The sequence below is a fragment of the Mytilus galloprovincialis genome, chromosome 13 (assembly GCF_965363235.1).
Source record: "Mytilus galloprovincialis chromosome 13, xbMytGall1.hap1.1, whole genome shotgun sequence".
Lineage (NCBI taxonomy): Eukaryota > Metazoa > Mollusca > Bivalvia > Mytilida > Mytilidae > Mytilus > Mytilus galloprovincialis.
In genome coordinates this window covers 17,258,221-17,330,309 of record NC_134850.1, presented here as the reverse complement: position 1 = coordinate 17,330,309, position 72,089 = coordinate 17,258,221, and the positions used below count along the sequence as shown (strand labels likewise).

The 72,089-nt window shown below is 31.4% G+C and overlaps 1 protein-coding gene and 1 pseudogene across 1 annotated transcript; both read left to right on the top strand.

Annotated features, from left to right (window-relative positions):
- The first annotated feature begins 17,395 nt into the window (after nt 1–17,395).
- LOC143057637 (nitric oxide synthase, inducible-like) lies at nt 17,396–49,762 on the top strand. The gene is made up of 25 exons (XM_076230990.1): nt 17,396–17,988; nt 20,353–20,486; nt 22,099–22,261; nt 22,854–22,945; nt 23,452–23,593; nt 25,742–25,881; nt 26,404–26,578; nt 27,341–27,442; nt 27,955–28,149; nt 28,827–28,915; nt 30,959–31,103; nt 31,643–31,750; nt 32,123–32,172; nt 32,701–32,965; nt 33,460–33,604; nt 34,834–34,912; nt 35,323–35,525; nt 36,793–36,962; nt 37,205–37,415; nt 37,821–37,902; nt 38,586–38,713; nt 45,385–45,542; nt 48,006–48,197; nt 48,480–48,565; nt 49,290–49,762. Exons 1-24 carry the CDS (start codon nt 17,458–17,460, stop codon nt 48,537–48,539), a joined length of 3,759 nt encoding a protein of 1,252 aa, XP_076087105.1. The 5' UTR covers nt 17,396–17,457; the 3' UTR covers nt 48,540–48,565; nt 49,290–49,762.
- Nucleotides 49,763–54,170: 4,408 nt separating this feature from the next.
- Nucleotides 54,171–61,559, top strand: LOC143057416 (cytochrome P450 2B1-like; annotated as a pseudogene).
- The last annotated feature ends 10,530 nt before the right edge of the window (nt 61,560–72,089 follow it).

Sequence of the window (72,089 nt, the reverse complement as noted above, 5' to 3'; positions counted from 1 at the left end):
ATGATTCTTAATCGAAAATTTAAGCGGGAAGTTTGGCTAGCCATTAGACCCGGTTAAACCTACCATTTTTTTTTAAAGTAATGGAATGTGCCAGTTGCTATAGAATATTTCGTTACTATGTTTGTTAGCGTTGGTTTTGTTTCACCACAGTGTTTCCGTTGTTCCGTGGTAATCCTCTTATAGTTGCTGTGTTTCCTTGGATTTAGTTTGTAACTTGGATTTGTTTTCTCTCAATCGATTACTGTTTCCTTTATTAAGGTACTTATTAACTTTCGAGTTTTAGTGCCAAAATTAACGAATCGTACCCTCGATAAACAATCAAGCAAGAAACATGAAGCAACTGAGAAATATATGAGACCGTGTTTTTTTATGTAATGCATTTATGCTTTATCATTTGTCTGTCAAACTTTGTCATTACAGATGTTCATTGATAAGTTGTGTTTTAAAGATTTTCTTTCTGAATCGGATAATATTCATTCTTTGCAGGAATGACTACTGCTTCACTCTTTATGTTTTTCTTGTCGCTCTTTTGCTTTGATTGTCAGATTTTTAACTAATGATGTCATGGTTAAGATCAGTGAATACGGCGAAGTTTGTCGGCGAATGACAGTACGAGAAGACAAAATTTCAAGTTCATGTCTTTTTTGAAATGTTCTTGTTTTTGTGTGATTCAAAGCATCAGTTGATTTAATTATTAAGTTTTTTCGTTATAAAAAAATTTCCCAGATATGTTTTGTTAAAGGAAAGCAATGCTCCCAATACCACCCCTCCCCCCCCCCCCAAAGAAAAAAAAAGATTAATAATTGCATTTGTTATATTTTTGATGAGATTTTTTGTTTAATTCACATTTATCAGTGACAAGTACAAAATAAAATGTTTACACCAGATGTTTCGTGCTATATATATATTTGAATGTCAGAAACAAGTTAAAAAAAGATAAAAGTACATGCTTGTTTAACGAAATAGGACATTAGAAAAGGATATCCTATGACGTGACAACTACATTTATAGTGTAGGCATATATCGTTTACTACACGGATTATCTCACTTGAACTAAAGACATAAATTAGAATCTTTAACTACAAAATTGACATATCTGGAAGGGCCTCGCTTGCAAATGAGTGTGTAAGGAACGGAGGCTGGGGCGTACAAAGCAGTTTATATCACGTGATGCCTATATGCATTAATTTGACTACAGAAGTTAATTTAGAATGTGTTTTAGATCAGCTAAAAACAATTGTATATGCTTTGGTTACATTTTGTGAATTTGCAACAACCTATATTTTTTAACACGAAGATTCGTTCAGGTATCATACATATAATTTTTAAAGAAATCCTATAAGAAAAAACAATTATGTTCTAAAAATAATATCGCTTTTCACAAAACTCAATTTTGACACCAGAGATCAATTTTGAATGCCTGTAGTACCCTTTTATTCAACTAGTTAAAATTCGCATAAACATATATATATATATATATATATATATATTAAGATTTATTAAAATTTCAAACATAATATGTTAGCACACTTTATTTGACATTGACCATCTTTGTATATTTGTCTATGTTTTCGGTTTTTTTTTTAACAAAAACATATGCATGTGTATAAATAACTGTTTAATTTGTATCATAAAAGGGCATTTCCAATAAAAGCATGATGAAACTGAACATTACAGAAAACAATTTTTGATTGTAGAATTCATCTCAATTAGCCTATGAATACTGCGTTAAGTATGGTAATCATACTTATTATTCTTTAGAATACCATATCACCATCAGAAAAAAAACCTTATCGAATCACTGTTCTGTAAGTTAAAGAAAGAATAATGAAAGAGTAAAACAATTTGACAATTGTTTCACGTCTTTGTTTGGTCAATAATTTTATCAAGTTGTCAATGCTACCAATTTTTACGATATTTTTTGTCTTCCTCTGGATAATTGTGATACAGGTTCATACAAAGATTATCATACATAAGTGATTTTACTATGTTCTAATTCAATTAAATATTTCGTCACATCGAAGACGTTTGCATTCCTGACAGCCATTTGAACAGTTAAATAATAAGAAAATAACTTGCGATCTACAAAGTAATATAGTGTAGTTTTTGTTTTGCACGGTGCTACAACATCGCTTTATAATATTTGATCATGAAATCAATACATGAGGTAGATTACCCCATATATTTTATTTAACCAATTGTTTAAAGACTAAATACTAAGGAAGTCGTCTCACCCTGTCACGTACACATTTTTATAAATTTCACATATGACTCATATACCAGTATACGGTAAATTAGCCTTGATCAGCAAAAAAAGATAAAAATCATTGGAAAGTTTTACTTTTTTGAAGAGTTTTTCAAAGTTAAGAAATTATGACAGTCATTGGAATTTTGACCTTGAACATCTTAGTTACCAGATTATTTTTCCCACAACCGAAGTTTTCGATATGAATAATTGTTTTTTTCTATCCTTATTTGGTTTAATAGACCTATGTTTTGAAAGGTTTTAAGAAATAAATATTTTTTTTATCATAACGTGTTGCAATTTTTCAATTATTTTCATAAGGGAACATAAAGTTAACAATAACGCTATTTAGTTGATAGACATTTTTAATTAAAGTTTTACAGACATTGTATAGCGTAAACGTTTCTGAAACTTTTTAAGAGGCGCCCTTATTTATCTATTTTCTCGAGGAGGGTGAATTTTAGTTGAGGGAATATTGTTTTCGACATACGTAAAAATAAAGAGCTGATTTGTTTGGCAAACCCAATGTTGTATTTATTTTTCAACTAATTTTTCAAAGTAACATGAATATTCTTGACTTCACATTTGATACAAATTATTTGTTCACTAAAAATTTCGAATACAAACAGTAATTTTTATTATCACTTTTCCACCACACGCACAAAAATGAACAGGAATTTTTTGTCCTCAATACTCTTCAACTTGGTACTTTTTTTGCATTTTGAACGTTTGTTGATTCGAGCGTCACTGATAAGTCTTCTGTAGACAAAACGCGCGTCTGGTACTATTCAGAAATAATGACAGTTATTGGTTTTCTTTATTTGGGTTCATAGTATAATTGGTCGGTGTTTCTTTCAAGTTTTTTTCAAGGAGAGTTACATCTACTTAAAGTATATTTGTAGGAATTTTTTATGTAACCGTTTTCTTTAAGGGACATGTTTTTGTCCCAATTAAGCAATCTTTTTTATGCACGTACTACGAAACTGTTAGATAAAAGGGAAAGTTTGAAAACTAAAGACACTGCTTTCGCTAGCCTACAGATAGATGTCCATACTGAACATCGCAACTTGCTTTCCGGCAGTAGATCCTTTACAAATTTAGCTTTAACAAATATTAGTATAATAAATCATATTTTATCTTTTAGCTTGTGACTGTTGCCTTGATTGTTGCATTATCGTCTGCTTACTGTAATCATTCTTCAGTGCCATTGCATTGGTTTAATTTGGCTACTTATGTTGTACCATTTTGGTTACATTGTATATATTCTTATATTTATATCCATATATTCTAAATTTTGAACGTTCCCAATATAGGTTGATAAAGAAAAGTTTCGACCGCACTTAATGTGTAATGTATTTCTTTCAAAGCAATAATGTCTTAGTTTATTTTACAGCAATTTGCGATTAGTGTGATAGTACTTAATGATTGCAAAATTCGTTTTTTCCTCTGGTGATTAAGATAACAGTTGTTCTGATTGGATAAGTAAAACTTTTCACATATCCTGGTCTGCTTTTTACATAGTTATAAAAATTTTACTGTCAAATGCAAGATGATTTTTAAACGCTTACGTTTACATCCTGCATTTTTTTCTGCAGTATCATTTGGCGGATATATGATTTATTACCTTGCACTATATTCCATTTCATTTTTCAACATATAGGTGTTTTTGCGCTCACGGTCCACCTGTGTTTGATGACCTTGTACTTTATTCCATCTTACATTTTCAACAAATTGGCGTATTTGTGCTCACGGCCAATAGTGTTTTTTTCTTTTGGTAAGAACATTTACAAATGATTTATGAGTTTTGAACATCGATACTATAATCTTATTTCTTGTATCTTCTTATAAAAAATACATTGAAACCTATATTTTAATTTTGAATAGAAATTTTGGGTGTGTTGTTAAAAGATTCCAAACCACAAACACAGTTTTTATTACTACCAGTTTGAACTGTAGATGAGTAGATTGCCGCTTTATTGCTATCTGTAGAGGCATTTGAGATGAACAATGGTATTGTGCTATGCATGTAGTTGCACAAGCTACATGGAACATTTTGTACACCAGACGATTGTTTCGTCAACAAATACCTCATCAGTAATAAAAATGTTAAAAAGGTTAACTAAGGAACGAAGTTGAAGAGATTTAAAACCCAAATGTACTATAGGATTTGACAAATGCAGATGAATTTAAATTTTTTTGGGGTAGATAATCCTTATTATTTCGAAAATTAATATTTTTGTAAACATTTAATTTATAATGATGATACCCACTGTCAATACTGAAGTGCAGATTACTAGGCTTGTGATACCATAGTGCAGGAGACCTCATCTAGTAGTAACATCAACCCATTGTTTGTACATGTAAATAAACTTATGTTCAGGTCTGTTTTGTTGTTTCGTTCTGCATTCCGTTGCTATAATAAACACAACATATAGGCACTTCAAAATAAATGTTATAGCGCTAGAAAAGAAAATATTATTCGGGTGGACTGCATCACACTACTTTGTACAATACTGCTTATCTTTCGTTTACACTTGAGTTATATAACTTGATTTTAAACAATATCGAGAATTACTATATACGATATGTACTATCAACGACAGATATATGTGTTGTATGTCAAAGACTTACATTAATACATTTTTGGGGTTCTGCATTGCAATTTATGTCACATTAAGCTGTTGTTTGTTTGGGTTGCCCACTGAATTATGTCAATATAACGGAACTATGAACCACTATCATACACGTTGGATGTTTAGCCAGCTATTAAATCAGATTTAACACACCATTTTCTTCGGAAAAACGTATACTAAGTTAGGCTTATGGCGGTTGTGTCACACTTGTTACGTTGATTGATAGCTATATAGAGTTATGTTGTCAGTTTTGTGAACTTCCACTCTTTTTTATTTAGTTTACAGGGAGTGCGGATTTCTATTATCACTTTTCAATAAAAAAAATACCAAGATCAAACTGGCCAAAAGTGAGTGAATGTACAGACATGCCATATGGATCATGATATATTTTATTGAAGAGTAAACTACCCATGCGCAGCGAAACATATTTTTCAATAACATTTTTGTCTTAATTAGTATATAGCCGAATTTTGTACAGTTACCCGATGAAACATTTGTGTAAGAACAGCTGATTTATAGATCAAATCATTCTTTACACCATAGGCATGTGATACCCTGTGGGAAGACAGCAAAACACCATGGTATGGACACATTGGCATTACTATTTAAAATAAATATAATGCCAATCACGTGCATATGACATTTGATCTGAAACAAACATTTTTGTTTTTATCAGAAACCCATTGAACCCAGCTAATAACAAATTATATGTATGCCTTTTCAAATGATTTAATTGCACTTTATAATTTTTGTCTCGTTTAAAACCATGTGTTGCTGCTAAAATAAAATCTTGAATATTCATCATTGTGTTAACACCAGTGTAAAACCATAACAAAGGAGACAAAACTACCACATGCGTCTTTCAACTAATGTAAGGAAACAACCAAAACAACAACGACTTATGGATATTTTAAAGAAAACATGTTTCAATAAGATATTTGCCAAAATTATTTGTAAGGGACGAACTACTATGTACTTCAACGTTTGAAAAGACGTTAACTTTTTAGTTGTTATTTTCTTATGCATTACTTAAACCAGTTTGGTTAAGGATTTAAACTTTTATTTGTACGGAAACAATTGCTTATTGTTGAAGACTGATATTTGACCTCAAGATATATTCTGGGTTTTCTGTCGTATGATTTCAGTTTTACATTTAACTACATGTTCTTTCAACGCAGCTAGCGTACACAAATGTCTTCCTGGTAGCTGATTGCATTTGCACTAATGGCGTGCTTACTTTGCTTAACCACAATCAATAGATATGAAGATATAATTCATTTAAACCTAACAGATGAAGGTAAAAATGAAAGACGGAATTGGAGTCAAATATCATAAATTAAAAATTTAATTTTGCATGCGTTTTGTCCTCTCAAGTTAGCACGCAATCACCTTAACATCAAATTTTCATGAAGTGTTTTGTCTAAAAATTGCTTCTTTGACAGATTTGGAGCTCTTCCTGGTGCTATTCATGGAATCAAACAATTGCATAAATTTGCATATTGTTAATTCCCACCTACTTCCTTGTGTTACATAATTTCCTTCAATTCGTGGAACTGAATTGTTCTTATCGCATACTTATTCTAAATATAGATATCAAGCATAAAGTACATGTAGTAATGGTTCGACAAATGACGAATCTATTTTCATTTCCATACAAAGACGACGCTACCAAGGGGGTTATACAACTTTGAAGGTCTGATAATGTCTGACAGCACCACCAATTAGATAGAGTCCTTTTATTAGTCCTTTTATTAGGTGCACAATGACTTTCGAAAGATTTTATATTTGAATAAAATCTATGCTTATTTACAAAGCATAAATGTACTCCATAATTGCACGAACATAGCCTAAATATGAATAGGATACCAAATATATTATGAGACAAGTACTTTAAACATAACAAAATCAGGTGCGTCGTTAGGGAATATATGCATAAAGTGTCATGTGAAATTGTTATAGACATTTTCGGAGATGTTACATAATTCCTAACCCGAAGGGTAGTTCTGTTTGACATACTATTTCGTTTAAATGCCGTTTGCAGCATTTTTACCTAATCGCGTGGAAGAAGATGCAGACGCGTACCCTTTTCATGCAATCTTATGAACTTCATGCAATTGCCTCAGTTATATGTTTTACGTTGGGAAAGAGAAGTTTTGAGATCTTATCGTTATAAACTGGGACCCCTCACTTCTTATCAGCTTCCTGTGTTGATGCTATACTAAATTATTACAACATGATCCAATTTCGGTACTCAGTTATAGAATAAAGAAGAAGAAAAAAATCTGAAATGAATATATAGACACACATCTTGATTTTTTTTATCGTAATACCATTATGTTTTTGTTACGTTATTTAAAAGATTACTATGCAAAATAACTTTAAAATGTAAATGCATCAAAATATAATACACAGGCGTATCATTCATGACTTGAAATACCCCTTTTCTACTGAAATTTACCGTTATTAATCAACACCCGCATTTTCAAAAGTAAAAATATCGGACATATCATTACATTAGTTTCACAAAACAAAAGTCCGTCGGAAGGGGACGATAAATGGCTGACCCATGTTAAAAGAGAGCCATATCTCTTGCACGTTAAGACACTCTTGTAGATATCGAAAAAGAGTAGGCTAATGCCGTTAAAAGGCAGCACTCGCACCTGCAAAGTGGAAAGGGATTAATATAAGTTGCAAAACTTGTTTCCCAATCCACTATAAATAAATATGTTTAAACTAAAGCTTCAAACTTCTATAGGTTAGTCTATAGTCTGCAATGTGGTACCCAGTACCTCCAATCTAATTCAAGATGGTCCTGATAAGAATTATATGTAGAATATGAGATAAGAGAACGGAGTAGAACTTGAACACAAAGACCTATGTTAAAAACTCGTGGATTTGTTTTAGAATTACGTAACGAAAAGAAAAACATTGAAGCAATTACATGAACTTCAAAACCTGGATGTTTGTGTCGACTTGATAAATGTCTGTTTTCTGTTTCAACACAAGCAACACATAACACATAGCCATCTGACACGGTGTTAGAAAATTTTACGGTAAAATTACAGGTACTAATTATATAATCTTGATATCATGCTCTTATAGGTGCAACGTCAGAAGTCAAAGATGACCTCCGACAATATTTAAGTCTTAGGTGTAGTCTTAGAAAGGTCTTGTGTATTTTAATACTTCATTTATTTGGTGTCAAAAAATCTGGCGACAAACAATATTTCCTACTTTGCAACTGATTGTGTACATTTACGGAAGTATGCAATTGACACACGGATAGATTTAGAGTTTTATCTTTCGAAAGTCTGTTACCAAATCATTCATAGTTTAATGGAAGATATCTTTTTATCAAAGAAAACAACCGAAATACAAAAGTGCTGCTTGGTAGTGTGCTTGATGTTATTATCAGTAAGCGTATATCAGTTTTGTAGTCGGGAAATGGCAAGCAAATATAACAAACACTATTGAATGGGGTTCGTGTTGTTTATTCTTTAGTTTTCTATGTTGTGTCATGTGTACTATTGTTTTTCTGTTTGTCTTTTTCATTTTTAGCCATGGCTTTGTCAGTTTGTTTAAGACTTATGAGTTTGACTGTCCCTTTGGTATCTTTCGTCCTTCTTTGAATAGTGTTGTTATGTTTCAGCAGGTATGCAAAACAGTATACTTTGTATGAGTTCCTTGAATAGTGTTGTTATGTTTCAGAAGGTATACAAAACAGTATACTTTGTATGAATGCCCTGAGAAATGTTATAGTATGAGAAGGCCATTATTATGTTTTTAGAATAGAAAATCATCAAAAATTTAGAATTTATCAAGTAGCATTATTGCTTATCAAGTATCACCTTTTTCAAATTGCTATTCATAAATTTGTACGGTTGCAGCAAAAACAGACTGTTATCTTGTCTTTTGTTCGATGTTCTTTTGTTGTTGTTATGTCAGTTTATCTTCGACGTATGAATATTGAATGTCCGTTTGGTATCTTTTATATCTTTCTTTTTAAAAGTTTTGATGATAATCATATCTCGGTCCTCAAAACTTGTAAAATAGTTAATTAAATGAAACCCTTAAGGTTAACTTTATTGAATAATGAACAGGTGACCATAAATTCCCCTACATCCTTGTATTACATAATCTGATTTAGTTCGTGGAACCTACTTATCGAAAACATATTCTTAATATAGATTTTTAGCATAAAGTACACGTAGTAATAGTTCGACAAACTACCAATCTACTTTAATTCCTTTACAAAAGACGACCATGATGACGGTATCGATGGGGATAATAAAAAAATCAAATGTCTGCGAACGACTGACAGCACCACAGATTAGATACAGCTCTTTCATTAAGTACACTTCGACTTTCTGAAGGTTGTATGTTTGCATAAGATCAATGATTATTTGCAAAGTATTAATGTACTTCATAATTGCACTAACGTACCTTATATATAAATTGGATACCAACTATATTATGAGAAAAGTACTTTATTTAGAGCAATATTTGGTGCGTCGTTAAGGAATATATGCACAAAGTTTCATATGAAATAGTTTTAAACACTTTCGGTAAAGTTATATAATTATTATCGAAGGCCAGTTTTGTTTGATAGACTATTTCATTGAGGTGACCTACCGAATTATACTATTAACCGGGTCTGTAATACCATGAGCAACACGACGGGTGCAACATTTTGAGCAGGATCTGCTTACCTTTCCAGAGCATCTGAGATCACCCCCAGTTTTTCGTGGGGTTCTTATTGCTCAGTCTTTAGTTGTCTATGTTTTTTTTAACTATTATTTTTCTGCTAGTCTTTTTAATTTTTAGCCATGGCGTTGTGTGTTTATTTTCGATTTATGAGTTTGACTGTTGCTCTAGTATCTTTCGTCCCTCTTTTAGACTGAATACCGTTTTGATCATTTTTGTCCTAGTGTGATGATGCATGCAGACGCTTACCTTTTCGATGGATCATTGTGAAATTCTTGCCATTAGCACGGTTATATTTCTTTACTTTAGTTTGTGTTTTGAGGAATTATCCATATTTAATCATCGGTTAAATACTGAACCCCTCGTTAGTTATCGGTGTCCTGTGTACTTGTTATACCGTGAAATACAATTTACATGTTCATATACTTATAGTTAGTTATAAGATAGAATACAAGAAAAAGCGATAGAATCACACAATGTTTCATTGATGGTTAATAGACGCACACCTCGCTTTATTAAGAAATAATTTAATTCATGTCATGTTCTATCCTTATTTCCACACAGGTATGCATTTTATTTGTCAATATCATAATACCGAGTGTTAGCGATGTGTTAAATTTTGACAAATGTAATGCCTTCCCATATTGAATGAGCATAGAGGATGGCACGATATAATTATTTCGATTCTAATAGGAAATTCTGAACTTTTGTTCTTCGAAGCGAATCTTTAATACACACTTGAAAGACAGCCATTTTGCCTTGATGGACATAACGTTTTGGAAAATCATCATTTCAACGATAAAAAATGAACAGATACAGGAAAGTTACTTTGAAAATGATTTTATTTAATTTCCAAGCGACCAACACAAACACAAATGTCCAATTTGATATCTGGCGTTGTTCAAAATTCAATTGACGTTGTCCTTTCAATAGTGACGTCAATCACGTGCACCCCGTGTTTTATTGAAATTAAAATATTACGTAAGATAAAGATTTAAAGATTGTTATGTTATGCATAACTGTTTCATGCAACAAAATACACTACACAGGCTTATCATTGATCACTTGCGAACGGAAGGTTCCTTCCGCCTTATTTCAACTGTAATTTATCCTCATTTTCATTTTCAAACAACATCATTTTCAAACGTAAACATGACACATATATTTGACATATCATCCCATTAATTTCAATAATGTAAACAAACAAAATCAAACTTCTAGATGTCAATCTTAAGTCCTTTATGATGGTGGTATTCAAATGCCTACAATGTAATTCAGGAAGGTATCCATAAGAGTAATATGTAGACAATGGTAAGAAAAAACGGAACATTTTTGTGTTAAAATGTTGGTTACCAATGTAAAAAGTTTGTAAATTTGTTTTGAAATACATACAAAAAGAAAAACTTTTAAGCCACCGCATGAACATCAAAAGGAAGCTGTCCTCTTGTGAAGACAGGATTAACGTCTGCTTTTCTGTTTTCCTCACCAGCCACAAACAATGAGGTAAACAACACGACCAAAGAGCATACAACAGCCGAAGGCTACCAATGGGTCTTCAACACAGCGAGACAATTCCACATCCGATTGCACATTTATTTGGACACTGCTATAGGCAAATGGAAAGATTGTCTGTATTATCTTTAAAAAGTCTGTTACCCATAATTCCATGTTCAATGGCACATTTTTATTTTATTCTTTTAAAAAACGAAACAGAAATGAGCTGCTAAGTAAAATGTTTGCTGTTACTATCAGATAAGGTATATATACAAGACATATTAAAAATACAGTTTGGCATTAGTCTTGTTATCGAGGAAATTGTTGTTATTGAGGAAATTGCAAGCAAATATAAAATACACATTGGAGAGTACACTGTTGATAGGAAACAGCGGGCAAAACAAAAGTATACCAAGTCTGAAATATGACAGTTCGATCAATTCATTTGATGTGTTGACATCTTTTGGTACTTATGTTATTTTTTTTGTATGATTGTTTTTAGAGTTGTAATGGTATGATAAGGCCATAGTTCGGTCTTTGAGTTAGAAAATTAGAAATTAAAATATTTACCAACTTTGTTTTTATGAAGGATCAATCTTTTCGAATTGATATTTGTAAATTTAGAGTGCAACATTGTCTTTCGGTAGCAGTACATTTTTTGTTGTTATGGTGTTGTCCACTTATCTTCTACTTATGAGTACTGAATGTACGTTAATGATCTTACATCTCATACTATATAAAGGGTAAGAGATTGGATAACAGTCATATCGCAATCCTAGAAATTTGGAGTTTTGTCAACAGTCATATACTAGTCAACAAAAGAAAAGATACAAGACTTTTTTTCAAATTTAAGATAAAGTTTTCCGTTTATAGGACCAATATAGAAGGTAGTAATACTTAATCATTATGGAAATATAAAGCCGTTTAAAAAAAAAAATATTTTTTTGCTTTCGTGATGTTTTTTGACGATTTTTTTTGTTTTTTACAAAATTTACATAAAACGACAATTTGAAAAACAGAAGTTTCAACTAATGATGCCAACCTCTCATTTAAAGGTAAAGACAATGTTTGCCATCAATTTGTTTTTAAAAATCATACAGTTTCTTCGTTTATTTGTTTACCAAAGTTCGGCCCCACGAGAAATCGTTAAAATGTATACATTATCAACTGATTTACCATAGACAGTATGTGTAAAGTGATATTCAAAAAGCGGTCACAATCTTAAAACTAATCCGAAATGTTCCAAATTTACTGTGTGCTGTTTTCATATCCAAAGCATTGATTTGAGACAAAACTAAAAAAATTTTTTGTTGATTTTTTTTTGAGATTTCAAAAAAACACTTTTTTTCCCAAAAATTTGAAAAAACAATATTTCAACCCATTAGTTACAACATGAAACACAACTTGATTAGCATATTGAATATTTTTAAACAAAGTTGAAATTTTATTTAGTACTTAGAAAATTACGTGTCGATTTTTTATTCAACTTTCCGCAAAACTTATTTGCACCCTATAGTCGTTTACAGGGAATTTAGATACTTTCCGACAAATTTTGATTTTCATTATCACATGTGCATACATTGCAAATAAAAGCTTTTTAAAATAGTGTATTTCATTTTGTTTTATATTTAATACTTTTTGATAAATTTTATTTCAAAGTCGTGTATCGTTTCTTTTGTTGACTAGTATATATCGGTCCTAGATTTTTAAAATATAGTTGAATATCTGTAGCATTTTGAAATTATGTTAACTTTATTGGCAATTGAACAGGTTAAGCATGAGGTTTAGCTTGCCACCAAACCAGGTTCAACCCACTATTTTTCTAAAAATGTCCTGTACCAAGTCAGGGAAAATGCAATTGTTATCTTATAGTTCAATTCTATGGGTGTTGCATTGTTGTTTGTTTTTTGTCGCACTATAGTGTTTCAGCTGTTCCATTGTTTGTAACCCAAATTTGTTTTCTCTCAGTCGATTTATGACCTTAAATCTACTATCTACAGTATACTACTGTTGCCTTTTTTTTTACTATAATATCAACAATTTTGTGCCTTAATGTCAACTAGAAATCGAACGACATATTCGAACGAAAATTACCACTTTACACATATTCATTTACGAACATAATTACCCGCTATACCGACAAATAAACCAACCGAACATCTTTTTAACATCAGGAGTGTGCTGTTTGTTAGATTTATAATTAATTTCTATTATCAAATTAAGTGTATAGATATGATCTTATCATACACTCTTTTGTAATTCAGTAGAAACCTTTCCTAAATATACAACAAGTTATTGTCAACAAAAGTATCTTATATTGTATTAATAATGAACGAATATGCTTTGTATATTTGTTTAAAATACGAATCCGGTTTAATCAAAAGGATATAGGCTAAATATTTTCAATGAATTCTACTAATGTTTCTCTTGCACGCTAACAAATTAACCAACAGATTACTGAATCCGACATGAGGAGTTTAAAATTTATTTTTCACCTTTTTAATTTTAATTTGCAATTGTTAGTCCATATTCGAACACGTGTCATGATGAGTATACACTGCATTGCATGCATTGCATCATTTCTTTATATTGTCATTTGGGTTTTTCAAAGTTCTGTGAAAAAAGGTTTAAAATTGACCTGATAAGATTCAGTGTAAAGTAAGAACGGTTTGATTTATTAAAAGTTCCAACTACTGCACAGTTACAACAAACCGTGAATACACTTGAGTTTCTGAAAGATTATAAGAATCCTTTAAATTTATCCATGTAGTGACATGCCAATTTTTGCCCACTAACCCTTACTTTTCTTTCAAAATTTTATAAGTAGTTTTAATTTAGAGTGTTGAATTAGTGATTTATCTTGAATTGATTTTTTTTGATGAAATGAAGATTTTTTAATTTGCTTTTAGCTATACTTATCCATATAAGATTCATCGGTGGAAAGCCTTCACTTAATTTTTTTTCAATGTGATATTTATATCTAGGATGAAAAAAAAATAGACTGAAATAAGAATGTCTTTCAATATTAAGTTCTAGCTGTAAGTTCACCTATAACTTCAAAGAAATAAATCTTATGATATTAGATGCCAGTTGTTATGTAATGTTGTCAGTCTCATTACTTAAATAATGGCAAGTGTGTCTGAAAGCACTTAAAAATGCAAAAAAAAAAAAAATAATGAAAGAGATCAATTAAGAATAAAAAATATTTGATTTTTTTTTTAATTTCTTCTTATCGTCAGTCATTATTTACAAAACCCTTATTAAATAAAGTTGGCAAAGATATTTTAATAGATTTCATTGTAGAACAACAATGAATGTATTCCTCCCAAATGCCTCTTTACAATTATTTCCCTATTTTGTGATAGAAATTGACAGGTTTGTTCATCGGACAGATTGTGTTCACAGGGATAAGAATAATAAATGTCAAGATACCTTTATTAACATTATTTTACAACTATTCATTTCTGCACCTCAGCCTATTCTTTTCTTCGCAATATTAAATTTTTAAAGAGAAAATTGTATTCAGATGTACGAGTTAAAATACACAATTTAAACATTAATCAAAAATACGTTTGAATGTTTAATATTAATAATTATTGTCGTTTGTTCCTGTGATTTATAAGTGTTTCTTGTTTTTTTTTTAATCTAAATTAGACCGTTTGTTTTCTTGTTTAATTGAATGACACTAGTCATTTTCGGGCCCTTGCTATCCGTGGGAGACAAGGCTCCGCGGTGAAGGCCGTACTTTGACCGACAATTACTAGCTGCTTAAACATTGTAACCTGATTTTAGAGTAGTCTCATTGACATTCATACTGCATATTCTTTTTCATAATTCATGTTTGATACATTTCGTTTGATTAAACTGAATCACATCTGATAAGGTTTGTCAATTTGTTTGCCGAAGGTCAGTGGTCTTTTCTATACTAATATACTGGCCACCATAATAAAGACCAAGATCACTGACCGACAAATGTATGTCCTTAACTAAATACTGATGATGTATTTGTTTTCAAGAGTTTTTCATTATTGAAATGATATACTGCATTATAATCGATAGTCTTAAACCACAAGAAACACTGGGCACTCTTCAGTTATTAGGAAGTAATTTCTACTGTGTTGAAATGTAAGGAACGCATCAATAGATTATTATTTATCTATTTGTCTTTTTCTTTTATAGCCATTTTTTTCATTTGAACATCTTTGATGAATCTTATGAAATATAAATGAGTGTAAGTGTTTCTAAATTCTGCCCATCAGTCGGCTTGATGTCATTTTGGAATATTCGCCGTATACACGCTCTATTCTAGAACTTAAAGCGGCAGCGAGTGCCATCTGTCTTGTAACCTTGGTCTGAAACACGATTTTTGCGGTTTTCAAATTGAACACAGTAGTTCTCCCATTTTCGTCTTACTTTCATGATAGGTAGGTAATTTCTCGAGATTTTATGTATTAATGAAAAATGGTCATATGTATATGAGAGATGTGTTAAATTTGATATTTTACAAAACAAAATATTTTTTGAAAACTATCCAACACTATCCACCGCTTGCTGTTCACTTAAACTAATATTCAAGTTTCCTATAGCTCCGATTTAAATGAGCATTTTGAAGAAACCTCCAATTATGAAATAATTACAATTGCAAAACAATCAATACTGAAGGAAATTTTGTAAGCTTTTTATAATGATAAAAGATTAAATGCTCGCTACTGCCTTCAAGTCTATTCTAGAGAATTATGCAAGAGTCTTTGTGTATTATTCAATAAATTCAATATTTAAAATGATAAAAAAGATAATTATAATAATGCCCAAACGATATATATAATGAAGGACATCCATCAAATTGAGAAAAAAAAAAGACGAAACAAAAATGACATGGCTGAAGTGTCCAAAATATCACACAAAAATCAAAGCAGGGCATGTACATTGCCAGAAACTACGGATCAAGTAAAACAAAAGTCAGTAAAAACCCACATTCTACTCCACAAATGGCAAAAACATGACAAAAAAATTCAAAACAGGCATGCACTTTGCCAGAAACCAGAGATCAAGTCAAAAAAGGTAAGAAAATAAAGCACACTCTACTTTACAGGTTTAAATAAAAAAGTAATACAAAATCTAAATGAACTGTAAGTTTAAAGATGTTTAAAATAATTGATCTAAAAGTTGCTATGTTTGAGTAATGTTCTATTTCCACCAATGGTTGAAAGTTGATACTTTCTATTTCATTTTACCCATTTGATCTCTCCTGGGAAGGGTGATTTTACAAAAAAAAAAATATTGATAAGAAAACAGTACAAATAACACTTACTTAAATTGTTTAAATGAATAACAATCCAAAATTTACAGCAAATAGGCTAAGATTACTGCTAAATATCTTATATCGGGGAAGCACATGAAAAATTAACTTGTAATTTATCTGAAACTAACGTCAATCGTTGAATGAAACTTAAAACATTATAATATTGATTGCTCAGGTAAATTAAAAATTACTTGATATCTATTTTTATCGGCTTATTAGTCATTCATGCGAATGCATTTTATATTATGAATATTATGTTTATATTTTTAAAATGTACGCTAAAATTTACAATTGGCATGAAAAGTTAAAACATTGGTAAAAAAATAAAAATATAAAAAGCGATAGACAACAATGACATTTTGTGAATTTTGGAATTATGAACTAATTTTTAAGAAATCGTTAGTATACAATAACACAAATATTTCAAAATAAAAATACTGTTTCAAAAGCTAACTTCAACTTTTTTCCATGATTTTAGTAAATCGCTTTACTTGCAGTTGAATCACTCGATAAAGGTAGATTATGAGAACATTGTCTGGATTAAAGTGTCCAATTTTCAGTAACTACGGTTAGTACTAAGAAAACATGCCACACACTAAGTAAATCTGCACCTATGTTTTATTTTATTTCTTTTATTTTTTTATTAATGACAATGTTTTAATAAGTAAAATAATTTCTTCTACAGAAACAACATGCAATGTTGGAATTTAAACCGTTTTAAAGTAGGTAACGCCTTTTGTTTTAATCATTTATACGTAATTTGTCTAATAGAGAGGAAATTAAGTGATTTTTTTCCATGACGTTTAACAGCTTAAGTAGGCATAAGGATTATAACAAATTTACATATCAAATTAAAAATATAAACAGGATTTTACCAGTATATGCATTTCTATTAGAGAATGAACCCTAACGCCAAGGAAACACACCAATAATTCAACATTGGTAACGCCCCTTGCATGTTCATGCTGTATAAATAGACAGAAACATTAAAAATGTCTTCATACGTCTTTGGTATGATTAAAATGAATAAAAAAGGAAGACAAAATAAATTTGTTTCTTTTTAAAAAAAATATTTCAGAATGGACTTTACAGGTGGACGAAATTTTTCAAAACATGGTCGGAAAGACGAGAGATACTACGAAAACAAAGACAAGTCAAGAAGCAGAAAAGAAAACGTGCCTGTCCACTTACCACAAGTGAACCAAAGAATTTTACGACAAAGAAATGGCTTGACAGTCTCTACAAATAGATACGAAACATTTGACCAGAGAGTATTAGCTGCCATTAGAAAACAACATGGCATGGCTCCACTGTACAGTAGTCCAGAGAATAACTATCGAATGTCCATGAATCATGTATCTTCATTTGAACATGTACCAAACACGAGAATTAACAATCGAATAGTTCGACATGACGGGTACGAGAAAACGGATCTTAGTGAACACCATTCATCTCATAAACATGATAAAAGAACCGAAATTAAAGAAAAAGAGAGAAGTAAGAAGGAACAGAAGAAGGAACAACCAGTCAATAACGCTCCAGTAAAACTTAAAAACTTTTCAGATAAAGATACTGTGTTGACAGACACTCTACAAAGTAAAGTCATAGAGGTAGGAAAGACATCTATAGATAAATTGGCGTGTTAACAAATTCCAGTAGGATCCAACTAAAACACAAGTGGTTAATTTGGTCATTAAAACATTCATAGGTTAAATCATTCTCGTTCCAAATCAAATATTTGTTCTTATAAAGGTTGTACTCTCGTCCAAAAGTGAATGATAAAAAACGTTTTTTTAATTTGTTTTTTTATGATGACAAAATGATATTTATAGAATTGTTTTTGGTATATAACCATTAAGTGTCCTCAAGGTTTAAACTTTTTATGTTTTCCTTTTCGATAATTAATTCTACTAAAGTAGAAAATAAAAAATTATTGAAGTTTGCTTTCACTTGTAGACGAAAAAGCTATTACATACAGCTTTTGTCGAAAACAAAGCAAAAAGCTCAAAGAGTTGTTGTTTAAATATTTTGGTATATCTAGGATTTAAATATTTGCGTAGCGGGTTATTTAACAGTGTGCACCACATTTTTTATGCTATTTCGAATAGACAGAAAAAATATTACAGTTATTTCTTATAATTTAAATCTAACTTCCATTTTAAACCATAGAAAACCACGAAAAAACGTTGATTACATCACGGTCACATGACTAAATAATGTATATGGGCTGATAATAAAATAATGTCAGCCAATCAGAACACGTGTTACATCCAAAATTAAATTATTTTGGTATCTCTAGGATTAAATTCTTTGCGTTTGAATATATCGAATTATATTCCGCCTTTGATTTATCCCGTAGTACAGTAGGAATCATGTTTTAGTTTTCTATGTTTTCATTGGTGTAAAGCTGGTTTGTTATTTATGTCTTTTTGTCCCTTTTGTCATGGCATTGTCAATTAATTCGCCTTATGCGTTTGTACAAAAATGTATATTGATAACGTTTTGACTGGTACTTCATTTAAAGGAATCATGATTCATATTGATCATGTTTTAGTTTTCTATGTTGTCATTTGTGTAAAGCTGGTTTCTTATTTATATCTTTTTGTCCCTTTTGTCATTGCATTGTCAGTTATTCGCTTTATATGTTTGTATATTGATAACCTTTAGACTGGTAATTCATTTAAAGGAATCATGATTCATATTGATCATGTTTTAGTTTTCTATGTTTTCATTTGTGTAAAGCTGGTTTCTTATTTATGTCTTTTTGTCGCTTTTTCGATAGCATTGTCAGTTAATTCGCCTTATACGTTTGGATATTGATAACGTTTTGACTGGTAATTCACTTAAAGGAATTATCATGAAAATTGCCAATCGTGCGATACCAAGTCAGGAATATGAATGTTGTCGTCCATTCGTTTGATGTGTTTTGTCATTTGATTTTGCCATGTGATTAGGGACTTTCCGATTGAATTTTCCTCGGAGTTCAGTATTTTTGTGATTTTACTGTTTAGCTTAGTTAAGAACATGCATTTGAAGGTATACCTAGTTCATAAGAATTACTATTTATTTGCTTTGTCTAAACCGGACTTTCTGCCGAATGAATTTTTCGTTTCACCTACCGTTTTGTCGTATGGGATTTCAGTATTTAAAATATTTTATAAATCTTTGAACATCAATGTTTATGATTTAAGTGTTCCTGATAATAATCTAAGTCAGAAAAGCGAAGGCCGCACAAACTTTCTTGGTAAAGTTTACAATAAAAAATAATAGTATGTAACAAAGTGAAACATGAATAATTTTTGGGGGCTCGAGGTGGGGGAGCGGATATGGACGTGTATGAGGATTTTGAAAATAAAAATTCTGGACTGATCACAAATGAAAATAAATAACTTTGTATAGTCAAATTTTGAAAATCAGCAAAAAATTCTCCAGCCTCCTTCTTTGTCCTACCCGAGCACGTGAACATGATGAAATGGTGTCCATTTTACATCAATTCAATCCTATTGTATGTGATCAGTGCAAGTGTGCGCTTGATTTTTAAGTGAAAAATGACAAATGATTTAAAATACAAAAAATTAAATGATAGACTATAGCTTGATACTTGCTTTGGAAAATTTGCCAAACAGAGACTTGTACTGGTAAACCCTTTCTTTTTGAGTAATGGATATCTAATAGTTCGATTACATAATGACACAAACATGTCGATTATATTACACAATATTGAGACAGGATGATTTAATATTATCAAATATGAATAGACGGTAAATTTCAATGAGACAGCGAAATAAGAGAAAGAGAAAAGACATCAGGCGATTTAAACAGGAAAATATAATCAATATGCTTTTTATACGCTACTTTTAACTGTAAGTTTACATTGAATGTGAGGGTTGTCGAATGTTAACATATATATAAACTAACGATGCCTCAGCTATTATTGATCTTCTTTCGATTCAATTAAAGCTTTCTTATTTTAGAACATATCTTGTGGACATCAGTGCCTAGGATCGTTGTACGGAACACTTACAAATCCAAATGTCCATCGTTCAAAAGAGGAATTACTGGAACAAGCGAAAGATTTTTTTCAACAGTATTACACAGGCCTTAAAAGGTAATTTATCAGGAATAAAATTTAAACATTTCGCTGATTTTGATGAACAACAAACTCAAGGTAAACACAATTAATAACTTTTATATTTTTGGAAAAAATAACTTGTCTTATTAAAGGCTTAACAATACACGTATTTTATTTTTTGGTAATTTATATCTTTATATTTATTTTTATTGAATAAATGAATATATCTAGTAACTTTTATCATTTTCACTTTGAAAAACAAGAAATGTAGTATATAAAATTGAGAATGAAATCAGGGAATATGTCAAAAACGCAAAGCCGAACAAAATGGGGAAAAAGCCAAAAGGCCACCAATCAGTCTTTTTCTTTTGATAATATTCAGTAAAATATAGAACTATTATACCTGATTATCACTATGTATATTATTGAAATCCAGTATTCTTATTTGCTGTATGATATTAAAAATACCGATTAAAAGTTTATTTTATACCGATATATTCAATTTAATACATTTTATTAAAAAAAAATATTTTTGTATATATATTTCCTTTCGTTAGTTGGACTGGCTATATCCTATTGGTTGTTTTAGTCTTATGACATATAGTCTAGACAAGTCAATAGGAGACATTTGTGCCCATTTAAACTTTGAATCCTACAACAATGAGTGCCTGTACCAAGTTGTGCCATCTAGTCGGGTTCTTTGTTGATGTTTTTGTCTAAATAAGATTGTCAAAGGCTTGCAGCATTTTAATATTAATTTTGATTTCATTTGTCAAATACTTTTACATATTGTTCTTATTTTTTCCAACTATTTGCCTTTTCAACTAAAGCAAGAGTACTATAATACAATAGCGAGTAACAATTTGTTATATTTTTTTTATATATGCACTATGTTTTATATTCTTGTTAGTAGCCTCGTTGGCTGAGTGGTCTAAGTAATTGAAATATTGTATCACTAGCCTGCCAATACCGAGGTTCTCAGCTAAAATCACACACGTGACAGGTGAATGCAATTCCAATCAAAATTGAATAAGATTGTCCCTTTGTCTCTCTAAGATTGTCACCTTTCCTTTCTACATTCCAGCTTCCTACACAAATAAAAAGTGAAACGAAATAGCAGTATAGTGTTGATAGTGTCGTTACACATTAATAAAAATAAAATTAACGGTATCAATTTTCTTGCACCAGATGCGCATTTCGACAATACATGTCTCTTCAGTGATGCTCGTGGCCAAAATATTTAAAATCCAAAGCTTATATAAAAGATGAAGAGCTATAATCCAAAAGGTTCAAAAAGTATAGCCAAATCCGTGAAAGGAATCAGAGCTTTGCATGAGGGAGACACATTCCTTTATCAATCAATTTTTTTGCTTGTTCGCGTAAGTGATGTTCTTGTTTTTACTGTGCTTTTTTACGTTTACTAAATATAGAGAGGCAAATGGGACTCCAAAGCATGTTGTTCCGTTGTCAAGTTAGACTATCTGGACAATATTTTGTTCGTTGATGTTTCAAGTCTGTTTTGTGATGGATCCCGGTAGTGTTCTGTCCAAATTGGTCGTAATTATTGATTTTCTTTTATATACTCGTTACTTTCAATACACTCAAACACTTATCCTCCATATAAGTCACTACATGTAATTTGTTATAGCAATGATTCACCCGAACATCGAAAAAGATGGGACAATGTTGTGTCGTCCGTAAATAAAACAGGGACATATGAGTTGACTGTTGATGAGCTAGAGTTTGGATCAAAACAAGCATGGAGAAATGCACCAAGGTGTATTGGAAGGATTCAATGGGCTAATCTACAAGTGAGTTCCAACGAATTAAGTATTAACAAATACGTGTTTATTAACGTAAATTAAATTTCCAAGATCTATTTCAAGTTTGCAATAATCATAAAGAAATGTATAAATTTGAATCATTTAAGAATCATAAACAGATACGACAAGATTATCAATCTTATAATGTTTAAATTCCGCTATTCAAAGAAAATATTTGGATTTATTCAGTTGTTAACATTTATATATTTTAAGAAGAACTGTACCCAAGCAAAAATGAAAAAAAACCCAACAAATTCAGAGCTGCTTTTGTAAAGCTTTTTATCACCAAATGTATAAATTTTATTGTGGTGTTCATGTGTTTTTATCCAATCTAAGATGTACTCAAAAGTAAATAAAAAAGAGCAATTTTTCAAATAAAAAAACCCCAGTTGCTTTGATAAAACATATCCATTGTTTGTATCAGCCTAAATATACATATAATTTATTACTGGACAGTAAACAGCCATCTATTATTAAAATCATTGTTTGTAACATTTTCCCCCTGTTCGACCATCATATCCCGTCATTAAACATCATATCTGGTTTCAATCTATTCACTTTTCTTTTCCCATGAAATCAGATATTTGATGCTCGCAAGGAAAGGACCGGACGAGGAATGTTTGAAGCTATTTGTCGGCATATCAAGTATGCAACAAACAACGGTAAAATCAGGTAATAATACATACTGCACCATAAAGAAAATGAATAAACTACATTTGAAAAAATATTTCAGAATGCATGAAAAAGACAGAAATAAGCTCAAGTTACGTTGTGGAAAATTATTATAGAAATAGAAAATATAGTGCGTTGTAAATAATCTTCAAACAGAAAATCTTTTATATATATATATATATATTTTTTTTATTAAATATACTTACTTGATTTGTTTTAAAACATGTTAAAGTAACTGAAAAAATGAATTCATTCCTCGAAAATGATAAAATATTTCCGAAACAAGCCTTACCAAGTTATTAAGATGATAGTTGTTTTTCACTTATTCTGCCGGTTGTTAACGTTTGCTTTGTCAGTTTGTATAGCCATCAACTGTTTGAATACTATACTGCCACATTTTACGATTTATTACAGCTTAGTGAATAGTATATTGGCTATTATTGTTTAATTTTTCCACTTCAAAATACTTAATTTAGCAACTTTAATATTATTTCATCACCTTTTAGGTCCGCGATCACTATATTTAAACAAAGAACAGATGAAAACCATGACTACCGAGTATGGAACCAACAGTTGATTAGTTATGCCGGATATAAACAGGCTGATGGTTCCGTTATAGGGGATCCTATAAATGTTGATTTTACGGAGGTGAGAAAAATGATTTGAGTTATAAAGACGAATTATTTAATGACATATATACAAATAAATATCCATGGTTTCAAATATTCTAGGAAGGAATATAAGTGTAATTTTTTTTTCATTTGAAAAGGTTAATAGGCCCGTAAATGTTGATTTTCAGGTGTTCAGAAAATCTTTCCGATATTTTGTATTAGTATATTTCTATTTTATAATGAAAATAAACGGAAATAATATATAGACAAAGAAGATTTCAAATATTTAAGGAATTAAATATAAACAATTGTGTCTTAATTGAAAATGTGAAGAGTGAATGTAGTGTTATCATTCGTACGACAAAATATCAACTCTTACTTAACAATCTTCAAATTGAAGTCGAAAGAACTTTAAGAGTTGTTGTTTATTATTCTTTTCTCTTTTCTTTTTAACAACTTCAGATGTTCGTTGCACTAATAGTTGTGAACAGCGAACTGTAATTGTTGTTATTTACCAATCTTCAAATTGAAGTCGAAAGAACTTTAAGAGTTGTTGTTTATTATTCTTTTTCTTTTTTTTAACAACTTCAGATGTTCGTTGCACTAATAGTTGTTAACAGCGAACTTTCATTGTTGTTATTTACCTAAAAGGTATTTTGAGACTCAAAAACCAAAAGAAAATAACCTTGAACTTAAGTTGACTTTCAAGAAGGAACGCATTACCAGCTATCGATAACGCAACAGTTGTGCATTGGCACATATCAATACATTAAGTATAAATACGCTTACACATTTTATTATCTATACGTTTAGTCTTTTAAAATCAAAATTTAGAATCCGGTTGATTATTTGCTAACCGTGCAAATTAAATGATATGTGTTGGGTTGTTTAAATAATTCATATCATTTATATTGATTCGAATGATCATTATATCTACAACTGCTTGTCCCAAATTTAGTACTTTAAATAAAGATTATCTTCAGGTTATCAAGTGAATTTAAATAGTATTTCAATGTTTATTTTAAAAGTAAGTTGTAAAGTAGGTCTAACTTCCGCATATTTATCTATGTTATCATGACTGGTATACGATAGTATTATCGACAAAAGCTACCCGTAAAGTACAAAGATAACGTACTAATGTACTACCCTACCTTTGAAAGGTCAGATAATCAAACAACTTCTTTAATAAAAAGTAAAACATATACTGTATTCACCGCATTTGAAAGTGTTTTCTTTTATATCTAAATTGATAATAATGGTCCTGGTGAACATAAATTTAAATGATATTTTATAAAATGATAACACTTATTATCACGTTGAATAACATTATTATTTGTAGAGGCAAATATATGTTTAGTCTTTTTGACATATCTGTTAGATAGTCAATAGTTTTACGGTATCCCGGTATTTATACATATTTTTCTTTTTATTAAAATATATATGTAATGACTTGAATGGAAAACGGTACTATTTATTCTGCCATAGGCGACAATGTTAACATTTTCTAAATTTACCACTTTTAAAGATAAAAACCTTGATTAAACAGTTATATGTTGTGTTAGTACTTTATTACTCTGTTTTAAAAGTTAAAGCCAAATAGTATCATGACCAACTGCCAACGGAGCTTGTTTATGTTATCCATGCCCACCGTCATTTTGCACCAAATTTATGAAATTTTGCAAGTCTTTTCGAATAATTCTCTAAAAAATATTTCAATAGGTTTTAAAATTTATATTGTAAATAAACACACTGCAGTTATTCATAGATAAATAAAAAAAATATTGTACCCTTACATCCAATCACAGCGCTCCTAATTTGACTTCCTTCACCTGCCTTGGGTACACAAAAGGCCAACCTAATGCTGGAAAAATGAAATACTACCGTTTTCCCTGAAGCTTAACATGATCTTAACATGATATAAATTTCAACATAACAAAATTATAATTCATTTTACAAAAGGACAAAAATGATCACATATCAATTAATATGCAATATAAATGTAGACATGTGTAAAGTGAAGATTATATGTATTTGTGTAGAAATCAGGGTAGATATAGAATTGTTTTAGGGCGTTTGGTACACAAAGATTTAGAAAATATTTCTTACACGAAAATGAGTTTTAGCCCAATATTTATTGACATGGCTACATTTTTATACTAAGTATGTTTTTTCTATTAAATTTCAGACCGTTACAAAGATGGGTTGGAAAGGACGAAACGGTAGATTTGATGTTCTTCCAATAATTGTACAGGCAAATGGAGGTGCTCCCGAGTGGTTTGAAATACCTTCAGAATTGATAATGCAGGTTGCAATAAAACACCCAAAGTAATTTTTATTCTGACATTGAAAACAAATAAGTCTTAAAACAAAAACAAAAAACCCCCAGAAAAACACATTATATGAGCTTCACATATTGTTTAGACATATTGTTAAAAAGAGTATATTGCCGTGTACCAGTACTGTTGTTATTTTTTTCGTTAGAGTAATTTTTATTGACAAATAACCTATAATCCCTTATAAATATACCACGTTTCATTTCTCTTTTTACCGACAAACGCTGATAAAGAGTCAATTCAGCTTTGGGTAGACAATTATCTACTAGAATGAACGTTCATTCTGCACAAATGGAACACCAACATCCAAAAATCAACACACAAAAAATTCGGAGAATACCTTTTTTCTGAAATAGTTAAAATAAAGTTCTGTTTATAAAATCATACATAACGTTTTTTTTTATTACATCGATTTTAGTTAATTATTTCTTCATTTTATTTCTTAACATTTTCAAGGGAAAATTTTGTAATGTCCGATGAATGAAATTTTCAAAATATTCAATTTCACCTACAGATATCCAAAATTCAACGAACTTGGTTTGAAATGGTTTTGCATTCCAGCTGTATCTAATATGAAATTCGATTGTGGTGGGTTAGAATTCACGGCATCTCCATTCAATGGTTGGTACATGAGTACTGAAATAGCTTGCAGAGACTTCTGTGATAAACAACGTTATAATCTAATAGAGGTAAAATATTATTTAGTTAAAATCTGAGTTCTATACCCCTTGGTCAAATGGCTATATTAAATTTCTTGGACTAGGATTATCCGTAAATATAAACGACAATACCCCTAAACTTCGTTTTTGGTTTGGTTCTCAAGCATTTACTTCGAGAGCCAATCACAAGTCTTGTTTAGACAACACGCGCATCTGGCTAAAGCGTTGTATCTATAATACGTTTTGTGTTGAAAATCGAAATTCTAAAATTCAATTATAAGGATAAACGGATTTTTTTTATATATTTTGCGTTTTAACACATGGAATAGTTAGAATCGATATATAGTACCAAATCAAACACATTGAAAAGAAAGTTTTGCTGAAATTATGATTAACGTTTATTCGATTGAGTTAACAAGTCATAAGCAGCAATAAAGGTGCTGGTACTGAATTGAAATGTCTTAATCCCGTTTCCGTTTGTTTTTATGTAGAGTTGATAATCTATCCTTTTGAACAGAGTATTATGTACAGTATGTCATGAACTCTTGTCCATCCTGTGTCGCATGTCTCTATTTAGTTCCAATTTCTATCTTTTTATGAAGAAAGGTAATCAATGTTTCTGTAATTGCCAATGTTGCAAAACAAAAATCTGGCATATCAAAATTGTTTTCCATTGTTGATTTTATCAACATTTCACGAAATTAAAATCTCAATTTGTGCCTCAACATCACAAACATTTTTGAATGTACAATATGTAGTTAACATAACGTCAATTGTCTTCAACTATTTTAGGAAATAGCAGAAGCCCTTGGACTGGACACAAAAAGCAATCCAGCGGCATGGAAAGATAATGCCGCAGTTGAAACAAATATTGCAGTTCTTCATAGTTTTCAGGTATATTATGATGACCTCTTGTTACTATATAAATTCATTTTGCACTCTTCATACATTACCATACTTAATCGAGAGCCAGTGGGGAAATTCATTTAACAACACCAGGATTATTTCAATATTCATTATATTGAATATTTGACTTACTCGAAGCGTCAGATGAATACATAATAGAGAAATGGGGATGTGGATACAGAATTCCGAATGGAAATGGGGCATGTATCAGAGAGACAACAACCCGACCAAATGGCAGAAAGCAGCCGAAAGCCACTATTATAATGGGTTAACACAGCGAGAAAATCTCGCATCCGGAGGCGCGCTTAGGCTAGCCCCAAAACAAAATGTGTACTGGTTCAGTGGAATTGGAATATTATTGGTATTCTTCATTCATAATTATTCAATGGAGAAATATATTTTACACAGCAGGAATACATTCTATTATTCATTATATTGAACAATTTGTTTCTGCTTTATTATAAAATGACTAACTTATTATTTTATTATTTTAATTAAAGACAATCGGTTGCACCCTAGTTGACCAACACACAGCATCAGAGCAATTTATGACCTTTATGCACCAAGAGTACAGACAACGTGGAGGATGCCCTGCAGACTGGGTGTGGTTAGTGCCACCAATCAGTGGCAGTTTGACGCCTGTGTTTCATCAAGAGATGACCTTGTTCAAGCTGAAGCCATCATACGAATACCAGGTAAGAATAAATAATCTTCCAATGAATTTGACAAATTACGGTTTCTTCTCATTATAAATTTTTATATGATTTTAATTTATACTAATACTTGAATAGGATTCGCACGATAGAATCTTTTTGCTTTGTTTACACTTTGTTTACACTTTGTTTACACTTTGATATACCATGTTCCAAAAATACTGACGTAACCCGTGAAAACACTGTGATGATTGCATTAGGATCTTTTATTGCGATACGGTACACATAAATGGATTTTCTTGGGTTCCAAGAAATTAATAGAAAAAAGAAATTCATATTCTAATACAAAAAAAAAGAAAAAAAAAAAGAAAAAATGCTTGGTAAAAAGGTAAAATTATTAATTAAATAAAATTCCGCAAATTTGCATGACTGATGTTGGCGCATTCACGTCATGGCAAAAACATGATGTGGTACAAATTCAAAATCTCAAGTTCAAGGATATTCTTTGAATTCTTATGAATTCTTTAGGGACCAGCTGAAGAACGCCTCCGGGTGCGGGAATTTCTCGCTACATTGAAGACCTGTTGGTGACCTTCTATGGTCGGGTTGTTGTCTCTTTGGCACATTCCTCATTTCCATTCTCAATTTTATTATAATGTAACGATAAAACGGAGATTTTGAGTAAGATGTTACTATTAATATTTTGAACTGTCCAACAGGATGAATTATGGAAAACTTACGGTTTGAAGAAGAATGGAAACAAAACAAAGCAACGTAACCAAAAACTAAGGTTCAAGACTATTGCAAGGTAACATAATTGTGAAAAAGGTGCTATCAAGGGGACATCCAAATCCGATTCTGTGATAATACCGGACTGCACGTTTATTCGTGGGGTATTAACTTTCGTGGTTTTCGTGGATTGGCGTTATCCTCGAATTTCAGTGTCCTATGAAATATTACAACTGTTGTCTAAATCAAGACATAGATGGATAGATCCAAATGACGGTTTGACTTCATGGGTACGGGCATTGCTGATTGAATCTAGAAAACTCATAGAATATTAGCAAAACTATTATGACCATTTATTTTAAACTTAACAGACGATTTTACCCATTTAATCCCTAAAAAAACCTGAATTGTCCGACTTTAAACCATTCAATTCTAACCAAAATTATAGTTTTTATCGATGAGAGGCATATTCTCATACGAAAAAGAAACATCATATTGATCTAGCTTTTTTAATTTTCAAAGAATTGAATACTACAATTCAAGGTATATTAAAGTACTTGTTTATTTTATCATTTTCTTTCAGTGACATATTTTGGTCCAATTAATACCTTTGATGATCGTTTATCTGTTGATCGTAGGTTAATTAGTGCCACTACTTCTGAATTCACGTATTTTACATTTAAAATGTACTTTGAAATATCATTCAATCTAGATAATTTGTAATCATAGTTTATATTTGAAAGCAATTATTCTATCAAATATCTAATGAATATGTTCATAAATGAAAGATTATCAAGTAAGTGACAAGGAACGGACCACCTTATGTTGCAATGTCCATCAAATCAATATAAAGGTTCAGTTAATTATTTTTAAGAACACGTTTTCTTTAAGTGATATGTTTATAGCTCAATAAACACTTTTGATGATCGTTTATCTGATGATCGTAGGTATCATAGTGTCATTACTTCTGATTTCACGTATGCAACATTTACAATGCTTACTTAATAATATCCTTCATTCATGACAATTTGTAGCATAGTGTATATCCGAGAGCAATTATTTTATTAAATTAAATATTTAGTGTATTTTGTCATTAGAGGTAGATAAACAAGAAAGTGAAAAGAACCACCTTACTTTACAATGACCTATAAATCAATATAAAAACAACAGTTAATTATCATCAAGAACATCATTTCTGATGACTTCAAATTCTTCGCCCGATTTTTTCTCTCTTTTAATTGAATTAGATAAATTCCGAGAATTTTAAGAACTTTCGAATGTATTGCTTTTGCTAAAACTACGAAAATTGGTTCTCACAAATAAAAGTAATTTTCAGTAAATTTCAATAACTTGGTTGCTACGAAACAAAATAGTCGAACATACAGCAGTTCACCTAATATCATCCTGAGGACAACATATAGAGCATTAAGAATCCTATAGATCTAGGGTTATACGTAATAAAAATAATATTATCCTGCATCTTTTTTTAATTCTCTTCAATATGTTTCACTCTATTCAGTCTGGCCTTTTATATTAGTTTATCTTGATCGTTTTTACATAAGTTATCATCCTGCATTTGTTTGCCAAGTTGATCCTCTTGCTTTTCATTTTGGCTAATTGATCACCCTGCCTTTTGTTTAATTCAAAACGCATGTCCTACTTCATCTTAGCTCCCATAAATAAAACAAATGGTAACTCTCTAAGTGTAACTAGCTGTGTTTTTGGTTTCTTAACAATTAGCAGGTGATATTTGTCATCTAATGAAATACTAGTAGAGTATGCATTCATAGTGTGTTTGTCTAAACCAAATTTAAAGTTAAATTAAATTGTGCCAATTTAACCATCTGGTTTGAGCTACAATGATAAGTCCTTTGTAGACAAAACGTTCGTCCGGCTAACAATATTATAAGCCAGCTATCTTTGAGGTTTTTTTGAAAAACAAGAATACCTGCATTTTTGCAATATGACAATCTACTGTTTTTGACAATATTGTTAAATCTATGACCACTATATTCAACCTTGGATTTTCAAACATACAGACAAAAAAATCTGATAGATAATATGACGGGATAAGTGTTTTTAATGCTTCACATCTTACATTTATCAATATTTGTTCCTTTAGGGCTGTGTCTGCATGGACAGCTTTGATGACGAAAGCTCTTTCCAAAAGAATAAAGTGTACCATTTTGTTTGCTACAGAGACGGGTAAAGCGGAGAAGTTTGCCACTACTTTGCACAAAATATTCAGACAAACGTTTAATTCTAGGGTACGTAAACATATTCCATATAAATTATATCGAGACCTTTAATTATTAGAAGTTAATGCATACTAATCATTTACGGCACACTTTTGTGAAAAACTGCTGTTATCCGATTAACTTATGTTTGTTTGTCTAGTTTTCCATCAATATATGTTTCCCCTCATCGAATGGATGTTGGTGTATAAGTAGAATATACTCAAAAATTATAGACCTTTTTTTGCAAAGCTCTGTATTATGCAAATTTCTATTCAAGTTTTTTTTAAGTGTCACATGAATACGGGCAACTTATTCAAAGTATTTCATAGAGAAAATGTATGAAATTTGAGAGATAGGTTACACAATAAAAGAAATCGAACAAATAGCGGATAGTTCAACGAAATACACAAAAAAGTATCAACTGACGCCTCTAGTTAAACCCGCAGAAATAATGACAAACATAAACAACAAGTCATATTAATAATCTAGCTTTGAAGGGACGTATGTAAACACATTGTTTACAAGCAAAAAATATTCATCCACCTTTTCAATAAATGTCATTTTTTTAGATGTTGAAAGTGGAAAGTTACAATGTACTGGAAGAATTGAAATCAGAACAGTTGGTTTTGTTCGTTGCAAGTACATTTGGGAATGGGGATCCTCCAGAAAATGGAAAGGTAATCATCGCATTCGGCAATCCTCGGTAGAATCCGCTACTACGGAATCGACCGAGTTGAGACGAATGGTAATCATCGATAAACAAGTGTATAAAAGCTGTTCTTTCTTATGTAATTGTTTTTGATTTCAATACATTTGATAACATTTATTGTTGAACTATAATCCATTCAAAATAAGATAGACATAAGAAGAAAAGCGACCAAAAGATGGTCCGTGCCTTGGATAAATGTGTTACATTGTTATAAAGTATACCAAATTATATATGATTTTTGATAAACCATTACAATAAACATTAATGATTATCTCAAAATGTATGCAAAGTATAAATTCTTTTAAAAATCGTCCAATAGTTTTAATATTTGTTTTTATAGACTTTTGCTAAAGCACTGCCAACGGCTAAAGACAGGTCATCACAAAAAAAGTAAGTTATATTTCGTGAAGAACTCATGCCAAAACCATCCACAGACAAGTATTAATGAATGATACTTGGATATGCCATTCAAAACAAATTTCAGGTCGTCCTCAAACACAGGGACACTTCCAAAAAGCAATTTATCTAATGCATTATCCTTAGGAGATTTAAACCCGTTTTCGTCAAAAAGATCAGGTTTAAATAATGTTTTTTTTCTCTGCATTTTTAAGCAATGGGCAGACACAAATAAAATATCAAGAAAAAATCTACAGAGTCGGTTTAGCTATTTGGGTATATAAATACGCAACAACATCTCTCGAAATAGAGTAATATCCGAAATATAGATATCGAGAAGTAATGTTTTATTTTTCATTTAATGTCGTTCATTCACATTGACACCACAGAATAATATAATGCCTTTGTTATCAATAAATTGTTTTTAGTTTGAATATAATTGTAATAAACCCCACTGGAAGTTATGTGAATCATTAAAACAAAAACAATGCATATCATAAAGCACTTTGTCTTTGTTTTCAGTGGCATGCATCCTGCTGTGGCTAGTCGGAACATCACTTATCAAACTGGTAATTCTATGAACGGAAGAAATGCTGGGTTAGGACATCTGAAATTTTCAGTTTTTGGTCTTGGTTCCAGAGCATATCCGAAATTTTGTGAATTCGGACATTTCATAGACAAAACGATGGAAACTTTGGGAGCCTCACGAATTCATGCTATTGGTGAAGGTGACGAACTTTCTGGTCAAGAAATATCTTTTAGAGATTGGGCAAAGAATGTATATCAGGTAGGTTTATTGATAAATGACATTTTCAGTGTAATCTAGAAAAGGTATATAAAAAAAACTTAAAACACATCCTATATAATAAAAAAAAACACACCATTCTTATATTGAAGATGTAAATTGAATAAAGAAGAATCGTTTAATCCAATTAACTTTTTAGATAAATTATAAATAACACAAAACTGCGTATGTGCAACTTTGAATAGTCATTCCTACTCAGTAAAGTACATATACAATGTACTAAGTGAATACTTACTTTACAATAATTTTCTTCCTGAAAGTTATATTCAATTGTCGCTTGTTCGAAACCTATCGTCTACTTGGCAACCGTAGTCAGTAATTCTTATGGATATGTGAATTGATTTATTATGAAGGTACCTTTAAATATTGTTATTTATGATAAATTCGTAGAACAGATGGTATGATTTCACGTGGATATTGTAAAAATGCATCAGAGATATAATAAGAATTTTCCCTAAATGTCAATTTTCTTTTAGGTTTCGTGCAATCATTTCAAAGTTGGAAACAAACAGGGCTTAAATGACGCCGCCGATGTTTTGGCAAAATCAGATATGACATGGCGCCCTGACAGATTCCGTGTAATAGATGTACCAAGGAGCAAACGTTTGCCGTTATCACAAGGTTTGAATATGTCCTTTTTATAATTAGTATCTCAATCAGAATCACTCAAATAGAACAGACATGAACGTATGTAATATGGTTTTAAAGACATAGTAAAATTAAGATATATAAACACATGATAATGGATGAATTATATATATGAATATGCTAAAATGGACATTTAATGATTTTTAAGGGAGCCAAACTATTAAAAGATATAAATCATCGTTGAAACAGAAAGTTTCGCATTTAAAATGGTCACATTTAGAAACATAGGTATGTTCCACCATTTTTGCCATATGGCCGCTGAATACCCTACATCAATAATATATAACTTTGGTTTAATATCTTATAATGTTCATAAATAAATGCAACAGTAGTATACCGCTGTTCAAAACTCATAAATCCATGGACAAAAAACAAAATCGGGGTAACAAACTAAAACCGAGGGAAACGCTTTAAATATAAGAGGAGAACAACGACACAACACTAAAATGTAACACACACAGAAACGGACCAAACATCAGACAAAATCCCACGAGAATAACAAATATAACATCAAAACCAAATACATGAATTTGGGACAGACAAGTACCGTGACACGTCTTATCGCAATAGAAATTACACTCAAAAATAAGAGAAAACAAACGACGCAACGTTAAAATGTAACACACACAGAAACGAACAATAATATAACAATGGCCATATTCCTGACTTGGTACAGGACATTTTTAAAGGAAAAAATGCTGGGTTGAACCTGGTTTTGTTGCATGCCAAACCTCGCACTTTAATGGCTATGTTAAATATAACATTGAAATGACAACATAATATTACAGGACTACAATACAAATAAATAGGAGAACGTATTAGACAAAGAAACACATGCTTAATGGATAACAAAAAACATCAGGTTTAAAATTCAATACGCCAAAAGCGCGCCTCGTCCACACAAGACTCACCAGTGACGCCCAGATATAAAAGATCGAAAGTGAAAAAAGTACAAAGTTGTACAGCACTGAAGATCAAAAATTGAAAAAGGTTGTGTCAAATACGGCTATGTTTTTATGCTTGGGATAAGAACATCCTTATTATTTAGAACAATTAATGCTATTGCAAACAGTAAATTTTATCAAATGAATATAACAGATATACATAATGAAACTGAAGTATTAACTCATTACAAAAAATAAACACGAATACATAATGTTAAGACCATAACTCTTTAATTTGTGTTTTTTTTGTGTTCTCAGAGCTGTCCAAGGTGTATGGAAAGAACGTGTCCAAATGTAGACTCAAAGATAGAGTTAATCTAGGAGACAGACATTATAGGTAAAATCAAGTGGAAGTTTAAGTCGTTCTATTTGTTGATGCATTGTACTATTATTGTCTTTTATGTTTTAAATGCAAAAACAGTTCGAGTCAATTTCTTTTTGCTTAATATCACGAGACGAATTTGTCGAATGAAATGTATTATTTCAAAAGTTCAACTTTTATGACTTTTAAATCTGAGATATAACAACTTAATTATAGTTACCGAAATAATGTCATGAATATTCTCTGCCACCGTCAATTGGGGATTTGATTGTCTCAAATGCAGTTTTACTAGCGACCCGTCTTTGATAGAAACTTTTAGTCAATGAAAAAAAAATGTTACATATAAATTGCATAAGAAGTTATAATACTGAATACGAAACAAAATATTTAACAAATAATGGGATGTCTGTTTATTCAATTTGAAGTCCGCAGACAGTTCTAGCTAGGATAGACATTAGAGATAACAATGATGCGATGCGATACAGTCCAGGAGACCACGCGTTGTTGTTCTCAAACAATCAACCAGATCTTGTAAATGGCATTATAAAACATTTAAAGGACGTCACAGCTAGTGATTTAATACAATTACAATATAATACCTCTGAGGATGACAAAGGCAGTCAAATTGGTGAGTTTTTTTAAAGAGTTTACACTCAGACTTTGTTCATTGTATCTGAAAAGAAAAGGGATGAGAAAAAAAAATCACTGCAAAACTATGGTAAACTTCTTATTATCTCCATAAACTTCGGGACATCAGATAATAATATATTTATGTGAAAGTTATTCTGACGTTTCTGACTTTCCATATTTCATGTTTCATTCAAGTAATATCATTCATCAAACATTGAAAAATATGTACGAAATTGGCTTTTAATTTGTGTATTGGTATTAATAAAATTAACGGTACCAATTTTCTTGCACCAGATGCGCATTTCGACAATACATGTCTCTTCAGTGATGCTCGTGGCCAAAATATTTGAAATCCAAAGCTTATATAAAAGATGAAGAGCTATAATCCAAAAGGTCCAAAAAGTATAGCCAAATCCGTGAAAGGAATCAGAGCTTTGCATGAGGGAGATACATTCCTTAATTTATAATAATTTCTATCATTTTGTAACAGTAAATTTTAATAACACAAAAAATCCGTATTTTCATGCCAGTACCGAAGTACTGGCTACTGGGGTGGTAATACCCTCGGGGACTAATAGTCCACCAGCAGAGGCATCGACCAAGTGGTAGTAATAAAATTAACGGTACCAATTTTCTTGCACCAGATGCGCATTTCGACAATACATGTCTCTTCAGTGATGCTCGTGGCCAAAATATTTGAAATCCAAAGCTTATATAAAAGATGAAGAGCTATAATTCAAAAGGTCCAAAAAGTATAGCCAAATCCGTGAAAGGAATCAGAGCTTTGCATGAGGGAGATACATTCCTTAATTTATAATAATTTCTATCATTTTGTAACAGTAAATTTTAATAACACAAAAAATCCGTATTTTCATGCCAGTACCGAAGTACTGGCTACTGGGGTGGTAATACCCTCGGGGACTAATAGTCCACCAGCAGAGGCATCGACCCAGTGGTAGTAATAAAATTAACGGTACCAATTTTCTTGCACCAGATGCGCATTTCGACAATACATGTCTCTTCAGTGATGCTCGTGGCCAAAATATTTGAAATCCAAAGCTTATATAAAAGATCATGAGCGTTCGTGATGAATTCAAAGCAAGAAAAGCCCTGCTGAATCACTATTCTGTTTTAGCTGTTATGTGTACATTGTAAGATTTATTAAATATGTAATTTATATTTATTTTCTTCATTTCAAACGGAAAACCCAATCAGGCTTTTAATTGTTATTGACATGGTTAAACCATTTATACATCACTTTGTAGGAAATCAAAACTATTGGGATGATTATGGCCGATTCCCGCCATGTTCATTAAAAGACTTGCTGAGTAGATATCTCGACATCACGACACCTCCATCCCAGGAATTTCTTAGCATTCTATCTGGCTTAGCATCAAGACAAGAGGACAAGCAACGAATCAAACGCATTGCAGAGGTGAGAGAGTAGTCACACATAGTCTGAATACAATGTTGAAAGTTCATCATTTGATAGAGGAAAATAAAGCATTCTTTTAAATTTTACATGTTTAAACAATGAAAATGAACAATTCTTCTGGATCCTTTAACGTATGCTGCTGCTATACAATACCATAAAAATGATTCATTATTTTTTCTCTCTCACGGAACGTGTTATTATAGCTTTGGTTCACGACTCATCCTGCCTTTTCATAATTGTAGAACACAAACGCCTATGAAGACTGGAAAAGTCATGGAATGCCAAATATCCTCGACCTATTGAGAGATTATCCATCGCTACAAGTGACACCTGCATTCCTCATATCACAACTTCCACTCCTTCTCCCTCGTTATTACAGTATAAGTTCTGCATTAGACGCAGCACCAGGCGAAGTCCATGTGACAGTCGCTGTTGTAGAATATCAGACGCCAGGTAAGGGACTAGCAAATGTGTTGTTGTTTTTTCTACGCAATTTAGCCATTAACATGTTTACCGTTATACCTCTGTCTTTTTTATACTCACAGGAAATAATTCTGTCAGATATCAGTATTCATATTTTTGAAGTGTACCCTAATTCTTTTATAATTGGCTTCAAACTTTTATCATGTCACACAATAGTGAATAAAGCGCCAACACATAGTCTGTCTGATTTTAATAAATAATGGTTAATTTTATTTAATAAATCAATCGAACCAACATAGTCTTGAAACGTTTTAAGAATTTTACAATGTTTCAATGGCCATATTAGGCCTCCGTCTCCTTCAGAGCTGGCAAAACTCTTTTAGTAAACTATTCATTCTACATTATTTAATCAATCATATGTGTTGTCATTTACAGATGGAAGACAACATAAAGGTGTTTGCAGTAATTGGTTAAACACTTTACCTGTTGGTCAGGATATCTATTGTTCAGTTAGATCGTGAGTATATAATGACAAGTTTATATGATATAGTAGCGTACTATCAAGCTTATTGTTTATACAAACAGGTATACTACACAATGAAATGGTAGCGCATTATCCATTGAAAATATTATATCAGAAACATATTATTGCTCTTCGAAAAATATTGACGTAATAACAAATCAATCGTTCCATCACATATTTACATATACGAGTAAATATGCAGCAGTACTAAGGTATAACTTGACTAAATGAAACACCTGCAAGATATGCCTGAATATTGATTGAAAGAAACATTTGGCAAATAATGCCATCAAAGCAGATGATATTTTTTGGTCTTTTGTGTATCTGATTAAAGCTACTCCGGAAGCATGTGGTGTGTGTCCTGATGGGTTATTTTGAGTTCACCTGAAAATCCCGTGTATAATTTTTCATAGAATAAATTAATGTTAACCATATAATAAATAATTGCAACAGTAGTATTCTGTTGTTCAATAGTCATATCTCGATTAAGCAAAAACAAATCCGGGAAACAAGAGTTCCATTACGAACAACATTTTTTGTAGTAATAAGTAAACCATCATCAGATTTGCACATGTATGAACTTTACGTACCATACAAAAATGTTGGTAACTGAGTGTCATTTTATATATGATTTTATTAGCTCCTGTAACCATTGACAGTTTTTATATTTAATGCAGGGCACCACTGTTTCATCTTCCAAGTGACACGAAAGTTCCAATTATAATGGTTGGTCCTGGTACAGGAATAGCACCATTTAGAAGTTTCTGGATGCAGCGTAAAATTAACATAGAACTCGCATCTCGAAGTATGTATTCTTATTTAGTTATATGTTTACTGTTAATCATTTAAAGATGAAACCATTGCATTTGGTTTGCCTTTGTTTTTATCAGAAAAGTTTTACTTTTTAAAACGTCGTTTCAAATGCTTGTTTTAAGATCTGTATGCTTGTTGTATAATTCAAATTCATGTATAGCATTGTTAAAAGGTTACTTACGTATAAGCCGAAAAATATGTTTTAGATATATGATAAAACGAAAGAAACAAAACAGCAATGATTATTTGTAAAACTTTAGAACGAACAAATATCAAACATATGATAATCTAGTACATACTTTTTAAATATTATAATGTAAGGAATTCCGGTAATGATACAAATATCTTATCGTTTATATATTGGAAAAAACGATGTTGTTGACATTAGCTGAGTCTGTCTTCTTTTTTTATACGTCCGTCAAAATTTTGACGGGACGTATTATGGTATACAAATGTCCGGTGTCCGTCCGTCTGTCCGGTGTAAACATGTCGCACCGTAACTTGAGAACGACTTATCAAAATTTCATGAAACTTTATATAGTTGTTTCTTATGAATGATGGTCAAATGATCTGTATACTTTTTGGTGAAAATAAGATTTAAACTTTTTGAGTTACGGCACTTTGTAACTAAAACAGGGGTGTGGTTTTTTTCACATGTCGCACCGTATCTCAAAAACTTTTCTTGATTATTGTTTAAAACTTTACACACCTCTTAGTTATATTAATCTTAATATATGTATACTTTTTGATGATGATTCAAAATTTCATTTTTGAGTTTTTGAGTATTTTGTAAAAAAGGGGGAAGTTTTTTTTTACATGTCGCGCCGTATCTCAAAAACAATTTATGATTATTGCTTAAAACTTTACACACTTCTTTGTTATATTAATCTAAAGATCTGTATACTTTTTGGTGATGACTCAAAATTTTATTTTAGTGATATTTGTAAAAAAAAACAGGGTGGGAAAGGGGGGTTGGTTTCACATGTCCCGCCGTGTCTCAAAAACAATAAATGGTTATTGCTTAAAACTTCCTCAGAAACTATTTATGATTATTGCATAAAACTTCCACACAAGACGTCGGGCGTATCATGCGCTCATGGCGCAGCTGTTTATTGTGTATCCTGTCAGAAAAATTTAGTGACATTTGAGAAGACTTTCTGCTCTCATTTCTAGGAATTAAAAAACCCATGTTTTTTCGGAAGCAAAAAGCGTCCGTTAGTGGGATAACGCACGAGTTACGTTTTTCGTTCTTTTTTGTACATAAATAAGGCCATTAGGGACCGGTCAAAATTTATCTACACATAGGACCGGTGCAAAGTGCAGTAGGACAGATACTTTTTTCCGGAATCGCTTTTGTTGGGACATCACTTTTTTCACAGATAATATCCATAGGACACAAGTTTTTTTTTCAAACGATTACTTTGAAATAATTTTTAATACATTTATAACAAAACTTAAAATAACAAGTATAATATACAATATGTAAAAATAAAAATTATTATTTAAAAATTCAGATAGGCATCTTTAATTTTTTTTATAACTTTTTAAAATCAACTTGGATTTTCATCAAACTATGCAGCTATCTTAGATATATATCAAGCTTACTGAATCCCATTTCATTTAGTTTTTTGTTGTATTGTTATAAAATTTAAGAATTAAAGTAATCTTGGTAAAAAAGCTAGGATTTTCAATTCGGACAAAATAGAGATAGTACACTTTAATTTTTTTATAACTTTTTAAATTCAACTTGGATTTTCATCAAACTATGCAGCTATCTTAGATATATATCAAACTTACTGAATCCAATGTCATTTAGTTTTTTGTTGTTTTGCTGTAAAATTTTATTTCACTTATATGGTAAAGTGCAACAAACATACATCATGTACATCATGTACATTACATCATCCAACAAAGTAGCAAAAATTTGGGGGTCACATCAGGTACATTTTCTGTAAGTGGGAAAATGTTAAAGCAATTATTACCATTCCTAATAAAAAACACATTCCAAGGCAACCTATGGGTCTTCAGGTTAAAATATATATAGAGAGTTCAACCAAATGCTATTGAGTTTCATGTTTCTCCTGGAGCTTGTTTTTAAAATTAATATTTAAAGGTATTGATAAAATTCTATATAAGATACATGCAGCTTCATTAATTTTTCAGTTTAACAAACACCTATTTGTGGTTTGATTGCATTATGCAATGTCTTTGTTTTTTTCAATGCTATATTCATAGTATAATTTATGATAATGCCATGCCTGTAATTGTATGTGAATCAACAAAGAAAACATGAAACTGTTGCTTTTGATCATATTATAAAGACAACATATGAGCCGCGTCGGATAGAAATCGACCTTATGCAATTCGACGTCAAACCGAGTAACGTTACGATAAAGTTTCACAAGTTTTAAAAAAGGTAGTTTCTGACGTTATAAAAAAAAACATGTCGCTTTCTGACAAAACTACGTTTTTTCAAAAAAATATTGTGGGGACATTTCTGATCGGATTTTAATGTACTAGGTACCAATAGAAGCAGAATTGTCACAGTTATATTTGTTTAATTTGGATAGATTTTTGTTGTATAACGTTTTCAATTTTTGGTTATATAACCAGTATTGTTTTTGTTCAAAAATTTCTTATGTATTTCAACGAAATTAAATTGTAAAAACTGTAACGTTTATACATGTTCATAACATGAGAAACAAAAGTTATGGTCGACAAAACTATGACAAATTAAACTAGTATACTTTCGACGATTCTTCGTCTTTTAACTCTGTACTGGTGAAAATCCAACATAATATAATATCGTCGCTGGGCTTCTAAAATGTCGTATATGACTTTTTTGGCTAAAAATACTTTTTGACACCAATGGTCAATGGTCTGGGCGGGAGGGAATCTTTGGTATTACAAAATAGCATACAGTTAGACCAATCAAAATGTGTGAAATAAGACATTTAACAAAATTGCCAATGTCAGTTGTTTGTAAAGTTTGCTTCCAAAATGTTGTATGAAAACTTGAAAATCGTTGTAGAACGGCTTTGGGAAAAAAATAATTGTACATTTCTTTATTTCTGTGAAAATAATTTAAGTTCATGGTTAATCCAGAAATGTCAAAGTTTTTATTTCACTGCTATATTTACAAAAATGTTCAAGTTCACATACCACATTTTGGAAGCATGCATTTTGCCAAAATTTTCAAAGACTGTTTGTGAGATATTTTTTTCTTGAAAAATTTGTAATTTACAACATTTTAGAAGCCCAGCGACGATAATGCCTTCCCTTTTTTTAGTCAGTGGGGTTTTATATGAAATTTGTAAAAAAAAAGATATACGGGGAAACCTTACAATTTTAATCTGATTAAATCGAGCCTTTAGCTAACGTATTCCATACATATAGGACAAAACTAGTATATTATTTCTGATAAGTTTAGTAAAAATGCCGATATAAATCTTTCACGGAAACCGCTTTATCCGGTCCGACATGAACATTTTCAAATTATCTGATAAAAAATTCTTCCTGAATCCTGTCCTTTTCTAAATAACATATTTCTCAACCTTAGTATCAGTGTTGGCTAACAGGAATACATTGTTTTGCTAAGGTTATGTATTTCCTAATACGTTCTACATATTGAACTATTTTTACGTTCACGATCTTTTTTTACATTTTATACAAAGTGAAAGTAACACCTGTCTTATGCAATTCTTAAGCTTAACTAAACTTAAGTAATATTCTGAAAAACTATTTCTGGTAGTATAAAACAAAATTTGTGCTGTATTGCAAAACTTCGCTACACACAGTGAGACACGCAAAAACAAAAATAGGTCAAAAGTTATTCATATCATTGTACCGTTGCATTTTGAACAATCTAAAAAGAAACAACAACACAACTATACAATATTAAACAAAGACCAACCCGTGCTGCGTGCAATTTATCTGTTCATATCTATTCAGAAATTTAGAAATGTACGTGTTGCGTGTAATTTATGTTCAATGACATTTCTATTTAGAAATTGAAAGAAAGAGGGAAACTTTTGCATAATACATGTGTACATGTATTTCGAAAACTAATAACTTTCAAAATAAAACCTTTTAAACCCCCTTTTTCATATCCCGACACATGCCTAGAAATCCTCGCTAAAAATTCCGGTCGACCCCCTACGGCAGTCATTAGTAGCTAAAGATCTGATTTTATTCAAGAAATTAATGTATGACCTTCATGTACGTGTCGCTTAGAACACGGCCATATACCAAATGGTCAAAATTAATCATTCATGTAATTTGCTCTATGGGGTGTTTGCAGAATTTCAACGGAGGCAATTTCTTGGCATGACTTTAAAATTAGTATTCGGGCAATAAAATTCCCGATCTATGCATCGGTGGGTCTTACAATTTTGCGTCCGTCCGTCCGTCTGCGTGATTAAGGTAACAATGTTGAAAGATGTAAGCTGTGATATCGGATTAATAAATAATAAACCAAAATTTTATCTAAAAAAAACGTTTATTTTGAAATTTGAACTACTATAATTTAAAGAGATAGTATTTGGGATTTTGATCTGTATGTCACAAATCACTGTTGAACTATTAAATGTATTATGGCAAAAAGCGCGACAACCAGTCGTATCGAAAAATTCTTTGGTTCAATTTGTCATTAATTCCATTCTTTTTTAATGTTGTGGTAAATTTCTACCTTGTAGCGAGAGCAAGAAATATGTACACTCCAAATATGTTAGTGCATTCGTTAACTCAGAACAACAATATGTTCAACTAACCGTATTTAAAGAAGTTTGGAATGCATGTGTCCCTCATATTCAATTTATGAAACCAAAGACGGATCTGTGTAAAACGTGCTTTCAGTTGAGGGATGATATTTCCGGATCAATTTCAGAAGACTGGAAATAAGTGAGAACTCAAAGATTAATTGACCATATACAGTCTGCGCGGACGCAGCGTGAATATTATAAATTATGTACTCAAAGATCACGTGATGAATTTAGTTGGCTGAGTCTCCAATAGGAAAGTATAACACTCCATGTTCAAAAATGTTTGAAAATGTTCATCACACTATTGACTTTTCACAATATATAAACGTGCAACATTCGTCCCAAGAGGTTGGAGCTCTTTACTTTTTAACGCCTCGAAAGTTTCAAATATTTGGAGTTTGCGATGAAAACTTTCCAATGCAAACGAATTATTCTATTGATGAGCAACAAACAATCGGGGAAAATTGAAGTCGGACATATGGACCCAATGCTGTTTTAAGCATGCTCCACCATTATCTGCATGGTAATACTTACGATGAAAAGGCGTGTCATTTTCATGCTGATAATTCTGTGGGACAAAACAAAAATAAAACTTCTTCACATTATCTGTTGTGGAGGTGCGCAAAGGGTTTACACAAAACTATTAGTTTGCATTTTATGATTGCTGGCCACACAGAATGTTTATGTGACGCATGTTTAATTTTGGCATGTTGAAAAAGAAATTTAGAAAGTCGGACGTAAACACTGTATCACAACTGGTTAAAATGATGACAATTCTGCCAAATGCAATAGGTCAGAAGTTTATAATGAAAATGACGATGACGAACACAGCTTAAAGTGGTACAGATGGGGTAATTTCTTCACTAATTATTTCAAACCACCCAGAGGTATAGGAAAATTCTATCACTTTTGATTTACTAGAGTCGTATTTGCGAGAGAAACTCTTGATTAACCGGAGAAAAGACTGGCTTTGCTTAAGGAAAACACAAACGTACCGGAGTTGCTCACGACACTTCCAGAAGTTATTCAGCCAGCAGGGCTGACAAAGAAGAGAATGCGTTATCTGTACAATGAAGTCCGTCCTTTTTTCCAGTATAATTTCCGTGACGAATTTTGTCCTCGTGCTTCAGAGGAGTAACATTTCACATGTACTGGTTACAGTTGGATTGAAAACTAGAGAATCATTTATGTTTTCATTGTAACAATCTTATAAAATAAATTCAATATTGTATACAAAGGCATGTTTTCGTGGCTCTCTCTATAACGAGAAAAGGACCGATAAAGAATAAAATTAATGCACGATAATGCTAATTTCACGACGTTGTCGTGAGATTCTGAAGTTAAATATATGTAGCCGTCACAACTTTGAAATAGCGAAACTTTTAAAAGAAGAAAGCTAGAGTAAAACGGTTTTGTGCATTCAAATTGTATGACTATAAGCAAAATTAATATGAACAAAACTCAAATTGAGATTTTTTTTGCATAAGGTCGATTTCTATCCGACGCGGCTCATATGTTAAATGCCTCTATTAAGTATACTTTTATTTACAATACATTGGAAAAGTAGGATAGGACACCAACTTTTTTATTACTAAGTTGGCATAGGACATCATTTTTTTTTTCAGTCAGAAAGCGATAGGGTTGTAACTTTTATCAAATGTTTTTATTTTTTGCACCGGTCCTATGTGACGATAAATTTTGACCGGTCCCTTAGTTTTCTCGATTGAATTGTTTTACATTGTCATTTCGGAGCATTTTATAGCTGACTATGCGGTATGGGCTGTGCTCATTGTTAAAGGCCGTATGTTGACCTATAATTGTTAATTTGTGTGTCATTTTGGTCTCTTGTGGACAGTTGTCTTATTTGCAATTATATCACATCTTTTTTTATATATCTTTTTAGATCGACAAAGGATCTCTTTTGGTGAATCGTATTTATATTTTGGTTGTCGACACACGATAGCAGACAATATCTTCAAAAATGAACTACAGCAATGCGAAAATGAGGGCATTTTGACCAGATGTTACTTTGCATATTCTCGTGAGCAAGGAATGAAAAAGGTATGAAATTCAGTAGTACTATTAGCTGTGATATTTTATAATATGTTTCCATTGCTGTTATGTCTGACTAGCTTTTTATTTGGCCTTTTGAATTTTGGTCTGAGCGTCACTGATGAGTCTTTTGTATATGAAACGCGCGTCTGATGTATAAACCTGATATCTCTAATGAATATTGTTATCCTTAGTTCAAATAAAAAATACCCACCACCAAATCTTAGACATTTAAACTCTTCCTTTATAGGGGCATGATATGTTTGTAAATTAATTCTAAAAAGCATATCAAAAGTAAAGAACTCCAAGGTAAATTAAAAAAGAAGGAAGTTAATAAAAACGGAAAAAACGTTAACGCAATACTCTATCAATCTATGGAACGATTTGAAAACAACTGACATATTCCTCTTAATATGTGTTTCCCTCGGTTTATGATTGTTATCCGTATTTGTTTCCTCTTTATCGATTTATAACTTTTGAACAGCGACATACAACTGTTGCCTTTATACGCCTGACTAATGTAGAGTATTGCACTGATTATGCATATGTTTAACATTGAAATTTGTACAGGCAATTCTTTTATTGCATATTTCATACTGTTGTCAAGAAGGGTATATCAACTAAAATATATAAAACAAGGTTTTACATTAAATAACATTGAATTGATAGATCGCACTCAATTTCAAATTCAGGTTCACCTATCTGAACAAAATTCTCATATTTAATTTTAACATACTATAAATGTTTAAATTAATTTATTACATTGGTTGCAATAAATTACATTGATTTCCCAGTTAAATAAAAACCGATAATTTCACATGTGAAATAAGTATAGATTATAACATGCCCTTTTCCATATTGGCCCTGGTATCATCCCGAGACTCTCATATCGGCCTCGAGGCTTTAGCCGAGGGCCGATATGGGTCGAGGGATGATACCCGGGCCAATATGGAAAAGACATGTTATAATCTTTTTATCACATATTTAAGTTCTGCAGAAAAGTGAAAAAAGGTCAATTATAACAATTTAATGATACATAAAAGGTAAAATCTTAAACAATTTATCACAATCGTGTCGTTAAGGATGTAATGACGTCACGTCATTAGGAACAGGGCACAATATCAATATCTCTTTTTTGACCCGGGCAATTTTGAGGTTATTGCATATGCAAAATATAAGGTAGTCATAACAAATATGTGATAAACATGTTTATCACATATTTGTTACGAATACGTCTGGTTTTGCATATGCAATAACCTCAAAATTGCCCGGGGCAAAAAATCCATATTGATATTGTGCCCTGATTGTAAATGACGTGACGTCACTGTGTCCTTAACGACACGTTTGTGATAAAATGTTTAAGATTTTACCTTTTATCTTTCATTAAATTGTTATAATTGACCTTTGTTTCTCTTTTCTGCAGAAATTAAATATGTGATAAAAAGATTATAACATGTCTTTTCCATATTGGCCCTGGTATCATCCCTCGACCCATATCGGCCCTCGGCTAAAGCCTCGAGGCCGATATGGGAGTCTCGGGATGATACCAGGGCCAATATGGAAAAGGGCATGTTATAATCTATACTTATTTCACTCTCTGACGTCATACAACAATAGGCGTTGTCAAGACGTCGATAACGTCGGATCAAAACAAATTGTAAATGCGTTTTTCTACATTAATTTCATAAAAAAAGCCATTTGACAATGTAATAAAAAGTATAACTAATCGCCGTATTTGAATATAAAAAATAAGACAACTTGTGACCGAACGACGCTATGGATTAAAGTCGTGCTGCGCACTTGTTTAATCCATGCGTCGTTCGGTCACGCGTTGTCTTATTTTTTGATATTCAAATACGGCGATTAGTTATACTATAACAAATTACAAAAAATAAAATAAAAATAAAAACAAAACAAATAAACCCACACCAAATAACAAAAAAGACAAAAAAAAAACCCCAATGCATTGGCTCTCAACAACATACAGGCTTTTCATACTAACTGTAGTTATGATATCAGAAGAATACTAACATCTTCATTACCCATAAACATAAATAGAAATAGAGTACGTGCAATATTTTTCTTGGCCTGTTTGATTTCATGTTTTAGGTAAGAAATATACGCAAATCCTCATTTTACCGGAGCAAGAATAATTTGTGGGGGTCAATATAAAGCAACGAAATGGTCCCTGTATCTTTTTTCAATGTTGATATTCTGTTTTTTTCAATAAATAAACCACATAATGAATAAATGCTTACCATATTTTATCATTTGAAACAAAAACAAAAAAAATTCTTATTTTAATGTTTTGTCTCATTCGTAGGTAACGCCTTTTGAACTCCGCCTACTAACCCAATATGAAATAGTCACTCAGTTTCTTTTAGCCAAAGATATTCATTGAAATATATAGGAGGTAAGATAAACATTGGACATGTACCTTATATAATGTTTCATAATTGTGTAATATTTCAGACATATGTTCAAGATTTGATCCAAAGAAATGCGACAGATGTATTCAGATTGGTTGTAAAAGAAAATGGACATTTCTATATTTGTGGCAGTATTCAGATGGCGTCTGACGTTAAACAGATGCTACGATATGTGATTCAAACTATAGGCAGGCTATCTGATTCTCAGGTGGATCAGTACATGGATACAATGAAGGTGAGAACATATATATTCATAATTGATTTTATTGTTTGCTCTCTCTCTGATATGTTACATTCTAAATTATGAAGACAGTTAACTGATATTATTAATATAAATTGGTTATTAGATGAAAAACATAAGTAATGGCGCCGTTCTCTTTGCTTTAGGTGTTTAACTTGCACATGTAATTTTTTGTTTTTCATGAATTGATATATCTTAACCCCCTGTGTGCTGACAGTGACGTTTAACACAAATAATCAATCAATACATTGTTTTTTAAATTGTTTCTAATTGCAGGAAGAGAACAGACTACATGAAGACATATTCGGTCTAGCTGTCCGATTGAAAAAAAGATAGTGACTTATGAACGGGTTATATACTTTGTAAGTGTCTGACATTAAATTAATATTGATTCAATTACGTCACATAACATAATGATTGATAATATAAAGGTTCATATTGGGGCAAACAACTTCCTCTTGTCGAGTCAGGAAAATGTACTAGTATTGACATGTCAGTGTAGTTATTCAAAAAATAAACTCTACACATTCATTATCAATCATACGTATAAAACACCGAAATCACCAATTGAATAGCTTTAATAGCTATATAAACTCATCATAGATACCAGGATTGAAATTTTACATTTACGCCAGACTCGCGTTTCGACTACAAAAGACATCAGTGATGCTCGAATAAAAAAATGTTAAAAAGGCCAAATCAAGTACATAGTTGAAGAGCGTTGAGGACCAAAAAATTCCTAAATGTTTTGCCAAAAACAGCTCAGATAATCTATTCATGAGGTATTGATTGGCACACTATGTATTTACAAAAGTTTTGATCTATCGTATAAAGTGAGAGACCATGAAGATATACAAATAAAAAAAAAATAGCCAGATATCGCAGTGTATATAAATAGTTGAACAAATCAACACTTTTAAGTTAGAAGGCAGTTCCTGTATAACTTATTATTACTGTTATCAATAGAACAGAAATTAGATTCTTAGAATTTAAAAAAAAACAAAACAAGAAAAAATAAAAAGATTCATGTATTTGAAATGGTTATTCATTTATAAAATGATTATTATCAGTATAATCTCTTTACAGGGCTGACAATGTGCCATAAGTCAACGATTGTTGTTCAGAAACTACTGAATTGAATGACTGTTGTTTTTATTTGTTGTTATTCAAACTGTGATATACTTTTTTTATTTGTTTAAAACATGAGCGAAATAGTATTTGTTGCCATTTAAACTGTGATATATTTTTTTTATATTTACATGTGATATATATTTGCACTTTTTATATTCAAATAAAATTTTACTATTTTAGAATCTATACGAATGTGGGTTATATTCTAAAAAAGTACACAAAAACGCCTCAATTCCTACAAACATTGCAAAGTAATGGAAATTCCACCAATGACGTAATTGTATAAACGTCATTTCAGCTTGCAAAAAATAATATAACCCGCAGTCCTGTAGATTCTTAAACTGCAAGTTAGTGTGTTTGTGTGTGTTTTACATTTGTCGTATACTATACATTCTTATTTATAATGATGAAATAAATTTTCTACACTTAAAATAAAATTGTTGTATTTAATACTAAAGCATCACCGACGAGTCATTGATTGTCTGAAGTTTCTCCTGGTAAAGTAAAGTGTTGAGAGCTTTGGTAATATTATACCTACCACTGGGTCGACACCTTGATTTTGGGCTGTTTGCTTGTATTTCAGCATTGGCATGCAAATACAGACATTGTTTTATGGAAAAGTACATTTTGGAAATCATTTGAAATTAAGAAATGTATCTGTTTTATTCATAGCTCTGATTCCTTCCTTTTCCGCTTTTATTTTTGTCATCATTTCTCTGTGGTTTATAATCAGCTCTTTATAGTTTGTTTATATTCCCACTTTTTGGGGGTCAACACTATGCGCTTTTCATTCAGAAATTTATAAAACAGGTAGGTCGGAATTGCATTTGCAGATAAATTACTTACACCGCAAACATTTTAACTTCGAACCATTTCAGTTTCTAAAGGACTTTTCACTTGATACAAAATGCTTATAATTTTGTAAAGCCTACAATTCAGGGGTTGCCGTGTGTTGCTGTGTTGCATATTTGTTTTTCGTTCATTTTCTGTGCAATATTTTGGCCGTTAATTTCCTTGTTCGAATTGCTTTGCGTTCGATATTTCAGGGCAATATGTAGCTGACTGTGTATTATGGGCTTTGCTTAATGTTGAAGGCTGTACGGTGCTGGTGACCTATACAGTTGTTAATTTTAGTGTCATTTGCCTGATTTGGTTTCCTGTGAAGAGTTGTCTCATTGGAAATCATATCCCATCTTCTTCTTTTTTTATATATTATTTGACATTTCAATTACAAAATAAAGATGAAAAAGAGTCCTAAGAACACAGGAAAAGTATTCCTTATTTGGGAGGTAGTTTCACATTTTTGGAATTAGTCGCTATCTGTATTTCTTATTTGGAAGGTAGTTACTCATTTTGGGAATTATTCTCAATCTGTTTTCCTTATTTGGGAGGTTGTTACTCATTTTGGGAATATTTCCTATTTGTTCAGTTTTGATTTTTCTAGACATCTAAAATGTAATAATTTAATTTCTGTGTCATTTGGTCTCTTGTGGGGAATTTTCTTATTGTCAATCATACACGTACAACATCTTTTTTTTTATATGTACAATGAAACCTGTTTAACCCGAACCTCTTCGCTACTTAAGATTTTTTTTTATCGCGACATAATTGAAAAAAAAACCAACATCCCACATATATCTCACTAGCTTTGCAGGTCCTTATTCTTTTTCCTTTACATAATTATGTATAAAAACGGATAAAATTTCAATGCAAAAAAAAACCCAAAAAAAAAAAAAAAAAAAAAAAAAACCGCAAAAAACAACATCAAGTGTCTGTCAGAGCAAACATATTGTGCTTGGTATTTTATTTGTGGGAAGTTTTGCAAGATGTTTCAAAATCGTTCATTTTCTAACAGAGCGAATTGTTACTAAATGCATTAAAGGAATATAAGACCGAGGAATTGATTCACACTCTCAAATTTGAGTCTCTTGTTGAATTGAGTTATTAGCTTATTACTCATTAGAAATATATCTCAAGTGTCAAAAACTATCAGGTTTACCTCTAGACATATTTTATTCTATTGGGTTGTTGTCTCATTAACGTACCTAGTCATATTCGTTTCTTCATTCTTAAAGGAGCCATTATAACAAAGCCTTTACAAGTAATAAAAGTGTACAATCATGGGTGAATTAGTCCCGCTACATGCATGTATGTGTGTTTGAATTTGGCATTCACTTTCTAAAGTTGTTTAACAAATTCATCATGGATTTTTCTCATGGTTGAAGGTCGTACTGTTGTCTATAATTGCTAGCATCCACTTTATTTAAACTTTGTTGGAAACGTTGTCTATCTCCTTATTTACATATTGTGTTACCTCAAATTTAAAATATTTGTTTATAGTAAAGAATAATATTTTTTGTTATACGGGAGATAACACTACTTGAACTTGGCCGACATTGAATATAATTTTTGTTTAAACAATATCATTTCTCCGGTAGAGTCAAATTAAGGAAATTCTGACAAAGAAAAGATGACAGTTTGCATAAAGATTGAAAAGAATATTTGTATGTGTAAATTTAGGTTTCAAAAATAAAGATGGACACGAACTCTATATTAAAAAATTCATATAATTGTTGTTGACAATTAACACTTTTAATTTCATTTTTGTTTCTTCATTTTCTGTGATGTGGTTATGTGTGTACATCGAAAAAAAACCTTCTGGCAATAACATATCAACAAAGATTATATGGGTCATCCAGTAAAAAAAGAAGATAATATTGAAAATCTTAATTCAAATGCTTATAACATCGCATAGCTTCTTTAGTTGATCTGAATGTAGTGTGCTCCCCTTGAATGCGGTAGATCACACATTTAATCCTCGAATGTTTTAAATATTTAAACAAAATTGTTGAAAATCAGAATTTTCTGCGAGGCCTGCAGCATTTTTATGAGTAGAAAGAACAAATATTGGTTGACTTTGAAATGATTTCATGTGTCTTGAGTCCTTGAGAACTAGCAAAAGTAAATCCGGCTCGAAGTGTCAATCTTTTTCGTAATCAAATCACATATATTCTTGTTTTGGGGTATCAAATAGTTGTCACTGGCATTTTTTGACTATCTAAAATGATTAAATATTACTCAATATGTTTAAGTTATAGTTATCCCATTATGACGCGGTGTGTCAGTGTCAAATCACCCCGATGGCTGAAGGTTTCATGTGAGTAAATATAAAGCTATGTATCATTGCAATACGTTTTGTAAATATTAATTTGTAGTGAGTAAAAAAACTGATCAACACATATTTTGATTAAAAGAAATGTAAATTCATTAAGTTGCATAAATTAATTAAAATCATATTATAGTAAATATAATAAGTGGTCATTTACTTTCCTTGCTTATAAAAAGCTATGTGTTGTTATTTATAGAGTATTTTATTTTTTCAATATAAACATATCATAAATATTTGCTGCCAAACGTTTTTCACTCAGTATGTTTGAAAGAAGTTTCAATTTAAAGTGTTGAAGGAAGTATTTTTGTATTTTGTGCTTGATTTCAATAACATTCTTTGAAATTGCAGGATAATAATTACTGTATACAACACATTATTGAAGAATAGACAAAAATGCAAGTTTAATTATCATTAGTTTAGAAAAAGCGGCATACAGATATTTTAACCATGTATTTGAATGCGGGTTTATATCATTGCATGCGACGACCAGACAGTCGCATATTCGCATCTAATAAAATCATCGCAATAATATCTAAATTAATTTTTAATTCAAACTAAGTTCTTTGTAGTACCAATGTTTATTGTATGTTCTGCTGTTGTACATTTCTATAACTAATTGATCGCAGTTCACACAGAAAGAGAGAGATTAAAAAAGAAAGAAAGGGGATGGAAAAAGGGGGGTTTAGATTAGCTACATGTACTAATTCTACCATAAAAATAAGACATTTTTACCCAAAACATACCAAAAGAAAGCATACTAGTTTCAATATTTTATGACAAAAAAAAAAGAGAGAGAAAAAAATGGGGAATGTGAAAAAGAGACAACAACCCGATCATAGAGCAGAAAACACACAAGGCAACGGTTCGGTCTTCAACACAGCGAGAAAAATTAACACACTGAAGGGGGCTTCAGCTGGTCCCTAAATTAAAATGTATACTTGTTCAGCAAAATGGACGTCGCATATATAAATGAACCATATACCCCCAAATATTTGGCATTGAACGTTCTCAATGAAGGTTAATCCAGAAAAGCTCTTCGGACGCGTGAAATTAATATTGTGTTGTTTTCGTTTTTTGATTAACGAAAATGTTACTTTATAAAGTACACATACATTTCATTAGGGCCGAGAAATTTCTGAAAGCCCATTTGAACAAATTTGACAACAAAACAAAGAGTGAGCCAATGCTCCGTGTTGAAGGCCGTACTGGGACCCATAATGGTTTACTAATCCAAATTGTGACTTTGATGGAGAGTTGTCTTATTGACACTCATACCAGATCTTCTTACACCTATAAACTATGCATTTTTCTTCAGAGAATGTAATTTAAACACAAAAGAAATTAGTTTAAAATTTGTCTAAATAAAAGGTTGTAGTAGATTTTTGTATTTTAATTCGTGTTTTAAGTTTGACAGTTTTGATATGCATGTCCCTTAACACATCGTAATAGAAGCGTTACAGTTTTAGAAGTAAATAACATAATAAAATTTGCTATTACACGAATGCATTTGATACGGAGCAGCTATTATGATAATGCAATTTTAATGGTTTTATAGTCTGCCATGAAATTATGTAAAAATTGTCGCAACAGTGTTTTTTCTTCTCCACAGATAGGGTGAGAGAGAACGAAATATTAACTAATCAACGATGAATCAAATATTAACGACAATGGATTTTACGACAGTAATGATATTTGTCATTGTGCTGATGATATCTAATTACATGGTTTGGAACCATTTCTTCACTGTTTATGTTGACATTCCTGGTCCGAAACCATGGCCAATATTAGGCAACTTATCTCATGTTGCTGGCACCAAGGATCCGGGAAAGAAAATGCCCGAGTTCAGGGTATGCATACATGCTTTTCTTACGATTTGGTTCTCAGCCTGCCTTATTTTGTTTCGGATATGAAATGGTCGAAGCAGCGTTAGTGAACAGCGGCGAAAAAACAAAGTTTAGACCAAACTGGTTGTATCTTTTTAAAAAGTTGTTTCCCAAGACAGGTAGGCAGACTTTTTGCATTTCTTGAATGAATCATTGTTGTCTGTGGATAAAGTAAATGGTATAAACTTTCAAATATCCTATCTAAACATGTTGATATGTTTTTTTTTGTGCTTTTCAAATGATAAACTGATTCGTTGGCGTAATCAATAAAATTTTGCTACTATTTTGAAAGATTTGAAGTTGAGGAAATAAACTTTACTCGTTATAATTGTAAAAAAACGATATACCTAAAAAAATTCTGACTGAACCGTCGTCGTAGAGGTTTGTTTGAACCGCTAGCCCTACCCACCCCAATAGACTACGATTTATAGTATGATGACCGGTTTATCTGAATGTACGATGTTTTAAAATGTTTTGTTTCACAAGCTTTATATGATGTATTTTCTTAACAGTGCAAGCTTCAGTATCGCTTGAAAATAATAACTATGAATACGTATGTTTATAATCAAGATGGAACATCTGAATAAGCTTATTAACTTGCATATCATTTCGAATTTATAACTTTTTTAAATTAACGGCGGTTTTCTTTAAAATTCTAACTGTTGCACTACTGCTATATTAAAAAAATCCATTTCTCATAAAACTTTTAGAATTCAAAACCTTAGCATTTTATTACAATGTCAATGTGCAACACATCAGACGATTGGATCTTTGTACTATTAGGTCGTCAAATTTTACGGCAAATGCTAATGTAGTTGTAAATGAAAATTCAAAGGTTGATTTAGATTTTTGAAATAATTTTAAACAGGAATATTCTTCAGTAATGGTCAACCTTGGTCCGAAGGACATAAACTTACATCAGTGGCGTTTAAAGATTTCGGTGTTGGTAAAAGAACAATTGATGAACGCATAAGCGAAGAGGTTCAGTTTCTAGTGGACGAGTTCTCCAAACATTCAGGAGAACCGATACAGGTCAATACAGTGTTTCCCATGGCAACATCGAATATAGTTTCAACCATAGTATTTGGATCAAGGTAAATTTTATTGTAAAGCAATGTTACTGAAAAAAGAAAAAAAGTCTTGCGGTTACAGTTACTCAAATTAGGTCAATCGTAAAACGTATCTATTTTTTCAACATCGAGCATATTATGGCAAAACATAAAATAACGACAACATCATTGTCTCGAGCTATGTCATATTTGTCTCTCTATACAAAAAGACATGGATTAATGCACGCTGTGCATTAGTTTGTACCTAATGCAATTATGGTAGACGAATTCGATTATACTTTTTATGTTCATTTTGTTCACATAAGTCACACACGTCTAATGTATATATATTATTTTATTTAAAATAGTTAGGTTTCAATATTCGTTGTAAGGGTAGATAAACATTCGAACGCAAACAAAGTGTTATTTTCGTTTATATCAGCCGGAAATTTGACCTTATCTTGATTATATTTTCAGGTTCACTTACGACGATGAAGAATTCAGATCGATGTTACAACACATATATTTCTTTTTCAAAAACTTGAAAGTGATTGCACCTTAGAACTTCTTTCCAATACTTGATAAGATCATGCCTTGGTAAGTACCCGTATGTCATTTCAATAAAGTGTTTTATTTAATTCTGAATCTTGTAAATAGAATTCTAAGCACACCAGGGACATGGCTGAATTAGATAATATGTTAAAGTATCTAAGCCTTTTAGCTAAGATTTTCAGTATTCGTAAATTGTAATCTGATAAAATCATTTTGATTTAAAGGTACTGTAACTGTTTCCTGCTTTCCAAATCTTTCTGTTTGAACCCATCATAGTTTTCATACTACAACCGGAAACTACATCCGCCCCGAAACTTTTCAACTCACTGTATAATTAATTATATGGAAAGCAAAAGGGCCTGGAATGGTGTAAGTTTTAAACACCACCATTGTTGTATATTAGTTATATTTAAAGTTGAATTGTTTGATTTAGACCTCCTTATTTTGGTACAAATGTAGTATAGATATACAAAATTGTGTTTCTTCGAATTCTTTATCATAGGGCAGTTCAAACCAACATTGATTCTTTGCATACATACACATTATTTATACAAATTTTATCTTTTACACAGCATGCCCAAATTAATGAACACTTGACAGCAATCAGGACATTTGTAAATACCAGGATTGAGAAACAGCGAGATTCATTTGATCCAGAAAACATTCGGAATTTTCTAGATCTTTACCTTCAACAAAAAGGAAAACCAGAATCAGTTATTTCAGGTTCGAATGCTTTAATTATTATTTTCTGCATTTCGGAAGTGGTGGTAGTTATTCTACAGTTATCACTAGTCTCTGAATACTGATGTTCAGTGATCGAACCCGCTCTTCGTTAGGTTTGTTCGACTCATATTCTAACTGACAAAAAATGACAGTTACCTGCAGAAAGTTTTCTTCGGAAACTCCGGATTTCTGCACCAATATAAATTGACTACCACGATATTGCTAGTTTCGCTGTCAGTGGTGTAACATACAAACCAACCAACATAAAAGAAGAACAAAACTGAAATTTCTATTTTGAACGCAAAACTATCCCTCGGCTTGGCTTGATATCTGAAAGAAGTTGTGGTCTGGAATTTCCCCTTTATATTTTTTTGTCTGCCTTTTTTTTCAATATGTAAGCATGTCATGCAAGGAAAGTCGCACACTTTAAATCTTTAGAAAAAAAAAGACAAGGAATAAATACTTAAGATATATATATATAGCCAATATCACGAACAAAAGTACTTGATAACATTTATTTTTGATATAGGGGTATGCTAAATTTTCACTTTCGATCTTTTATATCTGGGCGTTATGTATTCGGGTTTAGTTTTCTGTAATTAGTTAATACTTCAGTTTCTTTATGTATATCTCTTTCATATTCATTTGATAAAATTTACTGTTTGCAATATCATGAATTGTTCTATATAATAAGAATGTTCTTATCCCGGGCATAAAAACAATGCCGTATTTGGCGAAACCTTTTCAACTTTTGATCTTCAGTGTTGTACAACTTTGTACTTTTTTCACTTTCGATCTTTTATATCTGGGCGTCACTTGTAAGTCTTGTGTGGACAAGGCGCGTTTTTGGCGTATTGAATTTTAAACCTGATGCTTTTTGTTATCTATTAATCATGTTTTTCTTTGTCTAATATGTTCTATTAATTTGTATTGTAGTCCTGTAATATTATGTTGTCATTTCAATGTTATATTTAACTTTGCCATTAAAGTGCGAGGTTTGGCATGCCACAAAACCAGGTTCAACCCACCACTTTTATTCCCCTTTAAAAGTGTCCTGTACCAAGTCAGGAAGATGGCCATTGTTATATTATTGTTCGTTTCTGTGTGTGTTGCATTTTAACGTTGAGTCGTTTGTGTTTTCTCTTATTTTTGAGAAATTGAGATAAGACGTGGCACGGTACTTGTCTATCCCAAATTCATGTATTTGGTGTTCATGTTATATTTGTTATTCTCGTGGTGTTTTGTCTGATGCTTGGTCCGTTTCTGTGTGTGTTACGTTTCGGTGTTATGTCGTTGTTCTCCTCTTATATTTAATGCGTTTCCCTCGGTTTTAGTTTGTTACCCCGATTTTGTTTTTTGTCCATGGATTTATGAGTTTTGAACAGCGGTATACTACTGTTGCCTTTCTTTATCTAAATGATAGCAGTTTCATATTTTTAAGAGTCCTTTAAAATTTTCTGATAGTTTTTTTACCTACAATTTTCAGAGGGCTTCATATTCCAAGTAATAGCAGACCTTTATGAAACCGGAACTGATACAATATCTACAACTCTAACATGGAGTATGTTGAATGTTGAATTACCGCATGTGCAGAAAAAGTGTCGAGAAGAAGTTATGAAGGTACATTGTATGGTGTGTTCAATCCACCATTTTCTACATAAGAAATTGCCTGTACCAAGTCGGTGACGGTTGATATCCATTTGTTTGATGTGTTTTATTTTTGAATTTGTCATTTGAGTAGGGTCTTTCCGTTTTGAATTCCTCGGAGTTCAGTATTTTTGTGATTTTACTTGTTTTATTGTGTGTTTTTATTTTTTTAATTTGAATGTTTTATTGGATAATTTAATTTGATTTTTTGAATATTTTCAACTGATTTGAAAGAATACAAGGCGACAGGTATGTTTTAACATACTTCCCAAACTGTCGAAATCAAATTAAGATGTGGCCGTTAGTTTACTGGTTTGAATTGTTTAACACTTGTCATTCCGATACCTTTTATAGATGTCTGTGTGGTATGGGTTTTACTTATTTTTTTTATGGCTGTACGGGGACAATAGTTGTTAACGTCTATGTCATGAGGTCTCCGTTGGATAGTTGTCTCATTGCAACTTTTAACAAACCTTTTTTTTTATATGCTAACCAATGAGACCACTCTCCAGTCTGTGTCGTGCACAATGAATTCATGATTAAAACATCTACAAATTACATAGGATCAGATCTAGAGTATATTTCATTTTTTTTACGTTGAAGGTTGTTGGAGATGGCAGGTATCCGTCAGCTAAGGACAGAGCCTCTCTACCATATACTATGGCTACAATACGTGAAATACAAACAACTGCGTCTGTAGGTACGTTTTAAATATCTAATATGATCAATGATTTGCTATTGAACGAATTCTGAGTAGTGTGTTCTGATAGAGTTATATGTCTTCATGCGTGCTATTACTTTGGGACCTTACAGGTTAACAATCCATCACACAGTGTCAGTCTAGGAGAAAGAATGGTTTTTATTTATATCACCCATTAACATGTTTACGTCCAATATACACTTATCCAACTAGCCATTGGACATTAACCATCACTCATCATTTTTTTTTCTTTTGCAAATGTCTCAACCAAAAAAAGATGGACAAATTCAAACACAAAACAACGAATAACAAATGCTTACTTCAACCTTATTTGGTTAATGCACACATTGTCGCTGACAGCTTTACATGTACGCAAGTCCCGTCTTTTCGTATTTAAATCATAAATTTAAAAAAGGAGAATCAAAATGTTCTAAACGTTTAAACCTTAGGGCCTTTATAGGTCCAAATGTCTTACGATTCTTATATGTTTTCTATAAGTATGTTCTTTGGTGAGGTTTTGGAATTTGTGTCAGATATTCGAACTCCTTTGCTTTTTTCTTACGATACAGAGTGAACTATTTTGCCCAAGTACAGCCATTTTTCTTTTCATAAAAGACTGCAATAGCTCATAAAAGGTCGTTTACCGAAATATAAGCAGATTTAAGATATTTTTCTCGTATTATACCATTGCAAATATAAGTTAAAAGTCCGAGTCAGCCTTTCTTCCACCATTTTCAAAACTTATATATCTCAAAAAAGTGCCCCACAACCTATAATTTTTAAAGCTTATTTTGTTCCTCAACTAATGCTCATTTGACTCATAGTTTCAATTTTCATTTCTGGATTTTTTACAACTTTCACGTATTTAGTTCTTCCTTAAACGAAATACATTGAAATTTTTATTACACATTGTCATTTTTTCAGCTCCCATAGCTACATCTCATGGTGTACTAGAAGACACGATAATTGCTGGTAAACTGGTACCAAAACAAACTATTATCTATTGTCACCTGATGTCGGTTCTCAATGATACAACTCAATGGACAGAACCAGAAAAGTTTAGACCCGAAAGATTTCTTGGGGGAAATGGACAACTGATTTTAAAACCAGATGCTTTTTGTCCATTTTCTATGGGTAAGATATATTTTTTTTGTATGTGTCATTCATTTTATAATATGGACAACGGTATGAATACTTCGTCTCACAGCCATAAAACATATGAAATCAACCAATCAAAATACTGGAGGTGTTTTCTTGATCACAAATTTTGTAAAGTTTTATGACTTCAAAGCCTGATCCTTAAGCTGAGAATCGTACAGCATTGTTAGATAGGTGATAATCTTTCAGGTTTTATTCAACTACTTTAATCACAATTTCCACATCAAAATAATTCTAAAGTTCTTATCGCTTCAAATTTATATTTCAACGTTTTTCTTTTTATGAGCATTACTTGCACATATAAGGAAATCAATATAGCTTCTTCGTATTTTAGAAGAATAAAAATGGGGAAAAATAGAAATTGAAGATGCCAATGTTAAACTGTAAACTAACTAATTTTCACAAGCGTCCTATTTTCGCGACTTTTGCGAGTAGATAAGCGAAAACAAATGCCGCGAATATGTCACTTGGATCAAACTTTACATAAAGTAAATTAAAAAATCCCGGAATAGATAAAGGAACAGTAGTATACCGATGTTCAAACTCATAAATCCATGGACAAAAAAACAAAATCGGGGTAACAAACTAAAACTGAGGGAAACGCATTAAATATAAGAGGAGAACAACGACACCACACTACAATGTAACACACACAGAAACGGACCAAGAAACAGACAAAATCCCACGAGAATAACAAATATAACATCATAACCAAATACATGAATTTGGGATAGACAAGTACCGTGACACGTCTTATCGCAATGTGAATTTACACTCAAAAATAAGAGAAAACAAACGACGCAACGTTTAAATGTAACACATACAGAAACGAACTATAATATAACAATGGCCATATTCCTGACTTGGTACAGGACATTTTTAAAGAAAAAAATGGCGGGTTGAACCTGGTTTTGTGGCATGCCAAACCTCCCCTTTTAAAGCCATGTGAAATATAACATTAAGATGACAACTCAACACTACAGGACTACAATATAAATAAATTGGAGAATACAATTGACAAAGAAACACACGAACCACAGCCAACAAAAGGCAAAAAGTTGAAAATTTTAATACGCCAGAAGTGCATTTTATCCACACAAGATCTACTAGTGATGCCCAGTTACAAAAGTTTGAAAGCCGAAACAAGCACAAAGTCGAACAGCATCGAGGACTAAAAGATCAAAAAAGTTGTGCAAAAAACGGCCAGGGTTTTCTGTTAGTTACCAGAACATCCTTATCATTTAGAATAATTTATACTTTTGCAAACAGTAAATTTATAAAATTAATAAACAAAAGCTGTACATGATAGAACTGAAATATTAACTAATTACAGGAAACAACTGAATATGTCAGAAAGGACTAAACGGAAGATAAGTATCCGCGAAAATAAGTTAGGTTACCGTAGTTCAAATACACGATTAGTTTAGCGCTTTTGCAGTTCATGTACATTTCTAAATCACTATTTGGGGTTCCATTTGAAAACTTAATGTGAAGAAATCAACAGGAATGTCTTCTGATATGTTGGTTCAACTACAGAAATTAGAGTCGTGATGATTAGTAGATAATCTTATATGAACGTTTTATTTTCTTTAAAAATTTTGATTAATTTCAGTAAATATCCAAAACAAAAGTAACCATTTTGCACCACACTTCATCTTAGCCAGGATGTCGGTTATAGTTGTATACCATCTTTGCAGTAGGGAGATTAACTGCATTTGTGTATACGTTTGTATATTCAATAACGATCGCATTTTGCTTTCACAGAACTACACAAATCATAGTTTCATTAAAAGGTAGATACAAAGCTTTTTGTGAGCTTGTTATTTGACGCGTTTTTACTTCTATTTATTGCCATATACGAACTACATTTGTAAAAATAAAATAACAAAAATACCGAATTTCGAGGAAAATACTAATGGATAACTTATATATACTAACACATATTTTCTACAAACCCGAGTTTCCTGAGATTTGTTTCAAGGCTTTATGAAAATTCATTATTTCTCAAGTATCAACAACCTGTTGAGTGAATAAATGTTTAATTTTACACATAATGACTATTCATGAAATAAACATTACATTTTTTCAAGAACCGAATCAGAACATCATTTTTGTGTGTCATCATTCTAATGAGCATCCTTTAGCCTTTGGTACGTTCAATTAGAAAGAAAAGTAAATCAGCAAAATACCGAACTTCAACGGAAAGTCATATATCGAATGGCAAAATCAAAATATCAAACACATCAAACGAATGGAAACATGATCATATTCATGACTTGGTACAGGCATTCCTTATGTAGAAATGGGTTTAATTCTTGTGCATAAGTTAACTAAACCTCTCACTTGTACGAAAGTATCATAGAATTCCATTTTTTTGACAACAATGTTTGAGCAAATCAAATAGACATTATAGGTAAAATTGACAAAATTAAAGTACAGCAGTCAAAATTGAGTCAAATGTATATTAATTTATAATATTTTTTCACTTCTGCAGGGCCCCGATCATGTATCGGACAACAACTGGCAACAAACGTAGTGTTTTTGTTCTTTACGTCATTAATTCAACGGTTTAACTTTTTGACAGTAAACCCCACCCGAGGAACTTTCACTGGAAGGAGAACAGACTGGAATAACGCGCCACCCAAAACCGTTTCAGATGTACTTTGAACCAATCTGATACTTGCATGAAATATTTTGAGCGTCTTTGTATAATGATAAATTTAAAAAGCAGTACAATTTATTCTTAATATTTTTGTGATTAAACTTGACAAAATATACAATTTGTACATTCTCTTGGGTACCTGTCGGACATTTACTAGTATGTTCATAGCATTATCTTGAACCCATGTGTTTTTGAAAATTATCCAGATGGACATTAAATCTGTTGAATTTTTGAAAATTATCTAGATGGACATCAAATCTGTTGAATTTTTAAAAATTATCCAGATGGACATCAAATTCTGTTGAATATAATGATTAAAAATGTCCTTGTCATTTTTAAAAGATTTTGCAAAACTACAGGTGAATACTGTCTCACCATTTAGGTTGTGTATTGCGACATTTAATCACCAATATCGAATCCTTTTCACTCTTCTATATCAACTTCTCTATTCTATTTAACATTTGGTAAATTTTAGTACAATAAGGACTTTTGATAAAAGGAAATGTAACTTATTTTCAATAAACATGTAATGAAGTAATATTAATCATTATCAATTTACAAATAAAATTCAAGAAATAGCAATTGAGTATTTTGCATTTGATTCTTGAACAAGTAAAATGGCGCTTAGATTTTGGAATTTTGGGTCCTCAATGCTCTTCAACTTTGTACTTGTTTTGCTTTATATCTATTTTGATCTGAGCGTCACTGATGAGTCTTATGTAGACGAAACGCGCGTCTGGCGTATTAAATTATTAGCATGGTACCTTTGATAACTATTTACATAAGTATTTACATTTTCATAAGTTAGGCATATCATATCTAGTTGACTGTGTATTTTTAAAAAAATCGCGTAGAAATGTAATTACAATAAGATATATGAACAAAAAACAAAATCATTTCGAATTGAACGTAATTTGAGCCGTCTGAGACAATAATTACTAACTAATAAACAAAAACACAGACAAAATATGGAAATACTGTTATGTCATTCAATTAATTTATTGCCAAAACAAGTTTTACCATAAACAGATTAAGCTAGAGAACTTATAAGACGTTGCGGATTCGGAAATGAAAATTTACTTATCATTAACGAAATCTTTTGTTTATTTTCTTTGGTTACATCTTCTGACATCAGACTCGGACTTCTCTTGAACTGAATTTTGATGTGCGTATTGGTATGCGTTTACTTTTCTACATTGGCTAGAGGTATAGGGGGAGGGTTGAGATCTCATAAACATGTTTAACCCCGCCGCAGTTTTGCGCCTGTCCCAAGTCAGGAGCCTCTGGCCTTTGTTAGTCTTGTATAATTTTAATTTTAGTTTCTTGTGTACAATTTTGAAATTAGTATGGCGTTCATTATCACTGAATTTCTCGCTACATTGGAGACCTGTTTGTGACCTTCTGCTGTTGTTTTTTCTGTGGTCGAGTTGTTGTCTCTTTGACACATTCCCCATTTCCATTCTCAATTTTATTGTTATAAACTTTCTAATACTCAACCAAAATATACAAAAGAAATCTTTAAAATATCATCCTTGACACAAAATCAAAAAGTGCACACAAAAAAAACCCCACACAAATAGCAAAGGAACAGCGGGTTTAAAGCTGCACTTCATCTGAAATTCAGAGTTCGGCTTTCAATACAGAGCAAAAAAAAAAATCCCACTAAACTGCAAGTTTAAGGTGGGCCATAGGAGTACCACCGCAGAAATAAAGGATATACGCAAATATTTTTTCTGATAACAGGAAAATTTTGATACAATTATCTTGAAGAAACCGTTATATTTTAAACAAGACATTTCACTATACATTTGTATTTGCATACATATTATTAATGAATTTCTGTTTAAAGTCGCGTTAACGCAAAACGGCTATAGTATAACATACAAGAGACAGTACATGATATACTTTAAGTATTTTGTATCATAACTTTCGTTAAACTTATATGATTTTATCATTAATTATGTATTTCTGTACTTTTGGTCTAATACAGTGTACCATTGGAGTTTTACTGGTCTCGATTAAATAGGGGAACTGCTTAAATCTGAAATAACAGACACCTCGTTTAATATCAAGACATATATATTTGCCTAAGAAATTTGAAATTCTGGGTTAATCTCAGATCTTGGATAGTTCCTTGTCATTTTGGAAACTGTGTGTTAATTTTAGATCTTTGTTAATTCATTTCCATCTCTTTAGAATTTGGTTTACTTTTAGGTTGTCTAATTGATTAAGCTCTTGTCTGTTGGTGAAGACCATATAATGACTACCTAGAAATACTTTGCTTATTAATTTTATAATGTTCCTGTCGACAATTACCCTTTGTTTCTTAATATTCATAAGAGCAGGATGCCTTTTTTTTAGTGAACACATCAATGAGGCTTTTAAACTAAACATACAACAAGGATTTTTTATAATGTGATTTATTCTGGTAATTTTACTTAGCCGAAAAGAAATCGAAATGACAATCAAAATCAATAAAAATTCAGGACTATATAAGTTTGGTTAAATTACTAGTAGAAATCTAGATATACCCATTCTTTTGCATATTTAAGCAAATAAATATGTTTAAACTATCAAAATCCATTAGTCAAAAAGAAATAAACAACGCCAATTCAAATAGAAGAAAAAAAACGACAAAAAGAATACAACAGTTTATAAAACACATTTGTCTTGTAACAGATATAGATTAAATGATAAAAGAAAGTGTTTATCAAATAAAATATAGCAAGTGAACGGATGAACAGTTTTCCATAAGTATAGACATCGATTTAATATATGAATCAAATGGTTCTGAATACTAAGTTAACATTTAAAAAGAAATCCTTTACAAATCGCGAATAGAACTTGTGTGTTTAAAGAAAAAAAAGTAAATTAACCTAGATAGAAACCTTTTAAAAAACTACATATACCCACAGCAGATTTATTTTGATCACGTGATATGTAATTTCAAGCTTAGATATTATTACGATGATTAATAAGTGTTCTTATACTATCTTTTGCCGGATAAATTATCTAAAAGTATTTAAGTAAGTATAAAAATTTAAAAAGAATAAGCGAATATCAATGTTTTATTGGTATTTTTTAATATCATTTCCATGGACAATTTTATTGATTTCAAATAACCGGTGTAGGCAAGGAAGTTATTTCAAACTACAAAGCCGGGTATGGAAAGCAAAATCAATTAAAATAGTATTAACAGAAACTCAAAGGAACATTCTCGAAAGTGGAAAATCCACTAAACCAAACGTTCGACTATATTAACCAATAGAATGAATGAAAAACAAGTGTACTATTCCAGATCATGGTTTGGTACTTTCTTGCATGACACAAATTTGTTTATAAAATTCTTTTTCAATCATTTGAATTTTCATTATTAATAGATTCGTTAGAACTCAAATGTGCATTTTACAAGAAACATAACGATGATGGATTGTTTATGTCACCAACTTTAACATTGTGTTTCCATCTAGACTACTTAAATAACGAGACCAAATTTGTTAGCCGGCATGGTGTAAAAATGACGAATCACAGAACGCTACTTTATAATTAATTAATATAGGACAATAAAGTAGATTAAAAATACACCCTTAAAAGTCCTTTTATTTCATACATATATAGTTAGTATTATCAATAATAAACAAGTTATGGGTCTAATCCGATACTGATACGAATAGTTATGCTACATGTAGTTTTCGGTCGATGTATGTATGTATGTTATTTATCTTCTTAGTTTACTAGGAGCACCACCATGGCTGATGGTGTTTAGGAGGACAATGTAAACGTTGCATCGGTGAGGATATAATTGGAGCATTTGCCTCCAAAATGTCCTAACATGGCCAGCTCTTACTACCAGAAAGTACCATGAAATAGATAATATGCAACTGTTGTTTAGTTGTTGTATTTTGTTGATATTGTTCATTAGTGTTTTTTTTATATATAGATTGGATTATAGAATTATTTCATTGGAAATCATACCATTTCTTCTAATATCTATATGAACGTACAATCACCTGATTGCTCACCAAGCTCCCCGAAAAATAAAAAAAATATGAAAACAGACAAGAAACCAGGATGGGTTCAAATACAATGATTTGAAAACAGAGAAAACTTTGACCCTCAAATAAGGATGACTTTTTATTAAAATAACCGTTCAATGTATGAACTCTTATTCTTTCACTACTCACTATGGCGCGGGTGTGTTCTAGTATATTTCAAAGGAGGCCACCGCCACCAGTAACAATAAATGGTTGCGATCTAACCGTTAAAATAAAAATGAATCTTCTATGTTGAACATTTGACTAGAATACATACAGTCTCTTTAATATGTTACAATTAGCACGGTTTTGCGAGTTTCGTTTTCAATACCATAGCAACAAGAGGTTTAGAACGCAAAAGGTATGGAACCGATATAAAGCATGAATTGCCTCAATCTTATTAAAAACAGATCTCTCATCGCTCCCGTTTTCTAATATGTCGCGTGGAAGACCTAACGAAAACCGCTTTGAGATCACATGTGAGTGAACTGGAAGTTACGAAATTATAATGATATGCGAATGAGTTGACGACCTATTAATAAGTCAATCAAAAAAGTTAATCAATTATTTGGACTGACGATTTCTTCGTAAATGAAATGAGTTACATCCCTTTACCTCACGATCAACTTTCAAGATCGTCGAAGACTCATTTTCATTGGTCGAAAAAGACACACCTACGAGGTCACTCACATGTGACCTCAAAACCGGTTTCGTTAGATCTCCCACGCGAGCGATGAGAGATAGGTTTTAAATTAGATTGGAATTGCCCCGACATGTTTTTGAAAAACAAGATATGTACTACATATTGTAATTTGAAACATGGACAATATCAAACATTTTTCTTTAAAAAAATCCAATAAATTTATTTGTTTTTTTTAGGAAACAATTTTCGATATCCATTTGAAAATGTCTGTGACATCTGAGAACAGAAAAGCTATACTCGGAAATTTAATTCTCAAACTATTTCCTAAAATGATGCAACTTATATTAAGAGATTATATTAGTCCAAGGGGTTTGAGATCGAAATTTCAACAAAAAGATATTAGAACTACTCTCACAAAGAGTGAAATTACATTATTGGAAAAGCTTCCAAAAACGGATAAATTCACAGTTGAACTTTGTTATAAAATATTACGATACGAAAATTTAATGATGGAACCAAAATGTAAGTGGGGAAATATTCCACATGACACCGAACTCGAAATTGCAGATGACATTCAACGGATTATAGATACAACAAATGATGTGATCAGCAAACAGTGTGATGATATAACTGAAATGTATTACAATGCAATTAAAAAGAAAACTCAAAATATTGCAAAGAGAGTGGATGGATATCTGCATCAAGATATTTGCTTGAAGATGTACAGAACAATTTGCAGTTCAGATTTACATTCTGCTGAAATTCTTCAAAAATTAACTCTGTTGCAAACGATTGATGGTAAGATATTTGCATTAATTTTACACATAGAATACCTGCAAAAACCTCTTTAATTGAATAAAAAACCGCATACATTTTGTACGTTCCAAAAGGCTTATAGACAACAGAAAACTATATTGTTGTCTGACAACTTATATAAACACAATTTATCAGCGGGATTCAAAGACATTTATTCTGTAGTGGAACTTACAACAGTTAGTTGAATGACAATGTAAAAGAGTAAACCAATAAGTCCAATGTATGCACCAAACAGCACTATCGTTCTATAGTCTAGCCTAGTTGGCCTCTGCGGCTTCTTTATTTATCTGGTGTCACAGATCCCAGCTCGCCACCTATACAATTTCGATTGGGCATGAAGATTTACCTGGGGACGATAAAGACAATGTTACAGTGCATAAATATGAAAAATGTAGGACAAATGCTGATTTTAAAGACAAGATATTTTTCCTTGATACTAGTAATATAATGTTTCACTCTTCCAAATTATCGCATAATATTATATCAAATATCAAGTGAAAAAAATCAATATCACAGAGGTTGGTGCAGAAAAAGATGATATTTTCATTTGTTATGTAAAGCTGCCTAGAATATCATGATCATGAACGTAAAGCATTTTAGCTCACCTGGCCCAAAGTTCATGCAATGCGAACTATTGCAACACTTGTCGTCCGTCGTCCCCGTCATTCAAAGACATTCTTCATAAAACTACTCAACCAATTTCAACCAAACTATGATAAAGATTTTAAAGGCATCAAGTAGAACGTTTGGGGTTTATTATATTTGTGTCAGTCAATAAACATAGCCACCATGGGTAGAAAAACAAAGCAGGAAAATGCAGTTGTTTTTTTCATATCTCAGTTACTAATGGAATTTGTTGAAATATTATGGTATAAAAATGAGGTTCAATATCATTTCTAACTAATCAGACAATATTTTGGAGTTACTGCCTCAAAATGAAGGATACAGGATCTGAGGAGCCCCCCGTTTTCAGATATAAGTTTGTGGTTTTATCAATGTATACGCAACATCAGTATATTAACTACAATATATATAGCACATAAAATAAGATAATCGCCAACAACAATATTAGATATCTTATTTTTGATGAGTTTTATCTTTAAGATTTGTTTATGAAAATAAATGTTTTATTTAGAAATGTACACTATGCAGCAATATGATTATACATTGTGTTACATTGAATAACTGTCGTAGCACCTGAAATCACTGCGTTTGAATATCACTTTGGTATCCCTCGCCTCTCTGATGAGATTAGTACCAATACACAATATGTGGAACGATGTTGTATGATTGCATCTGATACACTACCCACCAAAGGTTTAATGCAGTAAATAAGTAAATTTGCATATGTTTGGAGGTATTTGAAAGCCACGATAATAAAGCGCACTCATTATGTTACTTGCAATTATTTGTTTTTGCAGTGGATCAGAATGTTGATGCAGAAAGTGAGTTTAGAGAAAACTATTCAAGACTGTCCCTTGTTATAATTGACACGTTTCCAAATATCCTTAGAGATGTTATTCGATCAATTATACCTGCAAAAACACTATATCAGTTATGCGTTCCTAATCATCTGAGCAGTTTCACGTCGGATCAACAGAAAAACTTGCAAGATTTAAAATTGACGAATTCATATACTTCGTTGGATATATCTATAATATATAGACTATTAAGACAGTTTGAACTGATACCTCCTCCTACCTTAGGATGGGGGAACTTTCCTGACAAAAATCATAACAAATTAGGTGATGACGTAGAACGTATTCGTTATTACAGAAACCAAGTAGCACACAGGAATAACACAAATATTGAGAAAATTGAATTTGAGGAATACTTCAACCATTTTCTTAATATTGGAAACAGAATGGATTTAAACCTCCCACATGGGACAAACTATGAAGGGAACATTAAGTTGCATAAAACTTGTAGAATGGATAAACAAATGCAGATTAAATATGAAAATGCACTAAAGGAGCTCGAAAACATCAAATGTAAGTAGCTTTCCTCTTGTTTTGCTGCTCTCATTATTAATTGTTAAATTATAATTTCATTGGCGATGCGATCTATAGATACATACTTAGTAATCTAAAGACTCGTTTTGACGAATCCTTCGGTGCAATATTTTATTGTCATATTTGAACAAAATCAATTTTATACTTCTATAATACCGTTTTAAATTCAAATTCAAGTGTACATAGTATGGATATAGTTCATTAATAATGTTACTGAACAGACATAGACGTTGGAAACGTTGATTGTTGTATGAATATCTTGAACATTTAGTGTTCATAATTTGCCGAGAACAAGTAAACAAATGTTAAATTTAACGCATTTTAATTGTACAAAAACACAACGTCCTTTTGGGCGTTTATTACGAATATTTATATTCAATTATTCGATTAACGTCTGATGTCATACCTTCCCGATCTGCAGCGCATATCATGTCTTGTTTTCACGTTTTGAAGCGCATTTTATTTATTCTACTGTTTTTTTGTTAACCAATTCATGTTTATATGTTTTTAACGTTGATTTGTTACAGTAAGATTTGAAAGAACACCAATCAAGTTTTACTGGGGAGACAGTTTTGAAAAAAGTTTGGGTCAGCTAAGATCTTTGATTCAGGATGAGAAATTATTAGGTAGGATATTGAACAAATATGTTTGTAATATTTCGCTAATAACGTTTGACGGTAAACAGGATATATTTCACCACATGTATATACATATGCAAACTGACAAGTGATGTCAGTAACAGGGGAGAAAACATTTACTTTGGAATATTTTACATATGTTTTTGGAAGCATATTTGTGTGACGACAAATACAATACAAGATAGCACGTGCAATGAACTTTTGTTTTATTTGTAGGAAGACAGAAAGTCCGTGTACAGATCATTTTTGAATGCGAATCTGATGTAGAGAAAACTGTTGATATACTGAATTCACTCAGAGAAGAGATAAATACAGGCTTAAGTGGAATTGAATTCATCGTGGCAAACAAAGGGAGTATTGTTCTGAATGTAGATATTACCCTTGATTTGATAAAAACAAACGAAATTTTACTGTCTACCATGGCTTTATTTCTAGAAAAGATTTTGAAACACACTCCAACCTGCACTACGGAACGAATTGATATGGTATTAGTACCCATTGAAGGTTCGTCGTCTTATTAATAGAAATATATCATAATAGTTGTGGTTGAATTCGTCTTTTTTGGTCAAAGTCTAAATTAAATGTTTGACTATCAAGGACAAATACGGTCTAAAAAATGTCTTCACATTAAAATTTAAAAGCTCAGTTATAAAAAAACTGTCATTTAAACTACTTATCTGTAACTTTGATTTAAATCGAAAATAATTTAAACCTTTATCTAAAAACTATATATACCTTTAATTTTTTATATCGTACTTAATCAATTATTTGCTTATACTATTACATGTATTATCGGGTATGATTACTCGTTAGGATATTACAAAAAAAAACTATAGTGTTCAAAGTCCATGATATTAAATGGCAGACAATTATTTCAAACTGTAAGCGACATGCTCCGAATAAATTTCATGAAATAATCATTCCAAACAAAAACTATTAAGTTAATTAACAAAACAGGATACTTTAATTTTTAAGATTGTTCATGAGTTTTCTACAGATAATCTATAAAAATACTTCTTCGGCAGTGATATAGCTGATATTATCACATATTGGTCACGAAGACGCCAGG

Coding starts and splice junctions, on each gene's coding strand:
- LOC143057637 (XM_076230990.1), top strand. CDS start 17,458: ATGGACTTTACAGGTGGACGAAATTTTTCAAAACATGGTCGGAAAGAC. Junction 17,989..20,352: donor TACAAAGTAAAGTCATAGAG/GTAGGAAAGACA, acceptor TTCTTATTTTAG/AACATATCTTGTGGACATCA. Junction 28,916..30,958: donor AGGTTCAAGACTATTGCAAG/GTAACATAATTG, acceptor TTGTTCCTTTAG/GGCTGTGTCTGCATGGACAG.